The sequence below is a fragment of the Miscanthus floridulus genome, chromosome 7 (genome assembly GCF_019320115.1).
Source record: "Miscanthus floridulus cultivar M001 chromosome 7, ASM1932011v1, whole genome shotgun sequence".
In the NCBI taxonomy this organism is placed as follows: Eukaryota; Viridiplantae; Streptophyta; class Magnoliopsida; order Poales; family Poaceae; genus Miscanthus; species Miscanthus floridulus.
The window spans coordinates 66,424,001-66,495,915 of NC_089586.1; the positions used below are offsets into that span (position 1 = coordinate 66,424,001).

A 71,915-nucleotide genomic window follows, 5' to 3' on the forward strand; every position below is an offset into this window, starting at 1 on the left:
ATGGCGTCTGGACAGGGCAGCCTATCGTCGGGCTAAGGAGCTACCTCCATATAAAAATAGTCGAGCACCGGCCTAACTTTGGCCACCACGGCGTCAAATTTTACCCTCTAGATTTTTGCCTCTAGATCCAGTGCATCGAATTACGCCTTAGTTCTTTGACGGTATTTTGCAGACACCAAAGGGATCCATCGAATGAAGAAATCATTTCAGCAACAACTCTAACCATGAACTACTCACCTTCTAGATCCTCGGCCAATTTCTCCGCTCGCCCAGACGCTTTTTCCTTCTCCTCTTGGAGTTGACCGATAACTTGATGCAACTAACCGAGCTCCGCATCTTGCTCTACAAACACAGTAAACAATGGCTACATTATGGTCGGTCGACAATGCGGAACAAGCTCACCGATTAGGGATACCCTTTTTTTTGCTTGGAGATGCCTTTTAGCTGCTCAGACGTGTTCCTCAACTGTACGGAGACTGTTCTTAACTGATCGGATAGGGTCCCCTTTTGGTACTCTAGGTCCTTGGTCTTTGATTCAGCAAGATCCCTTTTGCATTGGGCCCTTTGGACGTTCTTCTCCATTAGTTTCATTGCCTCCCTTAGTTTCTCGTTCTCCTCGGTGAGGGGCTCTATCCTTTTGATCAACTGCTACCGTTGTACAGCAGTCCGCGCTATGCCCTGCAAAGCACCAAGATTATAAAAGACCTTAGTCTCCAACGCCAAAGACGGACACCACTGACGCAACACTAACCTCTATTTGCTTCATAGCTGTGCAAAGGGTGGACTGTAGCCTCTTCACCTCCCTGGTGGTGTCCTCCTCTTCTACGACCATAATTTAGTCCCCTTGCTTGCGGAAGATGCGGACGGTCTGAGGTCATGATCCTCCATGCTTGGTCTCCTTGACCTCGTCCTCTTCCTCCATAGCCGGTGGCATTCCCTAAAGGCTCGGTGGCCGCATAGAGCGACCGACCACGCCCTGTGGCATCTCAGGGTGCGCCGCTTGCTCCTCCGACGCTACCGACCCCTGCGCCCCCAATTCTGGCGTAGCTCCAGCAACTCCCACTTCCACCTTTGAAGACTCAGTGGCTCTCACTGTTGCTCCTGGCATCTCTATCAAATCGCCCATCGTTGTCGCCGACCGCCCTCCACCTCCAACTCCATCAGCAGCGGTGGTCGAATCCTCCGTAAACCGATGAGTGCCTAGGGACTCTAGGATGGAGTTTGTCCATAATGTATCCGTGCTCGCCAATCTGGTCTGAAGGATTTAGATCCTCTGCACGCCCCATTCTGCATCAGATTAGCCCATCGATCACCGCCACTATAAAGATTGGACAGCCACCGATCCCAAAGCAAAGATACCTACATGTCAGCTTCCCGATGAATGGTTCTGAATCGGTGCTACCTTCTCGAGCTCCTAGGCCCTGCTCTGGGGTCGACCTGTGTGTCCTGGGCTGGTGGTCTTGTGGCCCCTATCGTCGACGTCTTCTCCGCTGGCTGCTTCTCGGGGACTCGACGCTGGGCGTCTGCTCCTCCCTTCGATCATACCTCCACATGCATTCCGCACGATGATGTTTTGGTGCTGGAGGGGGAGCTACTGGAGCCTCATCGTCTTCCGACCACTCGGATATCGCCGCACTCTATGCCCGAGCGGTCTGACCACCACCAAATGAGATGCCGACCGGCTTGTGGGGAGCTACATCCGCCGTTCTTATTTTCTTTTGGGCTGGCTCATTTTTCGTCACCCTTTTCCCTGAACTTTCTCCGATACCGGGGGGGACTCCACTTTTGACTAGCACCTTCACCTCTGTATTCGGACGAGGTGCTGACGGCACCTTCCTCTAGCTAAGTGGTCGACCTGGCATCCACTTCCTCTGGCCATTCGCTCCTCGGCACACCCGAGAAGTACGCCGCCCGTTCCTGCCAATTGATTTTTCCACAAGCAAATTATTCCACTACTCAGCGTTGGCCCGGGATAAAAAGCACCAGGAACAATAGTCGAGATTTTTACCTAAGGAGGTGAGTTCATGCAGTTGAAAGATTTTGGCTGCCCCCGCACGGTGTATGACTTGACACGTTTGGAGTGAATAGTTTAGTGGCCCGGTGTAGCACAGCCTCCTTCGTCAGGTTCTTTGTCCTCTCCCAGGTGCCGTCAGTATCTCCTTTAAAGTCAAAGCCCACATGAGCCCTCTCCTTGCAGGGCTAGACGCGGCGCAGTATGAAGTTTACCGCCACCACCACTCCGCTCATCTTCATGCCCCTCATTTGCTCGAGGAGCCCCTTCACCTGTTCCATATCGGCACTGGTTGTTTTCTTCGACTAGCTCATTTGATTCTCTAGAATCTGGTCAATATCACATCGAACGGTAGAATCAGTTTGCTTCATATAGAACCACCTGACATTCCACCCATTCAACGAGGTATTCAGTGGCACATGAATGTATTCGCTCGCCATCCCATCGTGGAGCATAGATACACACCGCCGACAACTTTGGAACCACTCCCTCCTTTCTTCTTGAGCCAGAAAAAGTGTCGAAAGATATTGAAATGGGGAAGAATGCCAAGATAAACCTCACAGAAGTGGATAAACACATAAATGTGCAAAATAGTGTTCGGATGAAGATTACATAAGCTCACTCCCCAATACTCCAACAGATCTCACAAGAAAGGGTGTACCGAAAGCCCTAATCCACGCCAAAAGTAATCTTTGAATACAACGAGTTCGTCGGTGTGTGGCATCAGATAGGGCTCACCGTCACCCAAACGCCATCCAGCGATGACACGATTAGGAAGAACGCCCGCCTCCACCATCTCGTTGAGCTCCGTTTCCCCCATGAGTGACGGTACCCATTCCTTGTCATGGCTCACCCCGGTAACCGCCTTCTTCGCGTTACCACCTCCCCTCTTCTGTGCCATTCCCTCAGATCTAGATCGGAACTGGTCCCTTTACGCAAGCTTTTTAGCCCTAGTGACGAAGCGCGTGTGAATGCGAATGGGGGAGCGCGAGGGCGAGGAGGAAGACCAAGTGATGGAGTGGCAAAGGTGGGAAACCGCACCATGCTGATTTGCGCCCTTCCGAATTACCCAAAGCGGCATGCTAGGCCGTTATCTAGGCTTCCGCGCAATTACGGCCCATATCGCCCATTTTTCGACGTAACTCAATATTGCACACCGAATATTCGCCGACCTCTCCGCAATACCATCAAGGCTCAGTAATTTCTACTATACAGTCATTACTCCGGTTTTTTCTCCACGATTTGAGTAATCGACACTTCTTGATTTATCCGAGATTTTCCCTTATGGCTCGGGGACTACGTCATCATTATGATTCGGTTTCTCACCATACTGGGGACTTTTTTCTGGTTACCGTTGTTTCTAACCCCAGCACCACATGACCACGTCACCTACTGTCAGGCTTGGGGACTAAGTGGGCACACTTCACCTTACGGTGAATATGCACTTTTTCATTTTAGGGCTCAGCCCTTGGACTGGTTGCCTGTTCGGCTGGTTTTTTTTGTCTTTCTTCTACTTTCTAGACCCTGACACCACGCGACCACGTCACCTACTGTTAGGCTCGGAAACTAAGTGGGTACACTTTACCTTACGGTAAGTGTGTTTTCTTTAACCTGTTCATTAGAAGACTCCGTGCCTCCCGAAGTTGAAGAAGATTATCTCCCTTTCTCGTGGTCGGACTCTAAGTGAGCACATTTGATTCACAGCGAGAGAATTTTCGATTTTGAACTTGAGCTCCTTACATCCTTCTGGCAAGCCTTACTTGGGTAAGCCTGGGCTCGGCTGGACAGTTAAGCTGGTCGGTTACGGTCCACAACTGCTCGGCGACTCATTAGGGTGGTCAGACTATGAGTCTGACTGCTCGGCTTTGTTTACACTTGCTCAGATAAGCTCAAGACGGCGTTGCACAGCGGATACAAGATGCTCGGGGACTAGTTGTGGGGGGTACGACATGGGCTGCGCCGCCAGGGGTGGTCTAGCCCACAAGATGAAGACTTACGGTGCACGGTACTGCTCGGCGTGTACCGCAAGACATCAAGGGCGATATCCTGAAGATGCTACGAAATCTGTTAGGATATGCTCGATCCCATAATTCCTGTAATATGTTATTACTTACCGGTTATCTTCTAGATCTAAGCACTTGTAACCCTACCCCCAGCTATATAAAGGCGGGTAGGGGACCCCTCAAAACACACGCAATATCATACGATAGCCAATATAAACCAACGGACCACAGGAGTAGGGTATTACGTCGTGCAGACGGCCCTAACCTGTCTAACTCTTGTGTCTCTGTTGCCTTCTTATTCTTGATTACGTGCACCTCTGTCGATCAATCTACCTTCGTGGGATACCCCTCGGAGGACTGCCGACGATATTCTATCGACACCTAGTGCCGTGGTGTAGCAAGCGAAAATGTTTTGAAAACACTTTAAGAAATCATAAGTCAAGTGCTTAGATATTTAACAAAACATTTGGGAGTTGGCACACTTGCGAAGTGGGAGATAAGAGTTGTTGGCAGTGTTGTTTTGCACTTCCAGAGCTGTTCGGTGTGGCACTGGAGCTCTTGATCAGTGCCCTGACTTGAGAGAAATTTCAGCCTAGCACATTGCCTTCCGCTGGGCACAAGAGTGGTGGCACCGGTGGGATCCAGTGCTGGCTTGACAGAGCGCGAGGAAATTCAAAGCCCCCAGGAGCTATCTGGTGGGGTCATCGGATCTTGAGTTACACCTTTACACCATAGAGGTCTTTTTTGATAACACACCAGAGAGGGTTGTAACAGGGAGTTTGAAGTTACACCTTTACACCATAGAGGTCTTTTTTGATAACACACCAGAGAGGGTTGTAACAGGGAGTTTGAGTGCTAACACGCACCGATGCTGTCCGGTGCACCACTAGACAAGTCACCGGACTTGATTTCAGTGAAGGTGTTTTCGGGGACTCGCTGGCCGTGCTCATTGGAGCCGTCCAATGCGGTACCGGAGCTGTCACCGGAGTTGCAATAGTTCAATGGATAATTTTTTAGTTGTTGGAAAATACCTGTTGGAGAGCACTCCGATGCGCATCTGGTGCTCCACCGAAGTTGTTCGCTGGTCATGTAGAAGCTGACTCAAGAGGGTAATTGTTTGATTATCGAGTGGGCCTATAAATAGATGGGGTAGTCGGCCTTGGTCACTCTCTAGGTATCCCTAACACTGGTATACACTCTTGGAGAGCTAAGGCCCCGTTTAGATGCCACCCAAAAGCCAAAATTTTTTTTGTATAGTATCCGTCACATCGAATCTTGCGGCACATATATAGAGTACTAAATGTAGACGAAAAAAAACTAATTGCACAGTTGGGTGAGAAATCGCGAGACGAACCTTTCGAACCTAATTAGTCCATAATTAGACACTAATTGCCAAATAAAAACGAAAGTGCTACAGTAGCCAAAATCCAAAAAAAAATTGATCTAAACGGGGCCTAAGCATCATACTCCACTCATTTGCATAACTTTGGCTCACATTTTGGTGAAATTAGAGATGCTCTGGTCCATTTGCATTGTCGATTTGCATCTCGTGGCACTAATTGAGCGTGGAGGCTGTCGCTTAACTGGCTTTGAGCTCGTGGGATCATTGAGGGGATTGTTGAATGATGAAGTACAAAGGAAAAAAAAGTTAAAGAAAAAAAAAAGGAAACGTTAGTTTCTTTCGCGGAGACAGAGGATCATGGTCTTTTTGGACCTTAGATTTTGTTGGGCGGGATTCGTGCTCGCTGGGCGATCCTAGGCCCTCTTTGTCGCAGCTCCTGGGTGCTCCGGCTCCTCCTCTGTGGCACTGTAGCGACACCTTTTTTTAACACTGTAGCAGGAGCCGTTCGAGAATCGAGGTAGAAAATGAAGAGGAGCCAGAGAAGCCACGATTTCAAGCTCCTGCTGCTCCGTGCTACAGTAGCGCTACGGTAGCCAGAGCCGACGGGAGCCAAACGAGCCCCTGCTCTCTCGGACGGGCGACTTGATGCACGTTTGACACGACGTACTGGGGCCTGCGCCGCTACTGCCACTCCATCCGCAGCCGCCCTGCCGCTCTGGAGCCGGAGCCGGCGGGAGGCGTGCCAAACGAGCCCCTACTCTCTCGGACGGGCGACTTGATTCACGTTTGACACGACGTACTAGGGCCTGCGCCGCTACTGCCACTCCATCCGCAGCCGGCCTGCCGCCCTGCCGCTCCCGGCTCGGCAGCCGTCTGGGCTGGTAGCTGGCACGGTGGCACCTGGCAGCAGCAGGCCAGCCGCTTCGATTCGCTCACACACGACACGACACATGGGAACGCAACGCAAGGGAAGAAGACCCAGGCGAGAAGCAGCAGCGAACGCGGCAGTGGGCACGCTGGCACTGGCACGGCACGGGCACGGACCACGCTAATCTACCCCCGCCGCCCTCGCTAAAATCACTGTAATTGCGGGGCATCATCTCCCTAATCCCCCCACCACACCCGCTTTTTCGCTTCAGTCAGTTCACTCCCTCGCGTTCTCGTCGTCTCTCTCACCTTTTGTTCCGCCTTCCCCGCGCTCTCCCCCCCTCCCTCCATCCGCTGGATCCTCGCCCCGCCAGCCACAAAAGCGGCGGCGGCCCCCTCGCCTGCCTCCGTCCGTCCAGCCGAGATCCGCGCGAAGGTGGGCGGGCCTCGTGTCGCCGTTCATTCGTCCTCCTCGGTTTCGGCTGGTACGCTTCCCACCCAGATCCAAATCTCCTCTCCCCCTCCTCGCCTCGGCTATCTTGTTTTGTTTGTTGTCTCCCCTGCTGATCCGAACCCATCGCCACGGCCATTTGCTCAGGTGCTTCCTTCTCTTCTTCGGTGAGGTCGACGGCGCAACTTCTGCCATCGCCGGCCTTCACCCCTCCGCGCGGCGCGGCCGCGCACCAAGCCCCCCCGCCGCTCCTGCCCCAGGTTCGTCCTTCCTATTCGGTGCTGGTTGTGTACCCTCGGCACCATCATGGCTCAATCACCTACTCCCGTCCCGGTGTTATCGGTCCGTAACACCGAATGATGCCGCTGTTATCATGCTCTCTCGCATCACACATTTTTTTAATTAATGACATCGCATCACACATTCATTGCCGACGCAGTGGAGCGCACAGCTCATAGCAAACATAGCTGCAGCCTTTTTGCACTCCCCCCTCCCCCTCCTCTATTTGTTGGACTGTTTTTTTTTTTTTTTGTCTCCGAGTACTCGGTGGGCTATTACTGCTGATTCACCCATGATTGCCTGCTTTTTCTGGATCGCCGATTTAATATGCCGCTAAGCATACAGCCTGTTGAATCTCACTTACTCCTGTTTGGGTCAGTAGTCATGAGGTACTAGTGCCTTGTCTTTTGGCCTGAAAAATAATGTCCTTTTTGCTGGTCGTACTTGTTTGTCTGTTTCTTCACCGCAGAGATCACTCAAATGCTTTGCGTCTCTGTTGTATTGTACTTGCACCGCCTACACATCATGTTCATCAACAGCATTTTTCTCTCAGAAGGCTGCCTTCGATGTGTATCATTTTACTATTACGTTCAGGTCACTGAGGGGAATCATGTGTTCAACTTCTGCAGATAACCATTGCCACAGGGATGAGTTGAACTCCAAACTACTCTGAGGGGGTGGGCAGAGCTGAAAATGGTTTTATGAAGCTTCAACATGAAACCTCCGATGCCGAGGCGCTGGTCTCGGCAGCATCAAGGAACCTCTCGTCCTCTTCATCGGCATTTGTTTCAGCAAATCAGTCCCCTTTCTTCACGCCACGGTCACTGTCTGCCCGTGTCCCAGAGCACACTGATCCTGAGAACGAGTGCTCCTCCAATGGCATTGCGCTGAAAATAAGTGATATACTCTCTGGTGATTCCTTCACACCACAGGAGCAGTTACCATCAGCTACCGTCGGGGTCTTGCCGTCAGATGTGTCTCCTCCTATTAGCCTCTGCACTTCAAGCAACTTTGGCACTCCAGCGATTGTCTACAACATTCCCAGCTTTGTTTCTACTTTCAATGGCCCATGCCAAGGTAGTTCATCAGCGACCAGCAATGGTGGTCGTTCTGCTCCAAAGGAAAAGCACACGAGGCTAGGGGGAATATATCGTAAATCATCATCATCCCAACCGACAACATCAGCTGCCTCTGTCAGTAGGATTCGCAGTTACGATGTGTACATTGGATTTCATGGCCGCAAGGCTTCACTGCTGAGGTTCACAAACTGGCTCCGTGCAGAACTAGAGATCCATGGAATCAGCTGCTTTGTTTCTGACAGGTCTAGATGCCGAAATTCTCGCAGCCACGATGCTGTCGAGAGGATGATGAATGCTTCCACCTATGGAGTTGTTATCCTCACGAAGAAGTCATTTGTCAACCCTTATACCATCGAGGAGCTCAGGAACTTCTTTGGCAAGAAAAATCTTATCCCTATATTTTTCGACTTGGATGCAGCTGATTGCCTTGCCAGGGATATCATAGAGAAGCGAGGAGAATTGTGGGAGAAACATGGTGGTGAGTTGTGGATGTTGTATGGTGGGATGGAACATGAGTGGATGGAAGCAGTTGATGCTCTTTCTCGGGTGGTAGATGTGCAATTAGAAGCGAATGATGGCAACTGGAGAGATTGCATGCTGCAAACAATCATTCTTTTGGCCACAAAATTAGGCAGGCGAAGCGTGGTTGATAGGGTGAACAGGTGGAAAGGGAGGATGGAGAAGGAGGAATTCCCTTTCCCTCGTAACGATGATTTTGTCGGCAGGAAAAAAGAGCTCTCGGAATTGGAACTCATTTTGTTTGGTGATGTCACGGGAGATGGAGAAAGAGAATATTTTGAGCTCAAGACAAAGCAGAGAAGAAAAGGCCTTGCAGTTAGGCGGTCTGCTAACAATCATGAGCACGTAAATACCGATGACAGCAAAGGTAAGGAGCCAGTTTTTTGGAAGGAGACTGAGAAAGATATTGAGATGCAGAGATTGGGTAGTCCATTGCGGCATGGGCATCCACTGAGAGTGAAGAATGGCGTAAGGTGTGGAAGGAAAAAAAGATCTAGGAAGATACTTTATGGTAAGGGTATTGCTTGCATATCAGGGGAGCCTGGAATTGGCAAGACAGACTTGGTTTTGGAGTATGCATATAGATTCTTCCAGAGATACAAGATGGTTCTGTGGGTCAGAGGGGAAAGCCGATATATTCGACAGAACTATTTGGCTCTGCGAACTTTTCTGGAAGTTGACTTAAGTGTAGATACTCACTTGCATGAAAAGGGAAGTGATCGATGCTTTGAAGAGCAAGAAGAGGAAGCCATTGCCAAAATTCGTCAAGAATTGATGCGTGACATACCATTCTTAGTCATAATTGATAATTTGGAGAGCGAGAAGGACTGGTGGGATAAGAGAGTCATAATGGACCTTTTGCCACACTTTGGTGGGGAGACTCACTTCATCATAACAACACGTCTTCCACGAGTGATGAACTTGGGACCAATGAAGCTTTCTTATCTATCTGGTGCTGAGGCAATGACTTTAATGAAGGGAAGTGTCAAGGACTATCCACTGGTGGAAACTGATGCACTCAAAATCATTGAGGAAAAGCTTGGAAGACTACCTCTTGGCCTAAGTATTGTTGGAGCTATACTCTCAGAGCTTCCAATCACTCCAACTAGGCTACTTGACACATTGAATCGTACACCGCTCATCAGGAATTCTTCATGGAATTACAGAGAAGTTCTCAGCTTGAAAAATCATGAAATCCTTGTCCGGCTGCTGGATGTGTGCTTATCAATATTTGATCATGCAGATGGTCCTAGGAGTCTGGCAACTCGGATGGTTCAAGTATGTGGTTGGTTTGCACCCTCTGCAGTTCCAATTCACATGTTGGCTCGGGCTGCACACAAAGTCCCAAAGAAGCACCGGAGGGGTCCAAGGTGGAGGAAGTGGTGGCGAACACTTACTTGTGGCCTTGCAACTTCTAGGATGAAGAGATCTGAAGCTGAAGCAGCTGCAATGTTAATAAGGTTTGGAATTGCCAGATGCAGTGCAAAGCCTGAACATGTACAGTTCCATGATCTGATCAGGCTATATGCTCAAAAGCGAGGAGGCACAAGAACGGCTCAGGCCGTGGTCCAATCAGTGTACCTCCAAGGCTCAATCAAACATTCCTCCGAGCACCTGTGGGCTTCCTGCTTCATGGTTTTTGGATTTGATTCTGATCCTCTGTTGGTAGAACTGAGACCATCTGAACTAATGTTCTTTGTGAAACAGATTGTCATGCCACTTGCAATACACACATTTATAACATACTCCCACTGTAACGCAGCACTAGAGCTGCTTCGCCTGTGCACTGATGCATTAGAGAGAGCAGCTGAGTCCATGCTTGCTCATGCTGGAAAATGGAGAGAAACGTCATTCTCCTGCTTTAGGCAAGCTCATTCAGAAGCCCAGTACACTTATCTTTGGCAGGAGCTGGCTCTTCTGAAAGCTTCTGTACTGGAAACAAGGGCCAAGCTGATGCTCCGGGGTGGACAATATGACATTGGAGATGACCTGATAAGAAAGGCTATATTTATCCGCACTTCTATCTGTGGCGAGCACCATCCTGACACTGTTTCTGCTCGAGAAACCCTCAGTAAACTTACAAGGCTTCTTACAACTGTTCAGCTTAGTTGATTCATATAGTTTAGGAGTTCACAATATATTCTTTTCAGTGTGCCTTTTCATGAACGCCGTACAAAATGCACCAGATCTTAAAATAACAAAGTAAATTTTTCTCAAGTATTCTTGACTACTTTTTGTTGCTTGATGGTTCTTTCTTTCTATCATTCTTGTTTCATCACTATGCTACATTGGAGTGAGCTACTGTATTCCAGTTTTATGGACTATACTTGCAACAGCACACTCAAAATAATAGTGAACTAATGTGTGTGGAAGTTTGCATCCCTCAATGATAAGGTATCATAATTTTTCTTGATGCTACAGTGATGTACATTATCACTTTAATGATCGTGTTCAGTCAAACTCATACATGGAATGTTTTCATTTGTTGTGTTGTTAGTTGAAGAGTTGGCCATTGCTTTTAGTTTTATAGTTGCATCAAGTGCAGCTAATGTTAAGTTGTTAACTTTAGAAGAACTTGCAGCCATGGATTTGCACCATGCTGTTATCAACTTCCACATTCCTTTGCAATGAACTTGCTGCATGTGGTACTTTTGATGCAAACATCAATAATGAAAGCAACTAATTTATCAGCAACTATCATGATTGCAACCTTCAGCTCAGGGATGTAAATTTTTGTTACTGATTTGCCAAGTTTTGGCTGATGGTTGGACTACTCTCTCTCTCTCTCTGACTGATCTTCACGTTTGAGTGTAACCTTCTGTTGGAGATTTGAGACAGATTTGTCAATTGGCCTGGCTCAAGGCAGAGATGATCTGAGGTCATTTCTGTATGTTTGAATACTGTGAATGGGCCATGATTAATAGGATATGTTTCTTTTTTGTGCAAGTCTGGACACATTTGTATCTTCATGCATTACTGTAATAGCTATGAGCCTATGACAGAATTAGCATTAAATATGAACCACGCAATGTAAATAAGATATTGATCGATTATTATTACAGTTTATTTTATTTTATTGATCATATATTACATTGTTTGTCATAGGATGCACTGGCACTAATGTCTACTAGTTGCCCCTTGTGTACTCTTCATACTCCATATAGTTCTGTACTCATCTCAGTGCTGCAACTTTCTCTACATTAATTGTGTTGACTTTGTCATCAACCTTGTTCTGTCACTAATTTGTTGACTTTCTCCAACCATATGTTAGCGCACGTTTGTATATTCCAACTCCTAACTGGCTCCAGTACTCCAGTGGGCAGTGGTTCTGCTTGAATATGGATCGGAATGAATGTGGAAATTGTGTATATTTGGTTCTATTGAGTAGCTGGGAGTCGAGACTCTTGTTATATCTGGCAATTTTTTTTGTAATTTTAACCATATAGGGATGCTGAAAGTGTTAATGTGGATTTGAATTTGTTCTTTAGAATTTTATAGACATTACTGAATTTGGGTCCAGATGCAGCATCAGGTTTGTTGCAGCTTCTTAATCTAAGTCAGAATGTACCTTCCTTTTCCTTTTTCTTTTACCATGCAAGATGAATGAAACAAGTTGTTGAGACGTAATTATATCGCCATATTAGCTTATCTGGCATACCTATGAGTTGCATGTATGGTTAATTTAGTAACCTATAATATATCAATAAATAGATTCAACAAAGTACCCATTCTAAATATTGTGAAGCTGGATTCATTTTAGTAATTTACTTGTATTTTTTTTATTTTACTAAGAAATGAAGTCGTTTCCAAATAATTTTTCAGAGAAATATTTTGTTTAGAAATAGGAATTTTATTTTGGTAGAGAAATATTGATATCAAAACACTTCTCTTCTGACCCAGATTGTCAAACTTTGCTGCCACAAATCTCGATGTAAGCATTCCTGGATCAAGGAATTTTTTTGTATACGCTTGACATTAGTGGATTATGCAGTATTACCAATTTGCCAGAGTTCTTGTGAGTTGTACTATTGGAATTTGGAAAGGTAAAACTCTAGAAGCTGCTTATTTGTCATCAATCTTATAATATGCATTTGATGTAATCTTGATATTTTTGTAGTTGACATGCATTTTGTTCCAGCTGTCAAACGTGGGTTGCGAAGGGTGGGCCTGGTGCAAGCGGTAGAGTCTTACTGCTTGTGACCGGAAGGTCCCGGGTTCGAGTCGTGGTCTCCTCGCATTGCACAGGCGAGGGTAAGGCTTGCCACTGACACCCGCACAGAGCGGGAGCTCTCTGCACTGGGTACACCCTTTTTTGTCAAATATTGGTTGCAGCTGTGTAATATTACTTGTATATTCACTAGCCGTATTGTATAGATGTTATAGCTGTGGTGGCTCTAGGAAAACTAGATTAGTGTCTTTTGTCATGTTATAGAGGCCCAAGATGGCTGTTAGAGCAGTAACTTTATATGTATCATTTCTGACATTTACACTCTGCAATCATCGAGGTGAGCACAATTCTGTCGAGCAATTGCTGGTGACTCTCCTTATACATAACTAGTAGACAATAAAATGATGTACATCAATTCTCTTATTGCTTTTTTGCTAACTCTACAAAATCATCTCATGTACGTTGCACCATCCAGCTTATGTCATACCTAATATAAGATAGGGAGCATGTGTCATAGAACTTTTAGCCAAAAACTTGAAGATAGCTGGGCAATGAAGCAAATTGTTTAACTTAGTTCTCCCGTGCAAAAATAGAAGCAACCTAATGTCGACTATAAGTTTGTTTTATCTAGATCATGCTACAACCAGAGTGATGGCTATGCTAATGATTTTCTTTTGTATTTCAATGTACACCCTTTCTTTCGTTAAGTTTCTTAAGTGGGCCTTAGATGTGGATCTTATATATTCCGAAATGGCTAGCTGGTTATGATGAAGGGTAGCTAATTAGCGATATGTTTAGGTGAAAATAATTGCTGGATCTTGCCTGTCTAATATGAGAGCCTTAACCTGTCTCTTTTGGGTGTTCTGGACTTCTGGTTAAAGGTACGTGCATTAATGATGATGGCAATTTAGTGTGCCTGGTTATTGATAGGATGTAACATACTCAAAGGCCTAATAATTTGAAAGCAAGGGGTGTGTACATGCTGTTCACAGTGTTGAGAGAGAGGGGGGGGGGGGGGGGGGGGGGGGGGGACAGCTGTCCAGTTCTGTGATATCTATATTGTGTTTAATTGAAAAAGGTGCCACTGTAGCAGATGTTTTAGGTCATGGTTAAATTATATACACGCTGTTTATCAGAGGTATTTATTAAATAGTAGTTTTGAATTAATAGAGGCTGTTAATTCTGTTACTTCCATAATTTTGAAATAAAGGAATCATACTCTGGGTTGTATTCCTCACGATTTTGTTATCCTATTATATATTGTAGAGGCGTTTAACCGATAATATCTCTATGCCTGCTATTTGGAAGATTCATGTTCTTTGCTAGAGTTGTCACACATTTATGGTTTCGTGACATCACACGCTTATGACGAAAGCAGGGCTTGCTAAAAGTAATTCAACTGACCAATGTAGTTTCTGCAACGAACGGTGGTCAAACTTGCACTTATTTTCTTGTGTTTTGGTATTGCTAAAATTGTGTAAATTGGCGACTGGCCAGATTTGGCATCATTAGCAATAAGAAACACAGACAAGCATACTTGCTGCTGTGCTGTGTTATGTGCCCTGGGGCCTATGTTGATGTCGTAGCCATCTGGTTTATCAGAACACCATTGGAAATGCACATCATGGAGATATTATTACAGAAAACAAAGTCCTGCATCGCTGATGACTTGCAGGTCAATACACGAGGAATCTATGCTGCAGACGATGGAGCAGAAGACCCAATGTTGTTTTTCATGTAGTGCCTCTTCTAGATTTTATTGCTGTCTCCACATTTCTTCGCCAAAAGGCTTGAATTCTTCCTCCCATGATGGGTTAAGTTCAACTGGAAATGAAGAAGTATACCTCGTGATGGGTTGACCTGCCTGTCGACAGACAAGCTCACTGGAGAGATCTTTCCTTTCGATTGCCGTTGGAGAAAATAAGACTCCATTGGTGCGGATGGGAAGCAAGTGTGAAGCTCGCCAGAGTTTTTGGGTTCCTGTCTTCGTGTCCCGAAAGGACAAAGCTGGACGATAGGAGCAATACAAGCCTCGCTTGGATTTGAAGAAGAGTCGGTACAAAGCAGAGTGGCACCCCAGCTTGATTGATGATACCTGAAGTCTGCGGCGGCATCCAGGATTGAGATCCTCGTCGTGCGTTCCATGTCGATTTCATTTCATGATACTCTGCGCATTCGACATAGTAGAATCCTGCCACACCCGCGGCGCTATATGTATGTATATTTTCCTGCGTCACAGTTCGGTTAGGATTCGAGGGCAGGGCGGGTGCAGTGGTGAGAGTTGTCTCACTGAGTCACTAGGTCGCGCGGATTTGAAGCAGTCTCTTCACAAATTTTGTGAAAGAAAGGCTTGGCTCGATTTTTCTCTTCCCCAGACCTTACTCATGGGAGCCACCACGCACCGGGTCTGCCCTTTTACAGTTCGGTTACGATTTACAACTCCGATCCCACGTACGTGAACCCGAGTTACTTTACGCCCGCCGCGCCGCCTCTAGGTCGATCGATCGGCATCGCACCGACGCCGGAGCTAGGTAGATGGCGGGCTTCTGGTCGTGGCTGGCCAAGGTGGTGTGCTGCAGCAGCAGGTCTGCCACCACGGACGGCCCCCGCGATCCCGAGCTCCTGTCCAACCAAACCATCTGTAATAAGAGTATTCTGCTCTCCTATACCTTTTCTCGCTGCCATCTGCATGCAACTGCTCTCTTCCTTCCTGAGTCCTGAGTGGCTGAGTACTACAACTTTATGTACTGTAATATATACGTGCGTTGCGTGGTGTAGTTAGCGTCAACGAGATCGAAGCCCTCTACGTGCTGTTCAAGCGGATTGACCGCGCCGCCGTCGAGGATGACATGATCAGCAAGGTCAGCTATATATGCACGTACAGATCGATTTCAATATTCCATCATCGTATTCGTACCTCTCACTCCAGGGGCGAAGCTAGCTAGAGGCCAATGGGTGCAAATGCATCACCTAAAATTTGTGAAAACAATGATTTTTTTTTTCTAAAATTTAACCATATATGCACCACCTATAACACAAGTCTATGCGCCCACAAGATAAGTGCACCACACTCTAATTTGCTCTAGATTCGCCGCAACACTCTCAGTTGTATGCATGCCTGCAGCGGCTCTGCTCTGCGTGCATTTCCTGTTTTCCCATCCGTTTTTAGGGCATGCATGCGGCGTCATGCATGTTCATGTTATCTCCATCCGTTTTTTGCAGGAAGAGTTCAACCTTAAAGTCTTCGGTGACAACAAACGATGCACAATTTTTGTTGACCGGGTACGTACGTGTTATGCTCACGCCATGCTGGGGAGCTTTTATATATCTCAACCTGTTTTTTTTTTTCATGTCCTCAAATAATGGAGTGGATCAATATTAATTACTTCTTTTTATTAAGAAGAGGATAGGCACTTGGTATGCTAGTTTAGAGATACCAACATTGGAGATAACATTGCTGGTATCAATTGTCACCGGGTCAATTTATTTATTTAACCCCATTCATTTCAAAGAAAAATTGATTTATTTACTCCCCTAGCTAATACACCATGTTTAGAGGTAGAGAACCGAGCAATTGCATTAATTTGTCTATATTGTTTGGATAAATGAATTAACCAAAAATGCATGCCCACTGATTTCTTATATTGTCGATAACTTTGCACATGTGTTTTCAGGTATTTGATTTGTTTGACACCAACGAAACCAAGGGACTCGAATTTGAGGAATTTGCTCAGGCTCTTTCGGTCTTCCATCCTGACACTCCTGTTGATGATAAGATTAACTGTAAGTCAATTATTTTCTAGCTATCTTCATCCACAACCTATCTTTTCTAGATTGACCCGCCTCTTTATTATCTGTATAAGATGAGCAACTGCAATATCCATGCTACAATATAATGCCATTACCTCATCGAATTCTTATCTTATATTAATTGAATTTGGCATTACTAGGCAACCTCCCTATTGTGCTCTTGTGAAGACTGATAAACCTACTCAACTTTGCATGTTGAGGGTTTTCCATATTTTTTCTGTACTGAGACTAGTTTAGCTTCTTTTACCATATACACGTACCTAAGATATTCAAATAAGAAGTGCTTACAAAAGTTTCCTTTCTGAAGTTGCTTTCAGACTTTATGATATAAAAAATCAAGGCTTCATCGAACGACAGGAGGTGAATACAAGATTGCCCAATTACATAACTATCACTATATTATGCAACAAATAATGGTCAAATCTCATAGGCCTTTGTTTCGTTACAGCTGAAGCAAATGATGGAGGTAACACTTGCCGAATCAAATCTAAACCTTTCAAATGAGGTCATTGAAATCATCATTGACAAGGTATTAAATCTCTGTAATGCACAAATGCTACAAGCCAAAAAAAAGTTGGTGTCCGTATGATTATGTGAAACCTTTTTAAGCTACTAATTACTAGTGCATAAATTAAACCACTTGGGCAGACGTTTGAAGAAGTAGATACAAAGAAAGATGGGAAGATTGATTTTGAGGAGTGGCAGAGTCTTGTGATGGCACATCCTTCTCTACTGAAGAATATGACACTCACATACCAGTAAGGATGCTCATTAACTCTATATGTAAATACAAACTTGTTTGTTTCGCTGAAATTTGGCTTGTGCTGACGCTTATGTTGAAATGCTGTGAGAGAAAAATACTGTTCGTTCGCTGAAAAATACTGCTGAGATAGTGCGGACCAAAAATATTTGCTTGGCAACTGGTGCCTACAGTGGTCTGGTGCAACTTTTGGAATTTAGCATTCTTTTGGAAGTAGTATACTTTGATGGAAAAATTAACAGGTTGTGGGGGAGGGGGTGGGGGAGGGGGTGGGGGACTTTTGGTTTCATGCAGAGGTTCGGCAACACTAACGTCTTTGATGCCATGTCCTTGTTGTAGGTATTGTGGTGTGGTCCTTTTCTCCAATGTTACCATTGACCAGGTTTCTGGCTTGGCGCTGTCAGCATTAGTGGATGTTGTTTTTTCTTTCTAGAGGCATATTTACGACCTACGTGGAACCCACGTGTCCTCCATGCTTGTTTTGCTATAGAGTGGTTCTTTGCTTGTGCTTTTTCTGATGGTTGTCTTGCTTCCACCTTCATCTTTTGGGTATTTTGTAGTTGGATTGTTTTTATTGTATTTTGGTTGTTGAAATCTGCTGCTTCTTTATTATTAACTAGAAGAATGCCCCGCGCGTTGCTGTGGAAATCGCTGATAAAATTATACTACTTATATTTACTAATATGATTGAATAAATATCATAATACATGTTAGTGGATGATTTTTAGCATTCTGATGTAGACAACTAAATATATGTTAGTAAATTATGTGGTTTGCTAATGTCAACAGCTTGAATAAAGACATAATGACATGTGTTAGTTGGATATGTTAGTGGATGCTGATGTAGACACTTTGCATGGCGAGATAGTTGAATGTGCTAGGATGTTTTAGGGTGTGTTTGGTTGAGCTGTGGCTTTCGCAAAAGTAGTTGTGAGCTGTGGAAAAAGCTGCTGTGAGCTGTGGGCTGTGAGAAAGCTGAAAGCCATTTGGTGAAACAACTGTGGCTTTTTGAAAACACTTACGAGCGGACCCACATGTCATTCACAGTCCACCCCACTGAACTCTCTTCCTCTCTCACTGACACGCGGACCCCACTCGTCATTATCTTCTTTTTCCTCGAGACGCACAGATCTTCTTCCTCCAGGCGCACTGGGTCGCGGGCTAGAGCAAGGAGGTGCTCTCCTCCATGGAGCGCGAGGTCGAGCGCCGCAACCGCGAGGCCGAGCTCCTCGCCCTCATGCACCTCCACCCCATCTCCACCCTCGACCCCTCCTCCTTCCTCCTCTCACCGGAGCAGCACACCGCACCGAGGCAGGCAGCGCCACTGATCCCAGCGGCCGGGCCTCACCCTTCCCCTCTCCCTTCCCGAACCACCAGAATAGGATGCCCGCGCCCTCCCCTTGCTCCTCCTACCTTCCCCTTGGTCCCTAGTAGCCTGAGGCCCCAGGCCGGAGGAGGATGGGCGCCGCCGCCGGAGGAGGAGGAGGGGCGCCGCCGTCGGAGTGAAAGCCGTGGCAATGGGTAATTTCTTCCAACTTGTGAAAGCCAAAGCTCAAGAAAGCACCTCCTCCCCTACTGTGAAAAATGAACTGCACAAAAGCAGTTTTCTCTAGAAGCCAAGGAGTATGGGTACCCCCTTTGGTTTGGCTTCTGGCTTTTTTTTGGAAGCCACAACACCTAGAAAGCCAAACCAAACGGACCCTTAGTGGATGCTGATGTGGACATTTTGCATGACAAGATAAATTGTTAGTGGGGTTTATCTTTATAAGAGATATAAATATATGCTTGACAAACTCTTGTCGATTGCCTTTTAAAAAATGCATTAAAGAGAGAATAGATGAGCCTCCTAAAATATTAAAATAATCAAAACTTAATGAACGAATTCTTATGAATCGTCATTAGCTCCGTTGCATTGATGTAATTGTGTTATTGTAAGTGATATATGCATGCTTAGTTACAATTTACGAGCATCATAATTGTATTATGTGCAGAGATATTACCGTGACGTTTCCAGAATTCATCTTCCACTCACAAGTGCGGGAATCCTAATGCTAATGGATCCAGGAAGACATAGGCAAACCTAAATAAGACAATTGCCATGCACTTCTTTTCTGTAGAGGAATAATTGTGCTCTTTCAGGCAGCAACACTGCACCTATATTATTTGGTCATAGTAGCCAACATGTTCATGCATTATATATTATTTTGTCATAGTAGCCCACATGTTCATGCATTATAATAGGATGTACAACTTGTTGTGCGGCCGGCTGAATGACTTATGCTTCAAAAATTTATTCAACATTCGTGTTATACATTCCAATTCATCTTGGAATCGGACTTCATAATATAGCTGGACACATGGTACTCTAACTCGTATATGAGACCTAGAGGCTTGGAGATTTATGCAATGATCGTCCTACGTTTCAATTCATTTTGGGATCTACTCTACAATCCGGCCTAGACATGCTATTTGTGAAAATGTTGCAGCCATATAGTTATAGACATGCTTTTATGTTTCTTTACCTGTGTGCCATTATAAAATATTGCAGTTGCATACAAGCTACTAAAAAATTCGAACGGTCACAAGTGTCACTGGTCAGAACTTTTTTTTTTTTTGTCCACGCCATTCAGTCGAATAGCATACACGAAGGAGGAGGTAGACTATCCAATTTTTTATTCATTCAAATCATGTGTGGGGCCCACCACTTCCATAACCCAAAATCAGAAGGGCCAAACAAGGGAAGAGTACAAAAACCGTTGAACTTATCCCTAACCCACCTCAACTCTATCCATCTTTATATCCCAAACCCATTCCCATGGGCTATCCAAATGCCACCTTTGATTCGGTCTTGCCGCCTGCAACAAAGTTGTCATTCTCCCAAAGCTCTACAACTTTCATTAAGGGTCAGGGTCATTTGCACTTCAAATTAGCGTCTAATTAAGTCCTAAGTTGACACTCTCAGACAATACGAAAGCCATAGGATCAGAGAGTGGCAAGGAGAAAAACAACTTTCAGCAAATTACTCTAGCTAGAGGACAGCTCTGACTTTTCGCAGCTCCATTTGACACTGACTTTTCATAGCTCCATTTGACACTGTTAGCAGCAGACGAAATGGCATGGACGGCAAAAAAAATTCCAGCCAGTACCACTCAAACTTTTTAGCGACTCGTAGACAACTGCAATCTTTTATAATGACACACAGGTTTGCTCCATCGCTTTCATCTAAACCCAACCCACGATGCAGGAAAACCCGTCCCCGCCCATCGATACAGACCCCATGTGAGAACCTGCCCCCCAAAACCCATCACCCCTCCCCATTAGCAGACCTACGCTACTGAGATTCTCCATCCTCTCCAGGATTGCTACCCCAGCCGAGTATAAACGAGCAGATAGGTCAGCAATTTAATCCATTTCAGCTTTGAGAATTTCATTCAAATCTTACATCAGAACAAGCGTTAAGAAAGGAACACATAAATGTTACATGGGGCACTCTCACACATTTATGAATGTCATTTCTGGGTCGAACAGTTGACCCGCAATTTAATTTACAACATCAATAGTCTGACAAAAATAATAAGAAATTCCAGTCAACCTGCTTCGTAGCAACACTGATACAGAATGAAGAGCTTTTTGACCAGGCAATCCGAGCAACACAAGGTCGGTGGGGCTTTTTGTCCAAGCAATCGTCAGGGAGGTCATCACCAGTTCTTTCCATTCTAATAGCGGTTTTTGCCTGGTCATAATCCCACCTGTGGGGATTGCTGCAATTTTCATCTAGCAGCAGTTCAAAATAGTATATCTAGAAGTTTCTTCCTCTGTATTGTTGCATCTCCTGCAAAACATATTTCAAACAAAATCAAGAAAGGGTAGCTCACTATAGTGCTCTGATTGCTAGTCCAATGTCATGGTATGTACAAAGGCATATAAAACAGTCATTTTTTAACTTACATGCGCATAATAATAAACAGGACGAGTCTGCCCCCCCATCATCATCTGCTGCCCATACTGCACATACAAAGAAGTAAACTTAGCCCAGCACTAGCTTGGAGCAAATTAACAGTTCATCGGCAAGTTTCAATTTAGATTGAAGTGCTCAAATAAATTAAATAAGTGAACCTGCTTGATCACAATGCATTGTGATTTGTGAATCAAAATATTAAAGAGATGACAGAAGAAAGACCATTGCAAAGGATAAAGTTGTATTACTCAAACAAATAAGTTAATAACACTAAATGCTACTTCCTCCGTTCCAAATTATAAGAAGTTTTGGCTTTTCTAGATACATTGCTTTTACTATGGATCTAGACATAGGTATGCATAGCACAAGCTATGTATCTAGAAAAGTCAAAACGTCTTACAATTTGGAATGTAGCAAAACTTAAAAAACGCAGCCATTCACGATAATATATTTGAAATCAAATTTATCTGGGCATGAGAACCCAGTATCATATAAAAGTGAAAAATGCAAAGTTAACTTACGGGTAAACCTTTTCTCACCTGTGGACCAGCAGGATGCATGTAACCCTGCGGTGATGCTCCAGGTTGAGTATTATACATGACAGGCTGGGCACCATATGCCGGTGGGAACTGCAATTTAATTTATGTAAATGCAGTGACTATAATGTATTGCTCATTCTGAATCAAGGTTTGACTAATGAAGTACAACCTTCTGAAAAGAATGACTCAACAGTTTACACTTCATTAGTGCTCAATAAAATTAATCCCTCCATTCCAAATTATAAGAAGTTTTGGCTCTAGATACATAGATTTTGCTATGCAGTTAAATATACACTATGTTTAGATACACAATTAAAGCAATGAATCTAGAAAAGTCAAAACGTCTTATAATTTGGAGTACAAACATATTATGAGAAATCCTTTCAGAAAAAACAAGAGATGAAAGTCCACTCGTTTAAGGGAAGATATTTGTCTGCAAAATCGTGATGTTACCAATATTACTACTGGTCAGTAAACTTTCAAGTTCTACTTAATATCGTAAACAATTCAGGAAAACAGAGAGTCAGAAATCTCATATTGGAGAGTTGATGGGGCTAAAACAATAACAATTACGTTAAAAAACAACAATAAGAATTACTATTACATAAGAAGGTGCCTGACAAGCAGGTAACTGGTTCTTAATGACAATTATTTTTGTCGGCAAACTAGTGCTCTCTTCAGTGATGTCTACTGAGAAAACTAACTTATTCATCTGAGACCAGTATTTGACCATCTGCATTCAGTCTGAAATCATGTTCCACCTATTTCATATAAACTTTCGAAGAACAAACATGAAAAAGAAACAGAGATACAAAGGCTCACCCCCATGCCCACTGGCAAACCAGGTCCAAGTGGTGCAGCCGGCATGTTATTAGGATAGTAATATGATGCATCAGATGATGTAGGGTGTGGTGGCCTCAAAGATGCTGACGGAGTGAAACTCTTGGCATTAGCATTTAGCTTGAATTCCTGATTGAAGAAACAACTATCATTTTTGATAAATTGCAAAAACAGATAAATGGACATATGTTCATAAGCATGCAATCATAAAAAGGCCAATGTACTACCTCTTATCACACATCACAGATATGAACCATTTTAGGTTCCTACCAATAAAACTTGTCTAAGTTTGATATTAAATACATAAAAGTTGTGTAGATTAACTTAAGATTTGGTATTAGCAGATTCATCAGGAGAAGTGATCAAAGAAGAACATAAACAACTTTATGTCAGACAGACCTTAGCATTAGGGTTCAAAGTTGATTTTTCAGAGGTAAGGGATCCTATTGAAGAGCTTGGTGACAAGCCAGGAGCACTCGCAGCTGAGTTTGCAGCAATGCGCTCTGATGTTGACGATGTTGAACTGCCAGGTCTTTGAGAGGAAGTCACAGGTTCCGTCGCAGAAGGATGTTTGACAGATACTGTCAAATCAGGTGTTTCTCGAGATTTGAATCCTTGACCAGAAGATGAGGGTTCATATGCATGTGAACTTGAGGGTCGCCCATCCAACCCTGCAGAAGTAGCATAGCATCACATATTATGCTATTGAAATGTTGCAATTTAGTAGAGCCAAAGAACAGGAGGGTCCAAAGCAATTTACTCAAATGAATCAAAATGCAGCTATAAATAAGCTCAAAACTAAGGAAAATACACATGCCAGGCACAAAAAAAACGTTTCCTACAAATTAACATCTGGTACATAACATAATAATAGGGAAATTGGTCAGAGCCCAGGGGAAATGGTACCCCCATAAGATTAAATACAGTTGATCCAACATGTCGCGAAGTTTAAAAAAAATCAATAGAAATCATGTAATGGTGCACGTAAAACACACACATGGCACAGGAACAATCCATAAATGTAATGTACGTAATGGAACCATCCATTTAGAATCTTATCTTCATACAATTGATAAATAGCAAAAAGGACAAAATAACAACAATGAGATCCAAGAAACAATGCTTACACACAAAGAAAAGGAGAGCTGACATACATCCAAATGATCAAGATAAATGGAAAATGAGTCACCAAGTCTACAAGTACAGGAAATTTCCAATTGATGCTTAAATTTACTACTCACCTTCAGAAATAAGAGGTCTGGCACCATCAGATAACTGTTAAATAAAAAGAAAATAAGTTCAATTCAGGTGTGAGATGATTTTTTTTAACGAATATATTTAACAAAGTAACATAAACTTACATTATTCTCAGGTTGCAACTTTCTGTTATCCATGTTTTCATTACTCTCTTTGCTCAGCTTTCTGTCCAACCTAAGGTGCACAACAATATGTCAAATTTGCTTTGTGCATCAATTATGCTGTCATCTGTTCTAACATGTTACTAGTGATCTACTTCGAAAACATGTCAAGTTCAACCAGTAAACACTGGAGTACACCAGTTCAGGAGCGATTTGATTTAGCTCATTTACAGTTAATCTAACTGTTGGTAGAAAGTTATTAAGTTGAAATCTTCAAAACGCGTGTATACCATCTAATTTTGAGAGTACTGGTAGAATTTTCGGTTCAGAAACCCTGCCTACTGATATACAGGAGCAAGGAGAGGAACATGTACAATCAGCATAGCAGTTTAATGCCAAACAACATTTACACTTACACAGAGAATCTGTATTATGCTAAATACTACGCTAGCAGAGACCATGGAAGGACTTTTCAGGGTTATCATAAATGGTCATTAAAATAACAGGTCAACTGGAAATGTTTATGCTGATAGAATTAATTCGCGTTTCGAGGAAATGATTAGAGAGGACTTTGCTTGGTTAGTCTACTTCCTGAAGCTGCCAATGTAAGTACTCTAGTGTTCTCCAGCGTTTCAAATTTTGTCTGAACTCTGAAGTCAAAGTTAGTTAGCATAGCAAGCCAAAATTCATAGATGTACAGCAGCTTGTAGGCGGTGGTGTGCATGCTAATTAGTAAGGCCAAAAATATGTTTGTTCCCCATCAATGTATGTGACTTGACATTGGTAAATGAGCCAGCACTTTCCCAGTTTTAAAAATACCCTGTTCTGTTCTATTTCCCATTTAATGTTTCTTATTACATGAGAGCTGCGTACTCCCATCTCCAACAGTGGAAACATATGTAAACCTAAGGAAATGCAGGTTTGGATACTACTTACATTACATACAAATTACAAAACATGCTTCAACACAGTATCATTGAAGTTCATGCTTTGCATGGGCTAAGAAGACGACACATCTGCTTTGCAGTTGTTTATCATTCAGTAAGTACAGTTTCAACTACCACAAAGGATACCAGCTACATATGGTCAGCCCAGAAGAGCATACTTTTTAATGTTAGCATAAATCAATAAACTATCATTAGGATTGTAATGGTTAATATAAGTGATACAATAGAAAAAGCTTCAAAAGAGGCAAGCGTAACTGAAAACCATGACTCCAAAAATCAGAGTGGACATGACGAGCAACAGTCCTTGGAGCAATTGGTTAGACTAATAGCATAGCAGCTATGAACTCTTATGTATTATAAAGGTGGAAACTTGTACCCAAACTGGGGTTAGTTATTAGCATACAATCGAACCATTTTTGCGGAAAGGCTAGCTTTGAAGTGTTCTAAAATATGTTATCCTTCTTCAAATCAAATGACAAGTATAAATCTGGTGGTCTCCTGGAGGATTAACAATCACCAAATAATCATTGCTGATGAATTAGCAAGGGGTTAGGGGTATGAACATGCCAAGGTCTTAAACCAGCTTGGATGCAATTGAGAGCAGAAAAACAAGAAATGAATTTTAGTCCTAAGCAAGTCAGGGTAGACTTTCATTTGAAAGCAGAGCACTAATGAAAATAGAGCTTGAGCTCAGATTAACTAAAGCTAAATCGGCATGCGGTTGGCTAGATTGAGTTTAGCTACAGGTCAACAAGAAATAGAAACCTTATCATGGGAAGTAACATGAGATCATTGTGACTGCCTTGAAATCAGCTACTATTATATACAGATCTTACATTAACTTATATGCCCATAATTGAAGACTGAACAACCCAGGTGAAGAGGACTTTGTACCTGTTTTCATCATTGGACAAGGGTCTATCTGATAGGTGATCAGATGTTGGCTGGCTAACGCTATTGGTTTGGATAGTGGCAGATGCATCGGTATCATCAAATATGTGGGATGATGATTCTTCATCCTGAACGTCAAAGAAATAAACTAAGAAACGTGCAGATGTCATGCTTCGAAATATTGCATTAGCATAGCTATTTTTATGAATATACTGCGTCAATCAGATCATAGAATAACTATTCTCTGAAAACAAAAAGCTCTTAAACAAAAATGTAATTTGACTTGTAAGGTTCTCATAGAATAGATTGGAAATATTGTTGATAAAGGTTAAAAGGCAAACACTCCCCCAGGCTTCTTCAAGATAAAAGAACATGTAAAAAGCAAGACCTTATCCTCTTCCATTCCATGTTTTTGAGAATGTATCAAGTCAAACTTACAGCAAAAAATAAATTAACCAGCAAAGTTGCACAGTAGAGACTGCCTAACACCTAAAAAACAGTACTTCCCCAATGTCAGTATATAGTGTACTTTGACCATCAATTATTAAATATATGTATGTCCTGTGCACAAAAGATGCATCACTAGATTCTATTTCACAAATGTTGTAATAAACACTGGCTTTGTAGTAATTGATACATATTGTAAGCAAGATAAGCTAATGGTCAAAGTATATCTTGAAAGACTTTATGGAGTACTTAATTAACAACATTAGTATAAAAAAGTTATACTTCTGTACCATTTTTGATGAACATGCCAGTGAATCCTTGGGATCAATATTGACTGTCCTGTTAAACGAATCAACATGGCATGTACTGCTTGGAATTTTAGCAAATGGTGGCTTGTACTTGCTGTTATCGGTGTCTCTACGCACTGCTGAATATTTTATCTCTTCATCATGGTCCAAGTCATCACCCAGGAATAAGCCTCTCTCCTGCAGACATAATCTCAATACTTCAGATCTTTAATACTAAGAATGTGCCTGTATACTATATTTTTATGCACTCCAGTCTTCACTATACTTGCAACATTGAGACCAAAAACAAAAATGTGAGCCTAGGCTTACCTCTGCAAGATGAATATCTTTGGTATCTTCTCCCTCTATTTCTCTAGCTATTCTCAAAGCATGCTTTTCAAGCTCTCTCATATGAGGACCTCTCTCAAGCTTTGTGGTATAAATTTCTTCATTGAAAGTACTCTTTACCCCAAACAAAGCTGCATTGGTTTCAAACTGGTCCCAGCTCCTGCAAATGTATGAATTACTAATTATCATGCAGCCTTGTACAACCAAAGCAAATAATGTCGAGATGTTCCAGCAGTATTTCCATCGATGCAAGCACTAGGATTAGGACATCAGTACAAACAATAGGTGCCTACACTGATGAAATCACATATTGCTGTTCAACATTATCATCTACATAGTCCATTTTTTGCTGTTCTGTTATATGGAACTAGATTATACAATGTATGAGTATGAAACAATTAAAAGAAGCTGATAAGCAGAGATGATTGCTCATCTAACGACCATACATATCAATGACTAAGGTAGTAAGGTGGTTGGTTGTTGCAGTTGAAGGAAGAGGGAGAAAAACATATATTACTTCAGTACATCAAATACCTATTTCCCTTTCTGTCATACTTCTCCAGTTCAATACACTCTGAATCTCCTTCATCTGGTGCCCAGCGCTCAAGTTCCCTCTCTTCAAGATAATGAGAGCGGGAAATAGCAGAATCAATCAGCAAGTCCTTCCTTTTGTCATGGCCAGGACCTTTTGGCAGCTCATCAACGCCAAGTGCTACATCCTGACAATCCATATTGGATAGTCACTACATAATTAAATTAATGACATAGAAAAGGGATAATAATTCACAACACCTTGTCAATTCAATCCATAAACACATCAGAAGTACCCCCACATAAATCAAACAAACTAATAATTAGGGAAGGAATAACAAACGAAAATTTGCGAACCATAGACAAGAAAAATAAGAATAGAGAAAGAAACCTTGGCGAAGACTTGTACAAGCTCCCTTGCTGGTATTATCATAGTCTCAGGTTTCTTTACAACATCATCAGCATATCTTTGTCCTCTGGCAGAACCATCCTTTATGACCTGAGCCATTTTTAAGACTACTCCTGTAGGAGAATCTTGAAGTTAAGTATTGAAGGAATATGACAATATAATTCAGGAAAACTGTGCTCGAATAGAAAATTGTTAAGGATTCTTAAAAGCTATGTCAGGAACTGAGAAAAAAAGAGAGGTGTACCGAAGTCTTTGTCAGAGTTTGTTGCATGGAAAATTCCAGAGATTATAGACCCATTTTTCACATGCACGTCCACATGATGCCCAATAAGTTGTGTTAGAACATAGATTAGCCGGTCCCTCGAATGGCTTCCATGCCCTAGTTTGATGCCATTTTCTTATCAACAGAAAACATTATCAACAATAGCTCATTTCTTAATAACAGAAAACATTATCAACAATAGGTCATAAATGTTGAAGTATTAAACCATTTAATATAAGGTGTGATGTTTACCTGAATTGGTAAAACCACCAGACGATGACCTCACCAAATTTATTTTACTTTCATGCCTTCCACTACCCTCCCTATCCAGCTTTCGATGGGGGAATCCATTCACAGAAACCCTACTAGGAGGGGCAATTTGCTGTTGATGACTCATCATTCCTGTACAGGAACCCAGAATTAATGCTGAGTCAAGTATAAGAAAGCTTTGCATTCACCAGACGAATTGCACTGGTTACTTGTGACAAACTGTTGGAGAACAAGTACTTAAGAAGCTGACCATCATACGATGACAAGGTCACAATTATCTTAAACACATGGAGTCTATGTAAACGGATGTATAATATTGCAAATACATATAAAGATCTAAGTACATTGTTGGCAAATACCACAGATGTATATAAAGACCATTGATATCTATAATATTGGAGTTGCATCTAAAGATTCCCATGCACCGCATAAAATGTCTATCACTGAGGCATATGCCGCATATCTAGATCAGAATTTGTATTATCAACCTAATAAAGTGACTAAGTAGAAAAACTGTGGCAAAAAGTGCTACTTGACAATTGTATTGCTCATAACACATTTTGCGCAGCAAAAATGGGTGTTGCCATGACAAGCAAGCAAAGGTAAAACTAGGTAGTTCAAAAATGAGACGTATATAAATGCCTGAGTCCCCATTATATTATGTGCATAAGCACAGAAATGAACTACGCATTTGCAGTAGTTCCTTTCATGTACTCCAAACCATTATGGTAGTACATAAACTGATCCATTCACAGGGAGTGTAATCACAGACTGTGATCTTGTAAGATGTTGAAAACAACTAAATCATATGAGACTACATAAGATTACATAAGACTAAGACCATACCCATCATCTTATTGGATTTACCAGATGCAACATCATGTCAACATGTTAAACACAAGCAACTGGATACTTATTACAATAACCTGATTGCTAGTATAATAAAATAGGATTAACTAGATGCAACATTATTATATCACTTGAATTTTGGCACGGGTAGCGCTGCCCACCCAGCCAAAACAATGGATAGAAAACTACAATACAATAAGAATGAGTTGCCGTCTGACATATGCACAGCTATCGGAGCATGGTATAAGCACATGAAATCAGGATCTCGGCAGCAGGTACAAAACAAAATCCGGACAGAGAAACGGCTCTCCAAGCTTTCTAGGAGGCCACGCACCTCCAATCTCAGAGATCTAATCCACCGCACCTAGGTCTACGATCTCGAGGAGGCGACCGAGCGCGGATGCACGCACCGCCCGTCCCGAATCCTGATCCAACAGGAGGAGCAGAGAAGAGGGAAGAGAGGCCCCGCACGAGGGACGGTCAGCTACCTGCTTCGTCGGAACCCTAGGATTCCGGTGCCGGCCGGATCGCCGCCGGGGACGGGTGTACGAGTCGAGGGGGCGAGGGCCTCCGGTAGCGAGCCGACGCTTGAACCGAGTGTGGAGGAGGGGGAAGGGAGGGAGACGCGGCCGCCGGAACCCTGCTCTTGACGACGAAGGCGCGGGGGGCGAGGGCGGCGGCGGCGCGGGAGGTGGGGTCGGGCTGGGGTTGGGGTCGCCGCAGCAGCCGCGGTTGGGGAGGCGGAAGGAAGTCCGAATGAATCGGGGCAGCTCGTGCGATGCGACGGCGTGAGGTGTTAGTTTTCCTTGCCGGGTTCGGGCTTCCGCGGGCGGGCCGGTCCGCGGGTACGCCGCGTGGGCGGGCTGAGCCCCCGTTGCTCGTGCCGCCCTTCCAAGTCGCGCACCTGCCGGTGCCGCAAGCCGGGAGCCGGGAGCCGGGAGGACGTGACTTGACCACGGCTAGGTGGGTAGGTGCCACGGTGAGCTCTGGACACAATTTCTCTTCCCCTTCCTTCCCATATCTTCTTTTTCTGTAAACGTCCTCCACTTCCGTTTCGCCAACATTTCAACACGCTTTTCGGGTGGCATATCCCCAAGACCCCAACACGTAGGAGGAATGTCATAGTGAGAGAGTACATGGCTGGCAAAGAAAGTATATAAATACCACTAGCTTGTAGAGCTTGGTTTGGATGAGCTGAATTGTGCTCAAACCGAAACAATTGCCTTGTTTAGTTAGTAAGGAAATTGATGAAGTGGAAACTTGATCTAGTGACTTCGAATTGATGTTTGATTTGGCACTTTGAGAACCCCATATATTTGCATACTTATTACCAACGAGGAGGAAGACAAAAATGAAGATTGACTACGAAATTGTCTCCAAAAATTGCATCTCGATAGGGACAAAATAAATTAATTAAATTGGTTATGTAAAGCTAGTGAGACAATCCCATCTAGTTTGTTATCCCATCCCAAAGTACAAGCTTATGTGATTCGGTACGGTCAATGGCATCCTTGCTCAGTTGCTCGCCTCTCTATGTTTGTCCTAGTTGACATTGAGCCAAGCAATTGTATCAGGCAATGATAGTGTGACTAAGAGTTTGATCTAGAAACAAGTTGAAAGTATCTAGGCCTCTAGTTGGGTTTTGGTGATTAATGACAATACGAGATTACTATGACTAACATGTGTTTTGCAGAGGCAATTAAGTTAGGTCATGATAATGGCAATTGATTAGGCAATCATGGTTGTCATGCCCCTACGATGGAAATCGTTTCTGTTTTTAAAGGATGGATGACAAGGTTAAGGACGGACTAGTTCTAAGTGCCGTTTGGTGTTGAAGAGACACTTAGAGTAGTTTAGGACTTTGTTTTTCCTTTGGCCGTACTATTAATGGGGGTATGGACCAGTAGCTTGACCTAGATGAGTCTAGTGGGTTAGGTGTGGTGCACACTTATCAAATTTGGCACTAGGTAGCTCCGAAATAGCCCTAAGATTAATTGGAGCAAACTTCATTCACATATGATTTTGAGCTGAAAGTGAATGGGGGGTCAAATGTTGACCGAACGCTGATCTCGGTATGACCGGACGCTGGCAGTAGAGTCCGGTCAGTTTATTTGATCAAGAAGAAGTCGTCTGGTTGCGATCGGACGCTGAGTGAAAAGTGACTGGACGCTGGGTGCTAGAGTCCGATCAACTCCAGTAAGGTTCTAGAGAAGGAGAATCCTAATCGGACGCGTCCGGTCAGTGCTGACCGGATGCTAGTCAGGATCCGGTTAGTGACCGGGCGCTGAACAGTGAAGCGATCGGACTTTGGGCTCCAGCGTCCGGTCAACATCATTAAGGGTCCAGAGAGCAGTTTTCGTGACCGAACACGTCCGGTCAGTGCTGACCGAACGCAGGTCAGAGTCTAGTCACAACTTAACGGCTCTATGACGAGGAGAACTGACCGGAGCGTCCGGCCACCCCGTAGAACACTGACACAACCTCCTAACAGTTCGGTTTGAATGAGGGGGTATAAATACTTTCTCTATTCATCAAAGAGAGCTCTCTTACCCATTTCAACAGCTGAGAAACACCCTTGAGAGTGCTTAGGAGAGCAAGAGCCTAGTGAGGTGATTGAGATTTAAGAATCTAAAATTAAGGCCTCATTAGTGCAAGGAAGAGTAGCAAGTGTACATCCACCCTTCTCATTAGGCTTGTTGTGTTCAAGTGAGAGTCCGTGCTTATTACTTTTGGTGATCGCCATCACCTAGATGGCTTAGTGTGATTGGAAGTTTGATGATCATCCGACGAAGCTTGTGGATGACCCAACTCAAGTTATGAGTGGTTGTGGGTGATTCACCGCGACGGAGTGTCGAAGAATCAACCCGTAGAGAGCACTTGATCCTTGCGCGAATCAAGAGGGAGCTACACCCTTGCGTGGATGCTTCAACGAGGACTAGTGGGGAATGGTGACTCTCTGATACCTCGGCAAAATATCACCGCGTTCCTTCTCCTCTCTTTACTTTAAGCATTTACATTTGAGGAATTCAATTCTTGTCTTTATATTCTTAGAATTGTCATGCTAGAATATGATTGGAACTTAGGGTGCTAAACTTTTGTGCGGTAGATCAATAGAATCACATTCTAGGTACAAGGGGTAAAGTGGGCTAAGGTTAGGATTTAATTATTGCAAAGAATTTTAGAATTAGCCCAATTCATCCCCTCTTGGGCATCTTGATTCTTTCAATTGGTATCAGAGCCTCATGCTCACGAATTTAGCCTTAACCGCCTAAAGAAAGATGTCCCACGGGGATGGACCTCCTTCTATCTTTGAGTAAGATGATTTTTCTTATTAGAAAATCCGTATGAAGGCGTATTTAGAAGCTCTAGATGTTGGAATTCTTAGAGCCGCCTCTCAAGGTTTCCAAAACCTAGGGATCCCACGCACCTTCAAGGTGATGAAGTGAATTATGAAAAATGGAATGCAAAGGCTAGAAACACCATCTTTAGAGGTATTTGCAAAGATGTGTTTAACCGTGTGAGGAACCACAAGGACGCCTATGCACTATGGTTGGACATTTATGCGCTCCATGAGGGAACAAAGAGTGAGCATAAGGAACGCTATTATCTCGTCATGAAAAAGCTTAATTCTTTTGAGATGCTTCCTAAAGAGAGTGCTAATGAGATGTACTCACGCTTAAATATTCTTGTAAAGAAAGTCAATGGGCTTGGACTTACACAAATGCAACAATCCAATGTAGTAAGAAAAATCTTGAGTGTCCTCCCCATTGACAAATATGGGCATATTATGACCGTGCTTCATCAAGGTGATCTTTCCACCGCTACACCAACTCAAATCTTGGGAAAGATCAACTCTCATAAGATGTACATGCACATCATACCACAAGATGGCTTATCCTCTACCAAGAAGAAAGACAAAGACTTGGCATTCAAGGCTAGCCAAGAGAAGGGCAAAGTAAGAATTGAGTATAAGAGCTCAAGTGATGATGCAAGTCTTGCTCTCATGGTGAGAAGAATCGCCAAGATGCTTAAGAAGGTCAACAAGAACGGCGTCAAGTTTGATGGGAAGAAAAAAGAAGTTCTTCACTAGCAATAGAAGGAAGCCAATCTCTGAGATAGATTGCTATAATTATGGAGAACTTGGTCATCTAGCACATCAATGCCCCAAGCCCAAGAAAGACAAATACAAGGGCAAGAAAGATGATTCAAGTAATGAAGATGAAGATGAAAAGAAGAAAAATAAGCCATACAGGAAGAAAGATAGCAAGAAGAAGGATTTCCATAAGAAGAAGAAAAATGACAAGGCATACATTATCAGTGATTGGCTCACGAATATTGATTCATCAAGTTACTCATCCGATGATGATAGTGATAATGAGAAGGTGGCCGCTATTGTGATTGACTCCTCATCATCTTCACCGACACCACCACCATCATCCTCTACACACCTATGCCTTATGGTCAAGGGTGAACGAAAGGTATCAAATAATGATGAAAGTAGTGGTGATGAACATGCTTGCAATGATGATAGTGATAGTGATGATGATGAATTTGAATCACCTTCATATGATGATCTTGTTAAATTGCTAAATCAATACACTAAGATCATTAGAAAGTCAAGAGCTAAGAATGAAAAACTAGAACTTAAGAATGACTCTCTTTTAGCTAAATGTGACATAGCGAAAAAGGCTAGTGTTGAGCTTAGAGAAGCAAATGATGCTATGTCATCCAAACTCAAGGAGCTCAAATCTTCTAAGAAAGAATTTAAAGAAAAACATGATAAACTTGAGGGGATACATAATGAGCTCATCACTAGCTACAATATGCTAAAAGAAGAGTATACCAACCTCAAGGTTAATCATGATTATCTTGTTATCTCTCATGAGTTTCTATCCAACCATATGATGCTACTAATCATGTTGTTAAGATTGATATAGCTACATCATGTGATGATTTGATCATTGAGAGCATTGAGCAAGGTTCTAGTAGCAAAGGCAAGCAAGTGGTTGAGTCCAATAACTATGATGAGTATGCCAAGATCAAGAATGAGAATGAGAAGCTTAAGAAAGATCTTGAAGAGCTATCAACCACCAACACTATCGTGATAGAGAACTTTGACCATGATAGTGATCTAATTCTTAAGAATAAAAAGCTCAAAGAAGAGAACAAGAGATTCAAGAAGGAGAAGAATCATGAGCTCAAAGAAGAGAACAAGACACTCAAGCTAGAAAAAGAACATCTCAAGACCGAGTTGAGCAAATTCACAAGAGGTCAATATCTTCAAAGTGAGCTACTCATGAACACCATTATGAAGATGGATAGAAGTGGAATTTGATATTTGGCAAATCAAGAGAAGACACAAGCTCAACAACAACAACACAAGTCAAAGCCAAAGCCAAAGAGGTGCTTTGAGTGTGGACAAGAAGGTCACTTTGCCCATGAGTGTCAAACTCCACCACCATAACCCTTGCCCAAGCATGCTAGACCTTTTGCTTTTAATGCTCATTACATGCTTAGAAAGGACTCTAATGGAAAAATAAAAGTTATGTTCTTAGGACCTCCCAACAAGAATAGGCTTAAGAAAATTTAGGTTGAAAAGTCACTTGTTGAGAAAGTCAAGGGCCCTTAACAAGTTTGGGTCCCTAAACAAGCTTGATCTCTTGTGTGTAGGTGAACTACAAGACCGATGGAAGTCATTGGGTAATTGATAGTGGTTGCATTCAATACATGACCGGTGATCCTCGTATGTTCACCTCACTAGATGAAGAAGTTGATGGCCAATAAAGGATAACATTTGGTGATAACTCAAAGGGCAAAGTCAAAGGATTGGGCAAAGTGGCAATATCAAATGATCATTCAATCTCAAATGTCCTATATGTTGCTTCATTGAGCTTCAACTTGCTATCCGTTAGACAATTGTGTGATCTTGGCTTTTAATGCTTGTTTACCGAGAAGGAAGTGGTTATATCTAAGAAAGATGATGATCAAGTTATATTCAAGGGATTTAGATACAACAACCTATATCTAGTGGATTTCACCTCTAAAGATGCTAACTTGAAGACATGCATATTTACTAAAACATCACTTGGGTGGCTATGGCATAGAAGACTTGCTCATGTTGGGATAAGCTCACTCAAGAAGCTTATGAAGAATGAATTGGTGAGAGGGTTGAATGATGTGAAATTTGAGAAGGACAAGCTTTGTAGTGCATGTCAAGCCGACAAGCAAGTTGTAAACACTCATCCTACAAAAGCTTTCATGTCAACAACAAGAGTGCTAGAGCTCCTTCACATGGACTTATTTGGACCAACAACTTATAAGAGTTTGGAAGGAAATCTTTATTGTCTTGTGATTGTTGATGACTACTCAAGATATACATGGGTGTTCTTCCTTCATGACAAGACCGAGGTTGCTTCATGTTTCAAGAAGTTTACCAAGAGAGAACAAAATAAGTTTGAAATGAAGCTCAAGAAGATTATAAGTGATAATGGTAAAGAGTTTAACAACACAAATATTGAAGCCTATTGTGATGAAGTTGGAATCAAGCATGAGGTCTCTGCAACATACATTCCTCAACAAAATGGTGTAGTTGAGAGAAAGAACCGGACACTAATCACACTTGCAAGAACAATGCTTGATGAGTACAACACACCCGAAGCTCTATGGGCGGAAGCTATCAACATCGCATGCTATGCATTCAACCACCTATTTCTTCAAAAGTTTCTTGGCAAGACACCTTATGAGTTGCTCAATAGGAAGAAGTCGGACGTCTCTTTCTTCTGGGTGTTTGGTTGCAAATGCTATATCTATAAGAAGAGGCAACACCTAGGGAAGTTTTAAAGACGTTGTGATATTAACTTTCTTGTTGGTTACTCATCAAAGTCCAAAGCATATCGAGTATTTAATCATGCCACCGACTTGGTTGAAGAAACATATGATGTAGAATTTGATGAATCTAACGGCTCCCAAGAAGCACATGAGAATCTTGATGATTTAGGTGATGAACCATTGAGGGAGGCCATGAAGAACATTCTAGTTGGAGACATCAAGCCTAAAGATGATAAAGATGATGTATAAGTGATTGATCCACCTTCATCAAATGTGCCACAAGATGGTGATAAAGATGGAAGAGTAGAAAATAAAGATACTCATATCTCCCATGATCAAATGGTGGCACAAGCATAAGATGTTGATGCTCCACAATCTCCCCCTCAAGTGGTTGATAGAAGAAATTCACCTCTACTATAAGCTTATCCACAAGATCTCATTATAGGGAGTCCTTCAAAGGGTGTAATGACTCGATCTCAAAAGCTTGCTTCATTTATTAAACATCACTCTTTTGTCTCTTGTGTTGAACCTAAGAATGTAGAAGAAGCTCTTTAAGATTCGGATTGGATAAATGCCATGCATGAAGAGTTGAACAACTTCACTCACAATAAAGTTTAGACTCTTGAAGAGCGACCACAAGATGCAAGAGTCATTGGAATAAAGTGGGTGTTTCGCAACAAGCAAGATAATCAAGGCGTTGTAGTGAGGAACAAGGCGAGACTAGTTGCAAAGGGGTTCTCTCAAGTTGAAGGATTGGATTTTGGAGAGACCTTTGCACCGGTTGCAAGACTTGAAGCCATTCGTATCCTCCTTGCATATGCATCGCATCATGAAATAAAATTATATCAAATGGATGTTAAAAGTGCATTTTTAAATGGCTTTATAAATGAACTAGTCTATGTTGATCAACCTCCCGGGTTTGAAGACCCTAGATATCCTAATCATGTTTATAGGTTGTCCAAGGCGCTATATGGGCTTAAGCAAGCCCTAAGAGCGTGGTATGAACGCCTTCGGGACTTCGTTATTGAGAAGGGCTTCATCATTGGGAAGATCGACACCACACTATTCACCAAGAAGCTTAATGGAGAAATCTTCATTTGTCAAGTATATGTTGATGATATCATCTTTGGATCATCAAATGAAGATTATTGTAAAGAGTTTGGTGAATTGATGTCGAAGGAGTTCGAGATATCAATGATTGGAGAGCTTATATTCTTTCTTGGTTTTCAAGTCAAGCAAATGAGAGAAGGGATTTTTATCTCTCAAGAAAAATATACCAATGATCTTCTCAAGTGGTTCAATATGGATGAATGTAAGCCAATTAAGACACTAATGCCATCTAATGGACATCTCGACCTAGATGAGGGAGGTAAAACGATTAATCAAACTCTCTACCGCTCTATAATTAGTAGCTTGTTATATTTAACCACATCTAGGCCCAACATCATATTTAGTGTGTGTATGTGTGCTAGATTTCAAGCTAATCCTAAGGAAACTCATTTAATTGCCGTTAAAAGAATCCTTAGGTACCTTAAGCACATACTAAGCATTGGCCTTTGGTATCCCAAAGGAGCTAGATTTGAATTAGTTGGCTATTCTGATTCGGATTGTGCCAGTTGCAAAGTTGATAGGAAAAGCACACCCAAAGGTGCCATTTGCTTGGTAGATCACTTGTGTCTTGGTCCTCCAAGAAGCAAAATAGTGTGGCTTTATCCGCTGCCGAAGCAGAATACATTACCGTGTGTGCTTGTTGTGCACAAATACTTTATATGAAACAAACTTTTCTAGACTATGGTGTAGTTCTAGAAAAGATGCATCTTTTGTGTGACAATGAGAGTACGGTAAAGCTTGCTAATAATCTAGTTCAACACTCTCGCACCAAGCACATAGATATCCGACATCACTTTTCTTAGAGATCATGTGGCTAAGAATGATATATCACTAGAAGGTGTAAGGACCGTGGATCAATTGGCGGATATCTTCACTAAACCGCTAGATGAGACGACGTTTTGTCTATTAAGGAATGAGCTCAATGTGCTTGATTTTAGTAACTTCACTAGAAAACGAGCTTATGTTGTCCCGTGCATTGCATTGTAATATACAACATGTTTACTTCTTGATAATGCATTTAGGGCTTGTCTAACATGGTTAAGATAACCACCAAAAAGCATATGAAGAAGCTTAACCTTAGATCAAAGTTGACAAGCAAATAGAATTACTTTCAAGTATTGCATTGCATATGCATGTATGTTGTTTTGTCATTTCTCTTCAATCACCCTTTTATTGCCTATTTTCTTAAAAAGAATTATAGCCTAAGGCAAAATACTTTGAAAAATTTGAGGGTTTGAGAGATGTTTCTCACATCAGTCCCAATTAGTATTTATTTGGGTCTTATTAAAGTTGGGACTTGATTGGGAATAGGCAGCACGAAGGAACATTGAAGATTTGGTGAAAAAGGGCGATCGGACGCTGGATCAAACTCTGCTCCTTGCGTCCGATCAATTCATAGGAGGTGGACTATTGCTACGAAGGAGTGACCGGATGCTGAAACAGTGTTCTCCCTATGTCCGGTCAGAAGGTGATCCTACGTCCGATCAAGCGAAGAAGATGAAGATAGGATCGACTAGACTCTAGCTGCATTCGGTTAGTGGTGGTCGGACACGTCCTGTCATGACTCGAGGGGATTTGGACCTCTCTGGAGTCGACCAAACTCTGGGTGGCAGCGTCCGGTCGTTGCTATCAGAGCGTCCGGTCAGTTGAAGTCATGAGGATCTCGGTCTCATCTCATTTCCTTTTCTAATCCAACATGGGGGGCCACCATATAACCGCGCGTGATTTGACCTAGCCCGTACCAATCTCGCCCTCTCTGACATCGCCATAGCTCGCCCTAGACGCCGTGCCCCCATGCTCGTGCCATCTACCTACAGCCACAATGTGTCTTCCTCACCGTATCCATGCCGTGCCGCCTGCACCAACTCTACCACGTGCCCACGCCCGCACTGCTCACAGCAATCCCATGCCGCCACCTGTGCGCCTGTGCCCTAGTGCCACCAGCACCATAGTCACGCGCCTATGCCTTTGCTCTGCGCTACTATGCCCACATCAATGCCACCACCTAAGCATCACCGGTGCCCTAGCTGCCATCACCAGCGCCTCCATCACCGTGCCTACATTGCATCGATCGGCCGTCGCATCGGAACCCTAACCCTAGGCGATTCCTGATGGTTTCCCGTGATTCATTCCTTTGCTCTTCTATTCGCCGGTTCATCAGGTAGTAAGCCCTCGCTTCTAATTTCATATCCATTGCTTGCTTCTTAGGGTTTCATATCTCCAGATGTATATTGTAATTATTCATATATCTGATCTACTCTATCATGTAGCGAGTCGGTGTTGTTGAGGTCACTTTGGCAGTTATCAGATAACTCGGGGCCAAGCTCGCGAGTATGGATCGAGGCCAAGCTTCAGAAGTTACAGTTGGCAGTTGATTCTTGTCAGTGATAGCAGTTCGCTTCAACTCCAGCAATGGCTCGTGTGAAGAATGCCGGAGGTGGTCTAGGTGATGAGGATCCGAGGCCTCCACCTCGCTTACCTGTTGAGGTGAAAGGCAAGGCAAGAAGCTGTCGACAAAGATGCGAAAGCATGTAGATGCTGATACTGAGAGAGCAGCAGCAGTTGTAGCCACCATAGAGCGTGCAGAGAGAGGAGGAGCCCAGAGTGGTGTTCACATAGCAGACCAGCTTTCACCAGCTCAAAGGGCCACCGTCAAGCTGGTTGAGCATCGTCATGGTAGTCTAGCTGGGACTGTCATGATTGAAGGATGGCGGGTCACTATAGATGAGAGTCAGCCTTAGGGGGAGCCATAATAGCAGACATAGCCAGCAAAGTAGTCAGAGGGCACCCAGCAGACAGAGCAGACTCAAGAGGCAGAGCAGGCTAAGGAGACTAAGTAGGCACCTCAGCCAGAGTTACGACGCTCTAGTCGTACTTGTGCTCAGGTGACATCAAGGCCAGAGACACAGTGGTGGGGTTCTCGTCCGCCTCCTAGACCACATGGTCCACCTCTAGTGACTCATCTTGATTTGAGGGCAGCCACAACCAAGCAGGTGCAGCAGCTCAGATTTGTGCAGTTTGAGGACTGGTTCCCACCGAGGAGGGATGAGCATGCTTCAGAGGGTTTGTATACACCACTATAGGAGGACTTCTATAATGCTTATCTAAATAGTGGTGTGGCATTCAAATCTTAGAGGGTTTGCTCTATTGAGTCAGTTATTGCAGTAGCAGGAGAGTAGATCTGCCCTCACCTATCCTATCTACCAGGGCTAACAGACTTGGATGGATTGAGAGATATGTTCCATCATGGGTCCATGAGTTCTATGCTTCACTTTAGATTGACCCAGGCCACAGATTCATTCATTTTGTATTCAGAGGCCATGACTATAGGCTAATGAGCTTCAGGGTCAGAGAGATCCTCAAGATTCCTGAGGAACCTATTTGCATGCATGAGGTTTGCTATGGTCAGACAGCACCTCCCAGACACCCTCACATCAGTCTTGTGCCTCCCATAGATTTGGTCTGACCCTACTTCATAGAGCCTTTTGGCGAGGGGTCAAGTAGGACACCTAGAGATCTCACTCCTACACCGAGATTGCTCGATGCTATCATGAGGAGGACGTTGCTCCTGAGGATGGGTTATCGCGAGGGTCTAACTCGCATTCAGCTATGGTTAGTGAACTCCCTGATTTAGCAGACAGTATTTGACATTTGGGATGTTATTCTATTAGAGATGGAGGACACTCTTGCAGAGGGGTTCAGAGGCCATTGTCAGCTGCCTTATGCTCACTGGATTATATTCCTGATTCATAAGGCAGTTATAGTGAAGTCCCCAGAGACTATGGCTGAGTACACAGGAGCTACTACATAGTTTCCAGCATATAACATGACTCAGATGCTCCGCCACAGTGCAGTGAGGACACCTAGCCAGCCGCATCGTTGCCCAGAGGTGCCAGAGTCTGCAGCTCAACAGGATGAGATCATTAGGGGCATAGCAGTGACAGAGGAGGAGCTAGATGCTCAGCAGAAGGGTATGGTCGAGAGCGACCCCCATGACAGTTTAGATGATGACTACCAGGATATCCCTCAAATGCCTCCTCGATGACATGACAGTGAGGCCAGTGGCTCTAGCTCAGCTCCACCCTAGCCACAACAGACATACCCCACTCTTCTTGCTATTCTTGAGCGGATGAGGCAGGATCAGGTTCGCTAGGCCTAGGAGACCATAACAGCTCTTACATAGGTTCAGGCCAGATAGGACGAGTTCTAGCGACAGCAGCAGCAGGCCATGCAGCAGCAGTAGCTTCTAATCTAGTAGTAGTTACTTGGGTTCATGCAGCATGTCATTACTGCTATTGGGTCTGCACCGCCACAGCTTACACCTCAGCTCGGCCAGCCTATCACCACCATGGTGACTCTAGCTTTATAGCCTAGTGGGCTTCAGAGTCAGGGATAGCCAGCGACACAGTTTGCTTCACCTATAGAGCAGGTGTCCTAGTGGTTTGCTTCACCAGTGCTAGCCTAGGGTCCTTCCTTCACACCGCTTGTTATGGGCTTCACTCCGATTCAGAGCTACTCAGTACTTGTGATTGAGACCCTAGTCTCTAGGAGCCTTGGTGCTACATTTAGCGAGTTGATAGGGCAGCCTACACCGTCAGAGCTACATGTCCATGCTCCTTCCACAATTGCTCCTATTACTAGGACTACAAAGACACTCCCATCTTCTATTGCATCATCAGAGCCGCCTATTTTAGTGATACCTATAGAGTCATAGGACACACCAGTCCTAGATCCGACCTAGACCTCTTCAGCGTCACTTCTAGTGACAGAGGGTTAGACAGCTCAGAGCTCGGGATCAGAGGATGATGCTACCCAGTTTCGAGATCGCTCACCGCACCTCAGCGCCTGACTCGTCTACTCTAGCCCCGTCGATCGGCCCTTAGGTTTTGGTGCTTGACGCCAAAGGGGGAGAGGGATCGAGTATGATTAGATCTAGGGGGAGTGATATATCTAGGGGGAGCTTATTTATTATATTTGGCTTTTGATGTGTGATACATTATTACGCATTCATGTTTACTTTCATGCATTAAACTATATACGTGTGAGCGTGATATGTGTGATATTTATGTGATATGTAACATGTGTGCTCTCTACTTTGATCTTTATATATGTCATGTCACTTCATTATGCTCATTTGGTTTGCTTCCGTGTTTTACTCTAATTCAAATGAGCTTTATTTCTTGTACTCATGCTTATTTCATATCTATTGAGTACATCATGTTGGCTTGGGTCATATAAGCTTGCCTAACTCTTTTGTTCTTATTGTCAAAAGCTTATATGAACTAAGCATGTTAAAAACCTCATCTCTTTTATATACTTGAGGTTGTATTGTCATCAATCACCAAAAGGGGGAGATTGCAAGCATCTAGGCCCCTAGTTGGGTTTCGGTGATTAATGACAATACAAGATTACTATGACTAACGTGTGTTTTGTAGAGGCAATTAAGTTAGGTCTCGGTAATGGCAATTGATTAGGCAATCATGGTTGTCATGCCCCTACGATGGAAATCATTTTGGTTTTCAAAGGATGGATGACAAGGTTAAGGACGGACTAGTTCTAAGTGTCGTTTAGTGTTGAAGAGACACTTAGAGTAGTTTAGGACTTTATTTTTCCTTTGGTCGTACTATTAAGGGGGGTATGGACTAGTAGCTTGACCTAGATGAGTCTAGTAGGTTAGGTGTGGTGCACACTTGTCAAATCTAACACTAGGTAGCTCTGAAGTAGCCCTAAGATCAATTGGAGCAAACTTCATTCACATATGATTTCGAGTTGGAAGTGAATGGAGGGTCAAATGTTAACCGGACGCTGGTCCTGGTGTGACCAGACACTGGCAGTAGAGTCTGATCAGTTCATTTGATCAAGGAGAAGTCATTTGGTTGCGACTGGACGCTGAGTGAAAAGTGACTGGACGCTAGGTGCCAGAGTTCGATCAACTCTAGTAAGGTTCTAGAGAGGGAAAATCCTGATCCGACGCGTTCGGTCAGTGCTGACCGGATGCTTGTCAGATTTTAGTTACTGACCGGATGCGGAACAGTGAAGTGACCAAACTCTAGGCTCCAGCATCCGGTCAACATCAGTAAGGGTCCAGAGAGCAGTTTTCATGACCAGACACGTCCGGTCAGTGCTGACTGGATGTAGGTCAGAGTCCGATCACAACTTAACGGCTCTATGGCGGGGAGAACTGACTGGAGCATCCGGTCACCCCACAGAATGCTGATGCAACCTCCTAACGGTTGATTTTGAATGAGAGGGTATAAATACTTCCTCTATTTATCCAAAGGAGGTCTCTTGCCCATTTCAACGACTGAGAAACACCCTTGAGAGTGCTTAGGAGAGCAAGAGCCTAGTGAGGTAATTGAGATTTGAGAATCCAAGATTAAGGCCTCATTAGTGCAAGGAAGAGTAGCAAGTGTGCATCCACCCTTCTCATTAGGCTTGTTGTGGTCAAGTGAGAGTTCATGCTTGTTACTCTTGGTGATCGCCATCACCTAGATGGCTTGGTGGTGATTGGGAGTTTGGTGATCATCTGACGGAGCTTGTGGATGACCCAACTCAAGTTGTGAGTGGTTGTGGGTGATTCACCATGATGGAGTGTCGAAGAATCAACCCGTAGAGAGCACTTGATCCTTATGTAGATCAAGGGGGAGCTACACCTTTGCGTAGGTGCTCCAATGAGGACTAGTGGGGAGTGGTGACTCTTCGATACCTCGGTAAAACATCACCACGTTCCTTCTCCTCTCTTTACTTTAAGCATTTACATTTGAGCAATTCAATTCTTGTCTTTATATTGTTAGAATTGCCATGCTAGAGTAGGATTAGAACTTAGGGTGCTAAATTTTTGTGCGGTAGATCAATAGAATCACATTCTAGGCACAAGGGGTGAAGTGGGCTAAGTATAGGGTTTAATTATTGCAAAGAATTTTAGAATTAGCTCAATTCACCCCCCTCTTGGGCATCTTGATCCTTTCACAAGTATAAGTTTGTGGTCTGCGGGAAGTCATATAGGTGCGTCTCATCCCCTCACCTCCCCACACCACTGTCGGTAGCCACCATGGCCCTACCGTCCACCAGCCCTACCGCTGCCGTGGCAAGCTTCCCCGCTTAGGCGCCTAGTTCTGTGCCCTCCTTGTCTCCCCACGCTTGTCCTTTCAAGCCAGCGGGCCACTCTAAGGAGTCACGATGGTCGGACTCGAGCCCGACGTCCAACGATGGTGCGAGTGCCAGAGCCAATACCTCTGGCTACCGTTCTTTTTTTGGGAGGTGGTCGTCACTTCGTTTGCCTCTAAGGCTCCGACTCCTTGCTACGACCACATATCCTCCTCCGGTTGGAGGTTGTTCATCCCCAACAACCCAAGAGAGTCCCTGATGCCGATGGATGGATGAGGAAGGAGTCTTATGCCACTCACCGGAAGCTGTATAGTCCTCAACCGCGTCCTAGACGGTCGGTGCTGGTGGACCTTCGAGGGCTTTGTTTCAACTGCTTCTCGATGACGCATCATGCGGCTAGTGTTGCTCGCATCCTCAGTGCTTCAAGTGCCATGGTGTCGGGCATATCTCTTACGTCTGTCCTAGTGCGGCCTGCCTTGCTAGTGAGCGGCTAGTGCTGGGCGGTCGTGTATCGGTGTGGCAAAGGATTTCTGCTCTAGCCCCGATGATGGAATCGGCAGCTAGTATAGCCTCCGCTGGGGCGACCCAGTCTAGTGTTGAGGCCACGCTGGTTGTATGCACCCCCATGGAAGGACGGGTGCATCAACGATGTCGGCCACGGTGGCGGCGACGTCTAGCTCATGATGGCTCACCTTCCTCCCAGTGCAACTTTGAGGGCTACGGTGGAGATGCCTCTCTAGGGCTGCAAACCTTGGATGATGGCGCTTCCTCAGCCCTAACGCTTCCCTATTTCATCGATTGGTCCGATCGCCTGGTGCAGGCGGAGCAAGCTCTTCACCAAGCTATCATCACCATGATTGTCGGCGATGTCAGTCAAGCCTTGGTAACTACCGTGGCTGGCCTATTGGTGGCTAAGTTTGACCTTGACGTAGCCGCATGTCGACACTAGATATGGCAAATAGATAAATCCATAAGCGCACGGATGTCAATATAGCTTTTACCCAAGAGATTCCAGGGTATCAAATTTCCACAGGGAACATGAAGTGATCTAGTGTAAGAACTAAGTTGTCTATGGATAGCACAAGGGTAAAGATAATGGGTAGAAAGGATATCTATGGTTTCCATGAACTAATGCAAGACTAAGGAAACCTATATCATGGTTGTTTACTTCAGGGCATAGTCCGCCTAGCAACCAGGAGGGATAACTAGACAAGGTCTGCCATGAGCCCTATGTTTTAATAACTAGACCTATTGTGGTGGAATACAGAGGATGGACATGGCTATCACCACCTGCCACCTACCACCATCTATCTGGAGTCCTAGCCGTAAACATAGGCAAGCTATAGCCTAAGCACCACGCTTAATCTAGACTTGCTACTCTAATCCTATACATGATGAAATGAGACTAGAGCACTCTAACCAAGCAGCAAAACTAGTAAACATAATAATATAAATAATACTTAAGTAATGCAAAAGAGCAGAGTTATCACAGAAGATGCTGAACTTCACTCAAAGAAGAGCTTCATCCAGTAAAGCACAAGTGCAGAGGATACCAACAACCCTGGCCCTTCTCCAAGCTTCTCCTAACTCTCTCCCTATCTTATACTTCTAAGTAGTAGAGCTACAGAGCTTTGCTTAGGTACTACTCTCACTTGGAGTGATGGAATGAGATGGTGCCCCTCTCCACAGAGCACCACAACCCCTTTTATAGTGTCTAGAGGTAGTGGGGGTACTTATAGGCAGCATAGGAAGTCAGTGGAGCAAACTTGGGTGCCGGGTGGCATGGTAGGGGCGCCGGTCGGCGTATGATTCCACTGCCTTTCAATCATAGGGCCTTGGTTGGCTCCCAAAGGCAGTTGTGAAGGCAACACGTGCAAAGATTTGGCCGGTAAGATGGTTCCAAGGTCGGTTGGAGGGCTCCAAGTCCATGATAGTGGACCCATGGATCCAAGACCACTCCATCATGACCATCGGTGTAAATTGACTTAAGATCAACGCTGGAGAAGGCTTGGAGGACCTCTTCCACGGATTGGTGATGTGGAAGGGGCAAGTGGGACATTAGGTGATGCCTATGTGGCACCAGGCGGTGTGGCATGTGGGCCCCTTAGCCCCCTGCCATGTCCACTTGCCTTCTATGTGTGTATTTGTCACTATTTTAGCCAAAATTCCTACATACAAATATATTTCCATGTACAAGTGGAACTAGGGAATTATAAAGTAAATCCTACACATGTGATGATGCTTCTCCTAACTTTATCTTGCTTGTCAAAATAGGTGTTAGTGACTATCAACAAGCTCCCCCACACTGAACCTTAGCTCGTCCTGAGTAAAGGATTCAAACAATAAAGAGGATCGAGCTAAGATTCAGGTGGATTTGATACACAACTTCCTCAGGATATTATGCAAGCATAAAATATATTCCAAGTCACATACTCATACCTGTGGGTTTTGAAGTGGCTAGAACATCACCTTGGGCGGTTGAGAAATGGAACAGTTCTCACTTGAAGACATAGATCACTTCTCCTTCTCAAGTGAGATTAGAGTTTTTGACAATATTTTTTTTCAATACAAAACATAGCTCATGTTACTCCTCATATGGTTTTCTCAAATCACTCAATGGTATTTGTGTATGTGTCCTCACCAAGATCTTACTTTGCCTCAAGGCCCTATAACTATAGCTTCTGTGGAGTTTTGGGGTAGAAGAACTTGAAAGGTATACTTAGAATGTTTATATTGTAAAGTCAAAGCATGGATCCATGGAGGAAAACAACATACAAACATGATCAAGAGTGTAAGTGTGTGTATATGAGTGGAAGGTTGACTCCTCAAAGATGCTCTCTCCAAATCTAGATGATTGAGATCATGGGCTATCTTTGATGCTCATCCTTTCTCTCTCTATTTTTTTGCTCGACACTTTTTTTCACTCATCTCTCTCTCTTTTTATTATCTTTTCCAACTCTCTTTTTTATAACATATAGCCCATGTGTCAGATTGTTTAGCTCCGGCAATGCTTAGCAATGTGATCGCATAGACAGAGTCAGATGGTAGTACATGAGACACAAGGATTTATATTGGTTTAGGGCATGGTACACGCTAATCCCTACTCTAGTGGTGCTGTTGCTCTTGTATTCGTATATTCAATTACAGGGCCTGTTGCTCCTAGCTATGGTGTAGTTTGGTGCAATAGAAGATTGGATCCCATGCCTGAGGCCCCTACCCTCCTTTATATATGCAGGAGAAGTAGGGTTACAGAGAGGGCGATCAGGCTAATAGATTGTGTTCCTAGTTTGTTAGGACAAATTGATCCTAGCTATCATCTAGATACGCCCGTCTTGATTTGCTTTGATCTCCACATTGGTCGATCGCATCAGCCCATGTGGGCCTTATCCTTGATGGTTGCCAGGCCAATAGCTTGGTGATAATCAGATATATGGGTGATGCAGGTACCCCTGGCCCATATCTCTAACACCATGTCTCTTTTTTCAGACTTGTACGGAGAATGGAGAGAGATCCTAGATACATGGAGTCTTTATTTTGTGGAAAGGTGGAAAGGCATATTTGTGGAGAGGTGGAAAGGAATGTTTGTACTAGCTCTTAGTGTAAGAGCATAGCATAAGTGTGGGAAACATGTTTTTTTGCTTACTCTTAGTGTAAGAGTAAAGTATATATGGGTGGAGTGTATGTGATTTTGATCATGTAATCATGGTGCATCACTCACTAGGGTCACACAGTTTGACAAAATTCAAAACAAAATCTAAGCAGCAAGAAAGTGTAGGTTTGTCAAGATATTGCCTATGGCTCTAGTAGGACATTTATACCATAGCAGAGTTATGAAGCCATGGTTTTAAATTTTGTTCAAAACAAAAGTCTCCAAAACACTTGATTAGAAAGAAAGACTAGTCTTGTCATCACTATATCACACTTCACAATAACTTAGGTAATGTTATCCTAATTGAGTAAGGTTCCCACAAGCATTAAGTGAAAGACAACGAATAAAGATTATGCAGGCCAATCTCATAAGATAAGTCATGATCAAATCTTGGGGTCATCTTTTAGAATTGAAGTTTTAATAACATGAAGAAATTGGCTTTTTTATGCATTTATTTTCAAGGAGATAAATATAGGAGAGGGGTACCGAGATACAAACCAGCGTCTCATAATGAGATGAAGTCCAGAGAGTTGATATTGATGTGTGAAGTGCTTCTATGTGTAGCCTCGGTATTTTTTTTCATTAGAGGAGAAATTACTTATGCTAGGGTTGGCTTGCCCAACCCCCACACCTATTCCTTCGGCATCTGTGCTTATTCAAAGACACAAAGAGTGAAAGCAACAGGGTTCTACTAGTACAAATGTACTAGTGAACCAAAAACTTTATTCCTCTTATTAAAAAGCAAACAGAGGCACATAGCATGATTGGTAATGAAACAATAGCGCCTAAACACTTATCATGCCAAAGGGGAGATCAAGGTGAAGGAGAAACATACCTATGTCATGTGTATTGTTAAGTTAAACAATGTTCCTAGTGAAGGTTGTGACACTTCTCAAGCTAATGGCCCCCACAAGATAACATTTGAGATCATGGAGCTATTATTATTATTTTTTATTTTTATATAATATACTTTTAATATACTTAGACCTTCATGTGACCATATTTTTTATTTATTTTACTTGGACCTTCATGTGCCCAACTCTTTTGTTACTCCATGTCTCTCTTCACAAAAAGGCAAAAAGGGGTATTTATGAAGGAGATAGTTCAAATCTTTGAAGTGTCACTAGTTCATAAGGTCACAAAATTTATCCAAACTCAACATGACAACAGGTTGCATAAGAAGAGGTTCATGTTTAAGCATTTGTTTTAGAGATGAAAATGTAAAGACAAATCATGATCATTCAATTTTAACATCTCAAACTCTATTCTTCCTATGTTGGATTAAGTTAAGACTAGATTATAAGAACATATGCACAATCATTTTGGGCACACTTCTACTACTCAAGGTGGCAAGAGCTTAAAAGAGTTGGCTATGATTATGAACAGAAAGAAGACATGATTGAAAAGCTAAGCTTGACCATTGTGTTAGGAAAACTAAACAAGTTAATCATATCAAATATTCATGCTTATCAGGTCAAAGAGAATGATTTAAACATTAACCACATACCTTAGAGATGTTACCTTTGTTGTTTTGAAGCATGACGGCTCATGATGATGACTTTGAATGGACCATCACATTTGCTTCCAAGCATTCTATGCCCGATTAGCTTCACTCTTGAATTGCACTTTTGTACCTTGTTCTTCACTTGAATTCCTTCTTCTTGATGTCACTCCTGATGCTTGCTCAAAAGTCAAGATTCATGATTTTGATATCTTCAACAAAGACTAGTGCAAGGTGATACTATAAACTCGACCGATGTGTGAGTTCATTGGCTGGTGCAACAATTAAGCTCAATCTTCATTGGGTTCGCTCTATTTTATTTGAAAGGAAAAGCATAATTTAAAAGGTAAACTATTTTTATTTATTACTACTGCTACTACTACTACTTATGATAATAAGATGATAGAAACTAAACATACTTTATTGAATTGAAAATAGAAAGCTAACAGGTTATCTCCCGGCAGTACTTTGTTTTAAGTCATAAGCTCGACCTTTGCAGTTTCAGCTGCAAGAACTTGTGCCAAGGCAATTACGAGCTTTGGAATACTTGTGATAGACAAAAGCATCCACAACCATCCTCTTGAGGATTTGATAAAAGAGAAGCATAGGATGGTTGCAACTCTCGTAGGTGTAGTTGGTAGAAGGAAAGATTGACTCTTGAGATTTCTCACTAAAGCGTGGATCTTGTGGCTCTTCTAGAATGTAGCTTTGATGTTCATCCACATGATCCTCCTTTTTGGACTCCAAATTTGATCTTTCAAGAATGTCCATAGACCAAACATATTCGTCGATCATCTCTTGTCTATGGCATTCTACGAGTGGACTCCCATCCTTGTCCTCCATTAGGATTGGGATTTTCACCTCAGATGATTTGTGCTCCCATTTGGTGTCAACCGAAAGGGGTGAAGTGCCTCCTTGGTTTGAATTATCAACAAAGAAACAAGGATGGACATTGGGGAGATCAAAGTCTGAGGTGGAAAATGACATTGATTCGAGGGGCTCCTGGGCAACCAAATCTTGAGATGAATAGGGAAGATGATGATTTGGGGTCAAGGATGCCAAAGATCTCTATTAGATTGGATGATTGAAGATGTACCTAGGAATGGTTTAGGAATATGGTAGGCAACTAAAGATTTAGATGGAATTGATAAGGATTTGGCTGTCGAAACATCTTCTTGTGTGGGGATTGGATTGTCCTTTTCTTCAAGGGAGTCATGATGGCCATTGGTGTAGGGAAAGTTTTCAAGGATTGTTTCAAGGATAGCTCTCCCTCACTAATAGGAAGATGTAAGAAGGCTCCTCCTGAAGCGATGTCAAGGAATTGTGTAGATTTCTCACTAAGATCGAAATAGAAGTGCTGCAAAAGTATAGGTTTAGGTATAGCAAGATCAGGGCCAGATGAATAAAGATCCATCAAACGGGCCCATGCAGCACCTAGGGATTCTTTCTCCCTTTGCTTGAAGCTTAGGACCTCTCTTCAAAGATGAACCACTCGGGCGATGGGAAAGAACGTTAAGCAAAACTTGGCTTGAAGAACTTCCCACTCTCCTTGTGCACTCTCTATGGTTCGAGTATACCACAGTTTGGCTAATCCCATCAAAGAGAACAAAAATAGCTTCCACTTAAGGGTTTCGTGTGACATGCCCAAAATGTGAAGGCATGAACACACTTGCTCGAACTCTCACAGATGAGCATATGGGTTGTCATCTTTTTCCCTAGAAAAAGATTGTTTCTAAACTTTAGTTATGAAACAAGGGTGAAGTTCATAACTATTGGTGATGATAGGTTTTGATGATGGAGGTGGCTCCAAACTAGCACCCTTTGGAGCAGCGAATTGAATGATAGGAATGCAATCCATGGGATGAAACATCAAGGATAAAAGATACTTGGATGACTCAGTTCTAAACTAGAACAGCTACCGCTCTCCGACAATGGTGCCAGAAAGCTTGTTGACACTAGATATGGCAAACAGATAAATCCGCAAGCACACAGATGTCAATGTAGCTTTCACCCGAGAGTATTCCAGGGTATCAAATTTCCACGAGGAATGCGAAGTGATCTAGTGTAAGAACTAAGTTGTCCAAGGATGGCACAAGGGTAAAGATAATGGGTAGAAAGGATATATGTGGTTTCTATGAACTAATGCAAGACTAAGGAAACCTATATCACGGTTGTTTACTTCGGGGCATAGTCCGCCTAGCAACCAGGAGGGATAACTAGACAAGGTCTGCCACGAGCCCTAAGATTTAATAACTAGACCTATCATGGTGGAATACAGAGGATGGACATGGCTATCACCACGTGCCACCTACCACAATCTATCCGGAGGCCTAGCCATAAACACAGGCAAGCTATAGCCTAAGCACCACGCTTAATCTATAGGCTCACTACTCTAATCCTGTATATGATGAAATGAGACTAGAGCACTCTAACCAAGTGGTGAAACCAGTAAACACAATAATATAAATAATACTTAAGTAATGCAAAAGAGCAGAGTTACCATAGAAGATGCCAGACTTCACTCAAAGAAGAGCTTCATCCAGCGAAGCACAAGTGGAGAGGATGCCGACAACCCCGGCCCTTCTCCAAGCTTCTCCTAACTCTCTCCCTATCTTCTACTTCTAAGTAGTAGAGCTACAGAGCTTTCCTAGCTACTACTCTCACTTGGAGTGATGGAATGAAATGGTGCCCCTCTCCATTGAGCACCACTGCGCCTTTTATAGTGTCTAGAGGCAGTGGGGGTACTTATAGGCAGCGTAGGAAGTTAGTGGAGCAAACTTGGGTGTCGGCCGGTGTACGATTCCACCGCTTTCGATCGTAGGGCCTTGGTTGGCTCCCAAAGGCAGTTGTGAAGGCAGCACGTGCGAAGATTTGGCTGGTAAGGCAGATCCAAGGTCGGTTGGAGGGATCCAAGTCCATGACAGTGGACCTATGGATCCAAGACCACTCCATTGTGACCATCGGTGCAGACCGACTTAAGATCAATGATGGAGAAGGCTTGGAGGACCTTTCCCATGGATTGGTGACGTGGAAGGGGCAAGTGGGGCACTGGGCGACGCCTATGTGGCACCGGTCGGCATGGCATGTGGGCCCCTTGGCCCCCTGCCACGTCCACTTGCCTCCTATGTGTGTATTTGTCATCATTTTGGCCAAAATTCATGCATACAAATATATTTACGTGTATAAGTGGAACTAGGTGAATTATAAAGTAAATTCTACACATGTGATGATGATTTTCCTAACTTTATTTTGCTTTTGGGTGTAACGTTAATGCTCAAAATAGGTGTTAGTGTCCGTCAACACCGCACTGCCTGTTCGTCGTGCAAGCCCATCAGCATTCATCATGGTTCTAGCTAATGAAGCGGAAGCATTCCGAGTTGCGAGCGACAACAATGAACCCCTAGAAATGGCAGTTTTCCTATGCACTGCCGGCGTTGGACCAGGCATGCTCTCTCCTCTGACACCATCTTGCCCTCCCGGGTCGACGTGGAACTCCAAGGCGTGCCGGCTCATGCATGGGAGGTCTCCATGGCTGAGAGCCTGCTTAGGGCATGTACAACCCACAGACGGGGGGTCGTCTGCAACACCCTCGAATCTAGCAAACAGACAGCTAAAAAGACAGGTCGTACAATGGAGAGCATGTTGCACTGTCTGCAAGCTGTTTAATGCTTTGCATGTAGCTAGATCAACCGTGAACACTATTTTGTATACCATTGTGTTGCTATTTGATAGAAATGGATCAAAAATAAATTAGATGAACATGAATACAATATTTATTTTAAAATCATCAATATAAATTAATATAAGTCATATATATATTTTTTTTAAATGGAACACTATGTGAGCCTGCACACTAGTTTCAGAAATCAACATTATAGCTCCATACATCAACTTAGCTCCATACATCATGAGAGGAAACAAAATCATATGCCAACTCAGCTAATTTAAAAGAAAAAAAATGATATCATGCAACAGGCTGATATGATCTCAGTCCTTGTCCAATTTCACAAAAGTAGCTCGCAACACTAATAGAGCTTGGTAAAAATTAGTAACAACAACAGCATACTCAGATTTTCAGGTAGAAGCGTTGGTCAACTATGAGGTTCATTCACAACAACAAAAAAATTTAGAAAGCATGTATAACAATTTCATGTAGCAGCTTCATGAAAGGACAAAGGCAGTCCTAACTTGCTATTCAAGAGTTTCAGTAACTTGATGAGATCACAGAATTGATTCAATCACCTACTCTGACCAAGCATTTCATTTCTTCACCGAGTCAGCAAGCATCAGTTTCCATCGAGTAGCCAAAGCACAACAAAGCCAACATTTCTTTAAGCTAGTAGCAGCAAAAACGTAGAGTTGAGCTGAAAAGCGTTGACATGTTCACATTCAGATAGCACATTCACATTTAGATAGCACATTCACATTCAGATAGATAGCATATTGACATTGAAATGGCATGTTCACATTCAGATAGATAGCACATTCATAGCCACTTTTCTAGATGACATGTTCACATTCAGATAGCACATTCAAATGACATGTTCACATTCACATTCACAGTCACTAGTAGATACATAGCACATTCACATTCAGGTAAATAGTAGATAGCACTCAGATGACAGCATCAGGCATTCAGATAGCAGTTCTAGTCTCTAGCCTGTTAAAATTTAGATCAAAAGGTGAAAACAGATCATTATATATTTCCAGCAAAGAACAAAAAAGCCTAATAAAGAGGAGATAGTTCTATTACTACAAAAAAGGAAGACGGGATCTACAACATGGGCACAGTAGATGCTAAGTTGCCTTTACACTTAAATTCTGAGGTGCCTGAGAAAGTTGATGAAGTAGAGCGTACAGAAGTCGATGGCACTATGAGACTAACTGGGAGAGATTCTGATAAAAAGCTTGGAGATGTCCCTGAAGTCTCCCAAGCCGAGCCTGCAAAACTGGAAGATTCTAAGGATTTGATGAAAGAGGATACAGACAAATCTGAAAATGTTCCTGGATTAGAATGTACAGGATTGGAGGAAACTCGTGGAGATTTGATGAAAGAGGGTACAAATAACAAGTCTGAGAATGTTCCCGAATTAGAAAATACAGGATTGGGAGGAACTCGTGGGCCAATAGAGGATACTGATGGTAGACTCAAGGAAATTCATGATGTCAATGCAGAACTGGAAAAGCACAATGTGCATGAGAGCGATATTGATAGATCTGAGGACATCATGCAAATAGATCCACTAACACAGGATGAAGCTAGGTGGCTAGTGAAGGAAGAAACTGAAGATAATACTACAAAAGTTCAAGAAGTAAAGTATGAACAAGGTGTACAGGTTGCTCAAGTTACCTGTTCAGTCACTTTTAGGAAAAAGGGCCTTCCTAAGACACTTCATGGCAGCAACTCGCTCCGCCTTTTCCACATCGGACATTAAACTTGTATCTTGTAAGATGAGGCTATTATAAGTCTCCATCATCTTTGATTCTTTCTCAAGCATCTTTCCCTTTGAGGTCTCTTGTGCAGTAAAGTGGGCAAGTTTTGTGGTCTCAAGCTTCTCAGATTATAGCTTCTGCTGCAGTTCCAATATCTTCATACGGTTTGCATTTGTTTCCTCCTGGAATTTGCCTAATTTATCTAGATCAATAGCAGATTCCTTTGAGTTACCATCATCTTCACTGCTGAAGCCTTTTGACTTGCCTTTTGCAGCTAGAGCTGCCTTTTTAGCTGCCTTCTGACCCATTGGTCGATTTGGCATCTCTTCCAAACTTTCATCATTTTCCTGATCCCTTTCTTCTTCAAGGTGAAATGATTTCCTTTTACGTGCATTCCTCAGCTCTTTATTGTATGTTTTCCACTTTGACACTTCTCGACAAATTTTCCAAACCTCAATCCCAACAAAGGGTCCTAGTTTTGCATCTTTGTTGTCCTCCACATAGAACTTGTGGGCTGCATCAATCCACATTTGATCAGAATATCCACTTATAAATACTCTGCGAGCCTTTACATAAGCACATTCAAAGATCCTCTTCCTCTGTCCATAGAATCCTCTTCTCAGTCCTAACATTGTCATTGTCAAGTAATATTTCTACTTCAGGCTGTGAACTTGCATCATTGTTGGTGGACAGTGGTCTATTCAAAGGGCTGTTGTGGATAGGTGCACCAACCAAATGAAAGTTGTGTGGCTAATTTCTGAAGTAGCTCATGAAACCACCAGATGGACGTGGATCTTTGTCCCTGCAGGAAACAAACAATAACCACTATGGCTTTGAGTTGTAGAATATAGCAGAATCATCTACTGGATCTTAAACAATGATTGTAAATTGAAAAAATCACAAACCAGGAGAAGAGGGATTACCATGATACAGGAGAAGAGGGATCACTGCCAGCCGCATTAAACCAGGCTTGAGACGGTGAATGAGGGAACAGAAATCCATCTATGCTGGGGAAGCCACCAACGCTGGATCCATCAATGGAGGATGGCGCCGTCGCCACACCCTTGCTGACACCACCGGTGGTTGGGCGGGTCCCTGTTGCTGCTGAGCTGCCGCCACGTCCGAGAGAGCGGACCGTCAGCGCCGAGCCGCCATCACGACCGAGAGAGAGAGCTGTCGGCGCCGAGAAGCCGTCTGCACAAAGAAGCTCTTTCAGTCTAACACATTCAGTTGGGTATAATATAGAATTCAGAAAATCATGCAACAATCATGTAAGAGCTGATTCATTAGATGGACGTGGGTCTTCATCGGCATCAGCTAGAAAAGAGCAAGCTAGTTGGTGAAAATTGTGTGGTTGATTACCAAAATACTATAACTCCCCAAACCTTGAAACTAATAATACAAGAGTGTTTTCTAGCCATGCATGAATAACCATCAAGACTAAGTATGCTACAAGGCATAGTTAGTTTCATTACCAATGCATATATGAAGTCCAAATTACCCAAACATTACATTCGGGCTATTGATTTTGTAAATGTAGAGATTCAAATAAATGAGACCACCACACAACAAATATTCAGATAACTCAGATAACTGAAACACTCACTCCATCACACTGTAAATGAAACAAAATGAACACTGGGCAGCTATATAAAACTCTGAAATCTGAAATCTGAACTATGAGCTGACACTAAAATTATTTGTGGAACTCTGAAAATATGAACTCTGGAATCTGAACTGTAAAATGACGAATTGAACTTATCAAGAACAGTAGGAATCAGAGTTTACTTCTACCACCCAGAGCAAAAATTCAAGAACAGTAGGAAACAGAAGGAGGGAACGAGAATCCATTGGTGAACGCCGAAGAGTTGGGGAAGCCACCTCCGTTGGATCCGTCGTCAATGGAGACTGGCGCCGTCGTCATGCCCTTGTCGATGCCAATGGAGGTTGGGCGGGTCGTTGCTGCTGTGGAGCCGCCACCACGTCCACCACGACCGAGAGAGCGGGCCACCAGCACCGGACCGCCACCACACCCAAGGGAGAGAGCCCCCCAGTGCCGAGCCACCACCACGACCTAGGGTTTGGGATGGGGCCGCCGCTGCCGCATCCAACGCCGAAGCTATGGATCCCTTCTTCTTCCTAGCTCCGACCGGTGTAGACATCTCTGCAGCACCCAAATCGAAGGCGAGGAGGGCGAGGTGGAGATGGATGAGAGGGACTGGGGAAAGTGATGAACTGGAGCACCTGTGAGGGAGATATGGCGGGCAGAGATGATTTGGCGCGGAAACTTGCCGCGCGCCCAAATCGTCGCTGCTCCCGCGCGCACCGAAGGCTGTTGCCCACGCGAGATCCGGGCGCGCCGTCGCCTCTAGACGACGAGGCCGTACAACGGAGCCTCGGACGTCTCTTCCGTCTGGGAGCACGGGACAAGCCCGTCGCCTCGCGAGGCGACGGGGCGCTCGTCTCTCCGCTACATTGGCGGGGTTTCTGCAAAATCGTCATCAAAGAGACGGGAAAAAGACGTCTGTTGTACGTGCCCTTAATAATCCCTTTGCCTGGGTCGAACGGATTCATGAGAACACAAGAAACAGAGAAGATTATTCAGTTTTTCGTCTCAAGGCCTAGTGTTTGAACCCGGAGGTTATCCCACCAGCTCGTGACCTTGTAATTGTGGAGCCTCCAACCATGATCGTGGAATCTCCTTCGGTGAAACGAGCGGTCTCCTATATGGTGCGAATCTCAGTATCCATCAATGCCTCTCAATGAAGCGCCTCCTCCCTTGGTGATGGCAGTAGTGACAATCCAAGAAAGCATCATCGTCCTCGTCGGTCTGTCTCCGAGCCAGGGATGGGCGGCAATCACGGTGCTGATGTCGGCCATAGTGCTCTGGTGAGGCCGCCGGTATGGGATAGGACGGAGCTGTCGGGCTCTGGTGGTACCGTTCGAGCAGTCGGCTCCCCTCCAGTTCCAGAACCCCAAGCGGTGGCAATCGATGCAGCTGAATGCAACGAGGTAGGCATGGAGACAATCCACACGACAGCCAACATCGATGAGGTGGTCATTGAAGAGCTCTGCACGATGATCGCATCGCTTACTATTGATGAGGGAGACGTTGTGGCTCCTGCTCCGCAACCCGAGGGGTTTTCAACATGCTTGCAGGAAATTGTGCTGTTTCATGAAGATAATACGCAGTCAACAATTGCTGAGCCTTACGGTCCAGCTGTAACTGAGGCTCCCATTCTAGAGATAATGGTCCCAGTGCCCGGTCGTGATATCCCATCCCCATCAGAGGAGTTAGCAACCGAGGAAAATTTCTCAGTTATTTCTCCCACCTTGGTACGCTTTGAGGTGCCTATTGTCAGTAGGGTGGAAACTCTACTTCACACAGTATCATCATCAGCGGGTCAAGCAGCGCCTCCCCCTACGGTTGAGGCTGCAGCCGACCCTATGGCCAGAGATCACACTACCGAGCAGTGTATGACACCCCCATATAACCATACCTCAGAGCAAGTCGATGAACATTATATTGAAGATCCTATTTCTTTTACCTAGAGACTAGCAGAAGAAGTGCTACCCACGGAACTGAAGTCTCATGATGAGGCGCTTGTCCAACAATTAGGTGAAGCAGGAATTCTCGCCTACTCAAGGTGTCCAAGAAACAAGCATACCGAGACAGTTGTAGAGTTGGGGCCTACGGAGGATTTAATCCACTGGATCTCCAGGCCTTTGCCAACTCTCTCCACCCTACCTGTTCCAAAGCCTCATCGCCAACCCACTTTTTCAACTCTCCCTCCAAGGCGAAGTCGGCAGATAGCCAAGCTACCGCCAGAAATCTGTTAGCCACAGAATTACCGGTTCAGGTGAGTCGACCACTCACCAGTCTTGCCGACCACGGCTGAGCACGACAGGCGCTGTCTGACCATACTCTATGGCTAGAGGTAGAAGAAGAGAGGGAGAACAGAGCATACACACATAGGCAGCGACACCAGCGTTGGCCGGAGCCCTGTTTAGAAGATGGCAAATCCGAACTCTCTTTACTGAGTTGCAGTGGCAAACTATTTATACAATTCTATCCATCTAGTCCTAATACAGCTGTCATGCTGCTACAGTTACTAGATAACACAGCAGGGCTGACTCTGGCACCTGCCCCTGTATGTGGCTACAGTGCGCAGGTGAGCCGTTCGGCGCCTGCCTCTGCAGCGGCTACAGTACCACAACAGGGGGCTTTTTTGGCGCTGCCTTCCCTTGCTGTGTATTCACACAAGGAAGCAGTAGATTATCTAACAATTCTTCCCCTAATCCTACTGCTATCCCTTGTACCCCCTCCATGCCGATCATCTCCTTTAGCTCCGTGAGTCGAAGACGTCCGAGCGGCTTGGTAAGGACGTCCGTGAGTTGCTGACCAGTTTCGACGAACTCGATGACGATCTGCCCTCCATCGACATAGTCCCTGAGGAAGTGGAACTTCACGTTGATGTGTTTGCTCCGGTCGTGCAGAACTGGATTCTTCACGAAGGCGATGGCGGGCTGGTTGTCCACCATCAGTGCTGGTGGGTGAGCTTCCGTACCAGTTAGTTCGCCCAGCAGCCGGCGCAGCCACACAACTTGGAACGCCGCTGTGGACGCGTCTACGTACTCTGCCTCGCACATAGACAGCACCACCACCTTCTGTTTCAGCGACAGCTATGAAATTGGAGCCGACCCGAGGAAGACGAGCACGCCAGAGGTGCTCCGTCGTCTGTCGATGTCCCCTGCCATGTCTGCATCGCTGAACACAGTGAGTTGCAGCCTACTTCCGCCAGTCTTGGGGAAGATGATTCCCTGATCCACCGTCCCCTTGATGTAGCGCAGTAGCTGCTTCACCGTAGCCCAGTGATCCTCTTTGGGATCCTCCATGAAGTGGCTGACGTAGCCCACGACGAAAGCAATGTTTGGTCTCATGTGGACTAGGTAGCGTAGACCACCGATGATACTCCGGTAGAGTGTTGCATCCACCTTCGCCGCGGTACTGGCCTTCGTCAGTTTTAGTCGCTCCTCCGTCGGAGTCACACATAGCTTGCACTCAGCCATACCGCTCCACTCTAACAGCTTCGAGGCATACACGCTCTGACCGAGCGTGAGTTCCTCTTTCCCCTGTCTCACCTCGATGCCGAGGTAGTAGGAGAGTGCACCGAGATCGCTCATTCGAAAACAAGCCGCCATCTCATGCTTAAAGCTGCCGATGTCCTCCACACGCGTGCTGGTGACGATCAAGTCGTCCACATACACGCCGACGATGAGCTCCTCCTTCCCCCGTCGCCGTGTGTACAGTGCTTGCTTGGTTGCGCACCTCGTGAACCCAAGCTCGCCCATCATGGTGTCAAGCTTGGCGTTCTATGCTCGTGGGGCCTACCGCACCCCGTAGAGCGCTTTGCGTAGGCGGAGCACCCTGTGCTCCTCTCCCTTGACGACGAAACCTAGAGGTTGCCTGGCGAAGACCGTCTCTGCCAGTTTGCCGTTGAGGAAGGGCGATTTAACGTCCAGGTGATGGACGCGCCAATTCTTTGCTGCTGCCAAAGCTAGTAGCAAACAGACAATGGCGCCGAGCTCGTCCCGCTTGACTTTGTACACCCACTTTAGGCTAATCGGACGACATCTTGGAGGTGGATCGACAAGGTCCGAAGTCTCGTTTTCCTCGATCGCCTTCATCTCCTCTAGCATCGCCCGTCGCCAGTTTCCATCACGCTCGGCCAGCATGAATGTGGGTGGTTCCTCAGCACTGAGAGCAACAACTCTAGGTCATTGAGCAGTCTACCCACCAGGCCTAAGGGCCCTGTGCCGCCGATGATGTCGTCCAGCCTACGGAACTGCACCTCCTCACCATCGTGGAAGGCATCCACAAACTCAGTGATGCCACATGGAGGTGAGGTGAGCTCGATCTGTGTTTATGGAGTTCCCTATTCCACCGGAGTGCTCGGCACAGCACCTGGAGTGATCGGCACCACTACTGAACAGCTCGTCACAACTCTTGCAGTGCTCGGCACTACTACAAGAGTGCTCAGCCTCAGTCTTGGAGTGGTCGGCACCACTGCAAGACCTCTTGGCTCCGCTATGGTAGTGCTTGGCACCCATCCTAGAGTGGTCGCCACCACTATAGAACCTCCCGGCACCACTCCTAGCGTGCTCGGCATCCCTCCAGGAGTGCTCAGCATCCCTCCCAAAGTGCTCGACACTGCCCCAGGAGTGCTCGGCTCTGTTGCTGGAGTGCTCGGCACCCCTCCTGGAGTGCTTGGCACCTCTTCCCCAGCGTCTCCACCACCGTGGATGACTAGGTGCTCGACGACGAAGGTGCTGGTGAAGCCACCAACTTCCCCCGTGCTCGGACTGTTCTAGTCCCAAGCCGCCTTCTCATCGAACACGACATCGTACGAGACAAGTACCTTGTCTCTGTGTGGGTCATAGAGCCGGTATGCTTTGGTACCCTCCATGTAGCCCAAGAACACCATCAGTGTGCTCCTGTCCTCCAGCTTGGTGATGATCGGCTTCGTCTTCCTGACTTGGCCGATGCAGCCGAATGTCTGGAGGAAGGACACGCTCGGCTTGCGTCCATGCCAAGCCTCAAATGGCATCTTGCCCTTCAGGGCCTTGGTGGGAGCACGGTTGAGGATGAACACCGCCGTGGTCACCGCCTCACCCTAGAACCTTGCCGACATGCCTTTGGCCTTCATCATGGATCGAGCCATGCCGACCACCATCTGGTTCCGTCGCTCCACCATGCTATTCTGTTGTGGTGAGTATGGCATGGTGTGGTGGCACACCACACCCTAATCCATGCAGTACGCAGCGAACTCCACCGAAGTAAATTCACCGCCACGATCAGTCCTCAGCACGCGGAGCTTCTTACCACTCTCGGCCTCCGCACGCATCTTGAACTTCTTGATCACTGCCCCTACTTTGTCCTTGCTCGTCAGGAGTTGTAGCCACATATAGCGACTGCAATCATCCACGAGCAGGATGAAGTACCACCGACCATCGTTTGTGGATGGCAGGATCGGCCCGCAGAGGTCGCCGTGGATGAGCTCAAGAGCGTCCTCCGCGTGATACTTGGCCGCCTTTGGGAATGACAGCCTCCTCAGCTTTCTGGCTAGGCAGCTGTTACACAGCTTGCCTCCATGCTTGATGTGGGGTAGCCCTTAGACCATCTTTTCCAGCCGACCAAGCGCGTCGAAGCTGAGATGTCTAAACCGGGCATGCCACAACCACGGTTCCTCGGTGTGCCTTGCCGCCAGGCACACCGACTGCTCTACCTTCAGGTCGAGCAGGTACAACCGGTTTAGGGACCTCTTCACCTTGGCAAGAAGTCGCTGTTCCTGGTCCCTGATCCTAAGGACTCCGTCCTTAATCAGAACCTCACTATCACGCTCATCCAACTGACCAATGCTGATGATGCTTGAACACAGCTGTAGGATGTAATATACATCGGTTAGCACGCGGTGCTCCCCGTTCTAGCACCTAAAGATGATGGTGCCGTGCCCTCGGATAGCCACCCTTGAGCTATCACCAAACTTCACCGTACCGGTAACATCGTCGTCGAGCTCAGAGAAGGCTTCCTTAGAGCTCATCATGTGGTTGCTGGCACCGAAGTCTAGATACCACCACTGCTCCTGGTCATCGCCCACACGTCCGAGGTGGACTTGGGCGTGCGGTTCATCAAGGTTGACAGCCTTCAGGGCCTTCCCAGGTCCTTCCACTATTGTCACCTCTCCCTTCTCGGCCTCGACGTCGTGCAGTGCACAGAACGTCGCCATCAGAATAGTGGGCTCATCATCATCATCAGCTTACGCTAGATGAGCCTGAGTCTTCTTCTCCTGCTTGTGATTTGGGCACTCCCGTGCCCAATGACCTGTCTTCCCGCAGCGCCGGTAGGCGTTGGGGTCGACCTGCTTCCTCCTCTTTGAAGAAGCCTTGTTGCGGCGCTTGCCATCGCCACAGCGGCTGGAGGAGGCTACCCCGGAGTTCCTCCGAGCAGCCCACTCCTCCTCTGTCAGCAGCAGTTTGCCGCTGTCCTTTACTGCTGTCGTCTGCTTCAGGTGCTTGTCCACCGCCCGCATATAGTCTATCACATCCTCAATGGTGAGGGTGGACAAGTCCAGCATCATCCCTATGGAGAGAGCGATCTGGATGTACTTTATCGGTATGGAGTGGTGGTACTTGGAGACCGCCTCCTCTTTGGAGAAATTCTCCATCGTTTCACCATCCTTGAACTTGAGGTTGGCGTACTCCTGCTTCAGAAGCTGGGCCGTCGCCTTCTTTGCGCGGTCGAAACTGACACGCATCGCTGCAATAGCCTCCCATGCCTCCTTAGTAGAGCTTTTCACCCCCAACGGATCCCTGTACTCCGTCGGTACAGCAGCGAGGATAGCCTTCAACGCTGACATGTCATCTTCTTCATTTCTGGTGCCCTTATCAACAACATTTCAGAGCCGTCGGACTCTGAGCTTGACCTTCATGGTCACCGACCACTCTCCATATTTGGTGCGAGTCAGTGTTGGCCAACTGGTGCCGCTGACCTTCCGCACCGTGCGAACAACGACCTCCTGTCATGGCTGGGCAGCCACAACAGTGCCACTGCTGTCGTCCATTTCCGAACCGTTCGTCATCGTCAGCGGTTAGTCCGGCGATGGCGCTTGTAACAGAACCGATCAAATCATAAGAACGTAAGTACAAAAACAATCACCAAAGCGATCAAATTCCTGTACTTAAGCTCCCATAATCCCGGTAGTTCGGAAATCACGAAGGATTTCAACCAACTCTCGACATACAAACCAAGATCGTAATGATTCAACACAACACATCATCTGTTACAACATTTCACAAGTAGCATTCGGATTACATCCATCAGAGTTGAATTAGAATATTACAAACCAAGTTTGAGTGTGCGGAAGCAACATAGTTTAGTACAAAACATCAAGGTTTTCAAATACATTGCCAAGTCTGAGTCATGTCCCACAAAAGCATTATCAGGTACGAGAACTAGTAGAGACCGCGCCCAATGGTCTAGTCTTCATCCCCAGCTGGGAGAAGGCAGTACTTGCAGCAACCAAAGTAGAACTGGTCATCTACAACAGGTGGGAGATAAACCCTGAGTACGAGAAGGTACTCAGCTAGACTTATCCGACAAAAACAGAAATAAAGACACCAAGGATCATGCAAGGCTTTTCAGGTGGGCTAGCTTGACACAGTTGCATAAAAGAGCTTAAGATTATAGTAACCAATTTAAAATTAGCATCAAGCTTATCATTATTTACCTGTCCACTAGATTAGCACCTGTACTAGAGCACTCACTTATTAGGAGCAAACAATATTAACCATAGCAGGTATAATAAGGCTGTCATCATCATATCATCATTTCCGAACCATTATGTTATTAAGTGTATTTACATTGGAGATAAGCCCGTCAAGTTCTCACTAACCGGGAGAGACGGCGATTCGAATCGAATTACAACTCAGCTGAGGGGGTATTCCTAACTCTCACCCTGGCATACTTAGCAAGGGTAGCCGTGGGTTACCTTTGGTACAACTCAGGAACCAAATTCGCGGGTTCGATCAGCGCTAGCGCTCTCAGGGATTACCCTTCTGCCAGGACGATCAGGACTTTTAAATCACCTGCCCTTGGACTCACGCCTACGGCTCCCCTCCGAGGCGTACTTTATACTTATCGACTCCTGGCCTGAGTTGAGCTACTCGGCTTCGCGGTCGGTCTCCAGACCCGACCAACTAAGAGAGAGGCATGCGTTCAACATGAACAGGAAAGGCTCCAAGAATCAGTCCTTAAGTGACGTAGACGGAGTCACTGCAAACCGGCAAGCCTCCGTTCGGTCTTTATTTCAAATTAAGACTGGTTCTTTACCACGATAGCAATATAGCCAACCGTGCCACATGTCTATTCCTATATCTCGCAGGTGACAGGAAATCACCCGACTTCTACCGCATTTAAGCAGGGCTAAGCACTACTCGAGCCTGAGCTACATAGGATTTAGGGTAACAATATCTGGACAAGGATTGGGTAACCAATGCAGCAATTGTTTGCATCCAACACCTAACTTAATGCAACAACATATATATGTAACAATAATACTGTAACTGCATTTCAGAAATTAGGAGGCTTAATATGCTCCAGGGCTTGCCTTTCACAAAGTTGCAAGGACGGTGATCCGGGCACTCAACGGCGACCTCGTCTGGCACTTCTCCTGAAGGCTGCTCCTCCTGAATCTCCGGTGTCGGCTGCTGCTGCTCGCTCAGTTCCTCAAATTCCAGCAGGGTTACTCCTTCCGGTACACCTATTGCATGCCGATGCAAAATATAAATATCATGGATGCATAAGGAATGACATGATGCTCATGATGAATGAATCACAGTGAGTGTTTACGAAAGTATCACTGGACACTCGTTTACCGAGTAATTGGCTCTATTCAAATCACTTTAAGCATGTATCTACTTAACTTAAAGACAAGATCAACTTACCTAACTTGCATAACCTAAGATAAAGATGCCCATCTTCAGTTAAAGGCCTAACACCTAGGAACATTACCACAACTTAGAAATAATAAAGGTATACATAATTTAACATTTAAGTTTCATATGCATACAAGTAGTCCCTTAATTAAATCACAACTAAAGTTCTACAACTCCAAATGACTTGCATGAGGACATTCTGGAAAGCTTATAAAATTCTCTACAAAACATTTGTAAACATCAAAGCATGATTCTTAGGTTAACTAAATCAATTTCCAGCAAACCTAGAATCTGTCCAGAATGACGGGGTTACTAACTTAATTATTTAATGATTGTGCAAAAGCATACTTTGATCAAACCAAGTTTACCAACTTGTTTTGCATACCTAATAAACATCAGAAAGTATAGTGTCAACTTCTAAATAAATTATTTAATACCCTTTTCTAATTTATCTAGTTAATTAGGTGATTAAAGCAATATATAGTAAAACTATTTATAAAAATTTACAAAAATTACAGTAGCTATCTCATGCTGCACATAGACCATCATAAAAATTTCAAAGCCATTGAGTAAGTATAACAGTCTACACAAAAATGATAAGGCATATTGGCTTAAAATGGCATAATTAAGAAATCCTAATGAAAAGTGTCAAGCAACAGATTTCACATTTTTCCTAGCATCATTCTAGCATAAGAATAGTACCCACCAAATTTTACCTTTACTGGATCTATAGAAAAATTATGAAAATTCACACAAGATCCACCCATTAATAAAAGGAAATTCTATAACTTAAAAAACTACACATGCACTAGCTCTGAAATTTTAACCAGAGACTCTACTAAACCAAAATAGAGGACCCACAAAATTTCATAATTTTTGGACCACAGAGGCTCAAGATAAAATTCAAACAAGTTTGCATGCTTCTAAAAACACATTTCAAACTCCTATTTAATTCATCCAATTTTTCTAAAACATGTGCTCATATAATATTTTTATTAAATACTAGACATGACCAGGAACTTAACAAAATTAGAACCATAGCATTTGGATCTATATACTAGGAGCTACATATTTTTCAAGATGTACATAAATCTGTGAAATAAATAAACAAAATGAAATAGGAAAACAACACTCAGCCCTACTCGGGCCAGCCCAAGAAACGGCGGCCCACGAGCACACAGGCGCGGCCCATGACGTGGCGCCAGCGGCCCAAACACACGGCGCGGCCCAGGCTGGGCTCCCGCCTGAGTCTCGGCGGCTGACAGCCGGGTCTCGCGTGACAGCGAGACAGGTAGGGGAGCGGAGGAAGGCGACGGCGTAACTCGCCGCCGGTGGCTCCTCCGGCGAAGGCAACGGTGCCAATAGTTTCGCCTCACCCTAGCGGACCTAAGGGAATCATCTATTGCAGCTAAGGACGCAGCTGGAGGGGGCGGCGATGGCCACGGCGGTGCTTGGTCACGGCATGGCCGGCTCCGGCGACGCTACGGCGTCGTAGCCCTAACGGGTGGCTCGAGGAGCTTCGGTGGTGTTCCTATGACCTAGCGCGAGCCAGAGGAAGGAATGGGAAGACGCGGGGAGAGCTGGCCGCGTGGAGCGTCATCTCCGGTGAGAACAGCCACGGCGGCGGTGGAAGGGAATGTCGAATTCGCCCTTACCACGGCACAATCGACCTGGCTGAGGGGTGGGGTGGCAGAGGGGCTCACAGCGAGGCTACAGGCGGACGGTGCAACGCGTTTTCGCGGTGGCGTGCGCGTACGACGACGGCGATGCTCGGCCGGCAATGGCGGAGGGCTGCTGTGGCGTGGCGCTGCGCGCGGTGAAGGCGAGAGGGGGAAATGGCGAGACGCAGAGAGAGTGGCGAGGCGTGGCTTTCATCTGGAGCTCAAGCACGCGACGTGGAGACCTTGGCCGAGCATGGACGCCACGCGGCGAGACGCTCCTGCGCCGGTCGGCCATGACGGACACTGTCCGTTTTCTGAAAACGGCGATTCAGTACTTGATGACAGTGACTGTCAGCGACATTTCAACGTGTCAACACGGCTAAACCATTGATCTATTGCAAAAACAGTATACATGAAAAATGTAGGCCTATCATCCATCTACACTTTCGCTTCAAGGACCAACACCTAATTCGTCGTGGATCCGAAGTTACATGAAGCCAAAGTGAGCTTGATGCAACTGAAAACGTAACTATGACTTAGAAAAATTTCTAAGTGTGGAATCAGCATGAAATACTGACTTGTGGGCCATGTTTGAGCATGTTCCACACATTTTCATGAGTTGGCCATAAAACAACTTTTGTTCCTTGATAAATTAGCTACAACTTTGGTAAAGAGTGCACAGCCATGCGAAGTCTCTAAGTTGGACTTTTGAATCAGTCAAACAGTGAGACTCCTAGGGTCAATTCTAGTCAAACATGCAATTAAGGGCATTTTGGTCATTTTGATCTACATGAACAATGTCCAAACAAGTAACCTAAGTGTAGTTAAGGTGTAATAGACCATGATCAACCATTTTACAAAATTGTTATACCACTTCTAATGATCACATGTGATAAAGAAAGTAAAACAAGCAATTCATTCATATGTTGCAATGAAATGTCTCACATGTTTCAAGACCTTGTTGTCATTTTATAATTGCCACATTACTACCATGTTGCCATGTTTCAAGGTATGAGAGTTTCATGTTGCATTCCCATGTTGCACTACTACCACTCTAAGCAATCAAGCATGAAACACATACAATTTAAAATGTTGCATACGTATGTTTCAATGATAATGGCATGATGACATGGATAATGCACATGTTTATGAAATGACATGCAATTAGTAGAAGCCAAACACCTAGGGTGTTACAGCCCTCCCCCCTTAGAAAAATCTCGTCCCGAGATTTGGAAAGCGTACCATTTAGTATAGAAAGTTGGATGATTTTCCTTTAAATAATCTTCCCGCTCCCAGGTTGCATCCCCTTAGCTACAGTGCTGTTTTGTTTTTATTTGGTAATAATTGTCCAATCGTTGACTAATTAGGCTCAAAACGTTCGTCTCGCAAAGTACAACTAAACTGTGCAATTAGTTTTTTATTTCGTCAACATTTAGTACTCCATGCATGTACCGCAAATTTGATGTGACGAGAAATCTTCTTTTTGCATAGTGTCAAAGTTGAGAATTCGGTGGAGGGGCCCTAGATGAAATCAGGGAAGTGCGGGCTAACTGTGGAGGGCCATGGATGATGGCCGGTGATTTTAACATGATTTACTCGCCCGAGGATAAAAACAATGAAAACTTAAACAGAGCTATGATGGGTCGATTTCGCCGGCTAGTGAATGATCTAGAGCTGAAGGAAATTACACTAATGGGAAGACGCTATACCTGGTCCAACGAAAGAGATGCCCCTACCCTGGTTAAATTGGACCATGTCCTTTGCACAGCAGACTAGGAAGCGTTGTATCCAGAGTGTATTTTGCAGAGTCAAGCTACCGAGATATCTGATCACTGCTCTCTCTTACTCGGTCTCAAGGAAGGTATTCAAGGCAAAAAGAGATTTCACTTTGAGAGTTCTTGGACCAAGCTTGAGGGCTTCCATGAAACTGTAGAGCAATCTTGGTCCGTGCCGGTTACAACCAGCTGTCCTCTTGACCGTATCTCAATTAAGCTCAAAAGGCTAGCGCGTGCTCTTCAATCTTGGAGTCAGAAAAAAGTTGGTAATATTAGTGCACAGCTTGGAATAGCCCATGAAATCTTACATCGACTAGAAATCGCAAGAGACAGCCGCTTATTGACAAGAGAAGAGGATTGGTTGCCGTGTGAATCCAAGCGACAGTCTTGTCTTGGCATCACTTGAGCATACGATTGCCCGTGTCCGCTCCCGCATCCGATTCCTAAAAGATGGTGACGCCTTCTTCCATAGACATGCTGGTTTCGAAAGCGTAAGAATTTTATCCCAAAGCTTATGGACGGTGATCAAGTGGTGACCGGTCAAGAGGGCAAGCAATGTTAGAATAAACCACGACACATAGTGCCCAGGGCGTGTGCGTCACTGTGCCGCGTTGTGGTGGTGTCGTGTGTGTTGTGTCCGTGTCTGTGCCATTGCAGGCGAGCTGCGGTGCGAGGCTGGGTGTAGGGCCTGTCCAGGGCGCGTTGTGTTCGGGCATGCCGTGGTCGAGCTGGACTCTAGTCGCTGTGCATGGAAGTTGCCAGGACCGGTTCAGTACTTGGCTATTTTAGGAGTTCGTGGTGTGCATGTAGCCGGTCAGCATGGAGGAAGCCGCAGTCCAGGACGAGCGAATGGATCCCTGGTGTCGCTGAGCGGGTCATGCTAATCATGGCGTAAAGATCGGGTGAGTGGAAGGCGAGCTCCGTGGTGCGTCCCCTGGTTGTTAAATACGCCATGTACTCCTCGTTTCAGAGTTGCCAAGTCCAGTGAATAAGAAAGCCAACATACAGGCCGTCCGTCGGCCGGGGCGTTCGTCGCCGAGCTTCTTGTTCTTTGCATTCGTGTGAGTGTTCCTGGGCAGAGCCAATACTTGGTACCAGAGCCGGTGTATGTACTACGGAGGTTCCATCAGTCCACCACGACAACCGCCGAAGAAGAAGCGTGTGATCCCACGCAGACGGCCGGCGGCAACGGCGATGCCCGGTGGTGATGAGAAGGGCGAAGCCAGCTCGTCGCGTACGGTCATGGTGGAGCGCGGTTTTGGTGGCGTTGAGATCCCGAAGCTGACGAAGACGAACTACCGCGAGTGGGCACTTGAAGTGCAGTGCAACCTGGAGGGCATGGAGCTCTAGGATGCTGTGGAGGGCGGCAACGCCGAGCGCGGCAAGGATCGACGGGCACTGGCTGTCATTCTCCGCGGTGTGCCGTCAGAGATGAAGTCTGGGCTCGTCGTGAAGAAGACGGTCAAGGAGGATTGGGAGGCGATTAAGTCGCTGCGCGTGGGAGACACGCGTGTGCAGGAAGCCAAGGTGCAGCACCTCCTCAAGTAGTTCGAGAACGCGGCGTTCAAGGACGACGAGGCGATCGACGACTTCGCCGTGAGGATCGGCTCCATTGCCGCGGAGCTGCGCGAGTTGGGCGAGGACATGGAGGACGAGCGCGTCGTCAAGAAGATGCTGCGGGCTGTGCCGTCGAGGTTCAACCAAGTTGCATGCTCCATCGAGATGTTCGCTGACTTCAAGAAGATGTCGCTTGAGGAGCTTGTCGGCAGGCTGCGCGTGGCCGAGGAGCGTTGTGGCGGCGGCGAGCTTGGAGGCGAGCGCACCGGACAGCTGCTGCAGTGGGAGGCGCGTCGTCGTCAGCGATGCAACAAGGATCGTGCACGTGCGGGAGATGCGCAGAACGCCCGTGGCGGTGGCCGCGACGACGACGACGCTCGCAGCACCACGAGCTCAGGAAGCAGGCGTGGCGGGAGCCGCTTCCGTGGGCGATGCTATGAGTGCGGCGAGCGCGGCCACATGGGCAAGAACTGCCGTGGGAAAAAGAAGGAAACAGCTCTCCTCGCTGATGTTGACAACGAGCAGACGCTCATGTAGGTTCGGCGTACGGGGTGTTGTGGTTTAGGGGGTGATTGTTAGAATAAACCACGACACATAGTGCCCATGGCGTGTGCGTCACTGTGCCGCGTCGTGGTGGTGTCGTGTGTGTTGTGTCCGTGTCTGTGCCATTGCAGGTGAGCTACGGTGCGAGGCTGGGTGTAGGGCCTGTCCAGGGCGCGTTGTGTTCGGGCATGCCGTGGTCGAGCTGGACTCTAGTCGCTGTGCATGGAAGTTGCCAGGACCGGTTCAGTGCTTGGCTATTTTAGAAGTTCGTGGTGTGCATGTAGCCGGTCAGCATGGAGGAAGCCGCAGTCCAGGACGAGCGAATGGATCCCTGGTGTCGCTGAGCAGGTCGTGCTGATCATGGCGTAAAGATCGGGTGAGTGGAAGGCGAGCTCCGTGGTGCGTCCTCTGGTTGTTAAATACGCCATGTACTCCTCGTTTCAGAGTTGCCAAGTCCAGTGAATAAGAAAGCCAACATACAGGCCGTCCGTCAGCCGGGGCGTTCGTCGCCGAGCTTCTGGTTCTTTGCGTTCGTGTGAATGTTCCTGGGCAGAGCCAATAAGCAAGACATCATGTTTGATTATTTTGATAACCTGCTCGGTACAGCATTACCACGGGTCTCTACCTTGGACCTTTCTTTCTTCCATAGAGCAGGGATCGACCTCTCAAGCTTGGACGACACCATTACTGAAGAGGAAGTGTGGAATACTATCAAGGATCTACCAGCTGATAGGGCACCAGGGCCTGACGGTTATACGGGCAGGTTCTATAAATCATGTTGGTCGATAATAAAGGCAGATTTCATGGCTGCTATCATCACATTACAGCAAGGGGATGCAAGAAGCTATGGCTGATCAATTCAGCATATCTCACATTGATTCCTAAAAAAGATGAAGCCCTCACTGCCAAGGATTTTTGACCAATTAGTCTTGTACACAGTTTTGCTAAATTGGTGACCAAGATTATGGCTAACCAGCTAGCTCCGTTCCTTGATTCTTTGGTAGCAGTCAATCAGAGTGCTTTTATTCGGGG

The 71,915-nt window shown here is 44.9% G+C and overlaps 3 protein-coding genes and 1 pseudogene across 4 annotated transcripts; 2 read left to right on the forward strand and 2 right to left on the reverse strand.

The window, feature by feature from the left end:
• Positions 1-6,482: 6,482 nt before the first annotated feature.
• Positions 6,483-10,768, forward strand: LOC136467051 (uncharacterized). Its single transcript, XM_066465604.1, has 3 exons — positions 6,483-6,708; positions 6,822-6,934; positions 7,583-10,768. The coding sequence occupies exon 3, from the start codon at positions 7,655-7,657 to the stop codon at positions 10,661-10,663; it is 3,009 nt and encodes a 1,002-aa protein (XP_066321701.1). The 5' UTR covers positions 6,483-6,708; positions 6,822-6,934; positions 7,583-7,654; the 3' UTR covers positions 10,664-10,768.
• A 4,440-nt stretch (positions 10,769-15,208) lies between these two features.
• On the forward strand, positions 15,209-19,338 carry LOC136463343 (calcineurin B-like protein 3). The gene is made up of 8 exons (XM_066462342.1): positions 15,209-15,360; positions 15,498-15,580; positions 15,942-16,001; positions 16,394-16,502; positions 16,837-16,889; positions 16,978-17,058; positions 17,178-17,287; positions 19,281-19,338. The coding sequence occupies exons 1-8, from the start codon at positions 15,255-15,257 to the stop codon at positions 19,336-19,338; spliced, it is 660 nt and encodes a 219-aa protein (XP_066318439.1). The 5' UTR covers positions 15,209-15,254.
• Positions 19,339-20,679: 1,341 nt separating this feature from the next.
• On the reverse strand, positions 20,680-29,948 carry LOC136467052 (polyadenylate-binding protein-interacting protein 4-like). 2 transcript variants are annotated; one of them, XM_066465606.1, is made up of 15 exons: positions 29,714-29,948; positions 28,359-28,508; positions 28,089-28,223; positions 27,827-27,957; positions 27,439-27,623; positions 26,887-27,064; positions 26,560-26,754; positions 25,826-25,950; positions 23,988-24,057; positions 23,868-23,901; positions 23,026-23,297; positions 22,609-22,755; positions 21,787-21,876; positions 21,238-21,294; positions 20,680-21,121 (listed from the first exon to the last, which is right to left on the reverse strand). In XM_066465606.1, exons 2-15 carry the CDS (start codon positions 28,504-28,506, stop codon positions 21,089-21,091), a joined length of 1,800 nt encoding a protein of 599 aa, XP_066321703.1. In that variant the 5' UTR covers positions 28,507-28,508; positions 29,714-29,948; the 3' UTR covers positions 20,680-21,088. The 2 variants fall into 2 exon arrangements, with proteins under 2 accessions (XP_066321703.1, XP_066321702.1); XM_066465605.1 differs by having other exon boundaries at positions 28,089-28,241; positions 29,714-29,946.
• A 24,826-nt stretch (positions 29,949-54,774) lies between these two features.
• LOC136465597 (uncharacterized) lies at positions 54,775-56,777 on the reverse strand (annotated as a pseudogene).
• Between the last annotated feature and the right edge of the window lie 15,138 nt (positions 56,778-71,915).

Bases quoted from the DNA above. Each gene is read 5' to 3' on its own strand.
- LOC136467051 (XM_066465604.1), top strand. From the start codon at position 7,655: ATGAAGCTTCAACATGAAACCTCCGATGCCGAGGCGCTGGTCTCGGCA.
- LOC136463343 (XM_066462342.1), top strand. From the start codon at position 15,255: ATGGCGGGCTTCTGGTCGTGGCTGGCCAAGGTGGTGTGCTGCAGCAGC. The intron at 16,002-16,393 runs GTACGTACGTGT...ATGTGTTTTCAG, and splicing joins GCACAATTTTTGTTGACCGG to GTATTTGATTTGTTTGACAC. The intron at 17,288-19,280 runs GTAAGGATGCTC...TATTATGTGCAG, and splicing joins AATATGACACTCACATACCA to AGATATTACCGTGACGTTTC.
- LOC136467052 (XM_066465605.1), bottom strand. From the start codon at position 28,506: ATGATGAGTCATCAACAGCAAATTGCCCCTCCTAGTAGGGTTTCTGTG. The intron at 23,902-23,987 runs GTAAGTTTATGT...TTTATTTAACAG, and splicing joins AGTTGCAACCTGAGAATAAT to TTATCTGATGGTGCCAGACC. The intron at 21,295-21,786 runs GTGAGAAAAGGT...TTGTATGTGCAG, and splicing joins TGCATCCTGCTGGTCCACAG to TATGGGCAGCAGATGATGAT.